Genomic DNA, 69,775 nt, shown 5'->3' with positions numbered 1-69,775 from the left:
GGAAGACAAAACAAGTTTGCTCCATCATCATCCACTTCCTTCAAAAAGGAAATCCCAAAACCAAATTTGTTGGGAAGTGCACCTATTGCAACAAGAAGGGACACACCTCCAATGAATGTCGAAGCTGGCTAAGAGACAACAAAGACCAAGCCAACTTGACTCAATCTGATCTGTGTGCGATGGTCATAGAAGTCAACATGGTTGAGCCAAACCCCAAAACGTGGTGGTATGACACTGGTGCAACCACTTACATCTGCATGGATAAAGACCAGTTCTCAACCTACAAGAACAATGCGCACTTGTTGATGGGAAATGAGTCCTACTCCAAGATTGAAGGCATAGGCAATGTGGTCTTAAAGATGACTTTAGCCAAAGAAGTCACCCTCACCAATGTGAAGCATGTGCCAAAAATGAGGAAAAAATTGATCTCTGGAACCATGATCAACAAGCACGGATTAGACGTCCGCATTGGATCTAACCAGCTGATTTTAAGGAAACATGGGGTTTTTATTGAGAAGGGTTATGTTAAAGAGGACTTAATCAAAATGTGTGTAATGATTGTCCTCAAAAATGATGTACCTTCTACCAGTTCAATTAATAAGAATGAGTTTTCTTACTTGGTTGAGTCTTTTGATTTATGGCATGAACGATTAGGACATGTGAATTATAAATCTATACAAAAATTAATAAATTCGAACTTAATCCCCAAATGCAAAATAAGCAAAAATAAATTTGAGACATGTGTACAAGCAAAACTCACAAAAACTCCATCTCTTCATGTCGATTGAACTATCGAACCTCTAGGCCTCATACACACAGATTTGTGAGACCTAAAGTTAGTACAATCTAGAGGAGGTAAAAAGTATTCTGTAACTTTCATTGATGATTGTACAAGATACTGTTACATATATTTACTAAGAAGTAAAGATGAATTCTTAGAGAATTCAAAGAACATAAAACCGAAGTTGAAAATCAACTCGGTAAAACTATTAAAATTGTTAGGAGTGATAGAGGAGGCAAATATGATGGTCCATTCAATGTTTTCTGTCTAGAAAAAGACATTATACATCAGACCACCGCTCCATACTCACTAGAATCTAATTGAGTTGCGGAACGCAAAAATCGAACTCTTAAAGAGATGATGAATGCAATGTTGCAGGAATCTGGGCTACCCCAGAATCTGTGGGGAGAAGCAATTCTCACTACAAATTATATCCTTAACAAAATACCGTACAAAGTAACTGGCAAAACGCCATATGAATTATGGACAGGTAAAGCACTTTTGTACAAATACCTAAAAGTGTGGCGCTGCCTAGCAAAGGTTGCTGTGCCACCTCCCAAAAAGATCACAATAGGACCAAAAACTGTTGATTGTATTTTCATTGGTTATGCACGCAACAGTAGTGCTTATCGGTTTCTGGTTTACAAATCAGATGTACCAGATATTCAGATGAATACAATAATAGAATCTAGAAATGTTTCATTTTTTGAACACATTTTCCCGTGCAAGGATAGACAAAATCTACAACGTCCTCAAGAAGATAAGGCAACCACATCTAGGGTTCCAGCTTCAGAACACGAAGAGATTGAACTTAGACGCAGCAAAAGAGCTCGTAAAGAAAAATCGTTCGGTCCTAAATTCTTGATGGTCTTTCTAACCGAGAACAAACCAAGAACATTTACTGAAGCTATGTCCACTCCTGATGCACCTCTTTGGGAGGAAGCAGTAAATAGTGAGATAGATTCCATTAGACAAAATCATACTAATGAAATCACCGAGTTACCCGAAAGGTTTAAAGCTCTAGGGTGCAAATGGATCTTCAAAACAAAATTGAAGACCGATGGCTCAGTTGCTAAATATAAGGTTAGACTTGTAGTGCAAGAATTCCGACAAAAAGAAGATCTGGATTTCTTTGACACTTATTCTCCAGTAACGAGAATAACTTCAATCAGAATGCTGATTGGAATTGCAGCCTTAAGAAATTTGGATATCCACCAGATGGACGTCAAAACAGCCTTTCTAAATGGTGAATTAGACGAGGAAATCTATATGAAATAACCCGAAGGATTTGTAGTCCCGGGATAAGAACACAAAGTCTGTAGACTTATGATGTCATTGTATGGAATTAAACAAGCACCAAAACAATGGCATGAAAAGTTTGACAATGCGATGATGTCAGATGGCTTCAGCATAAACGAATGTGATAAATGCATTTACATAAAAACGACCCCTAATGGATATATCCTATTATGTTTATATGTAGATGACATGTTAATTATTGGCGGCAATAATGACATAATCCAACAAACTAAGAACATGCTTAGTGCACAGTTTGACATGAAAGACATGGGTTTAGCAGATGTCATTCTCGGGGTACAAATCACGAGAACTTCTGATGAGATTACCTTGTCTCAAGCGTATTATGCTGAAAAGATACTTGAACGGTTTAAAACCTATTCAAATGAAACTGCAAAAACTCATGTTCACTCTCAACTTCACTTGACCAAAAATTCAGGTGAAGCAGTGTCACAAGTAGAGTTTGCAAGAATAATTGGTAGCTTTATGTACTTAACCAATTGTACTAGACCTGATCTAGTACACGCGGTAAATGTAGTAAGTCGCTATAAAAATAATCTAGGACACAAACACTGTAAAGTCATAACTAGAGTATTACAGTAAATTCGATACACTAAAAATTATGGGTTGCACTATGGGAGAGAACCAGCAGTTTTTGAAGGATAAAGTGATGCAAACTGGATATCTGACACCAAAAACTCGAAATCCACAAGTGGATATGTTTTTATCCTTGGTGGTGCAGCAGTCTCTTGGAAGTCTTCCAAACAAACTCTACTAGCCCGATCAACCATGGAGTCTGAATTTATACCTTTAGATAAAGCTGCAGAGGAACCTGAATGGCTCCAAAATTTCTTGGAAGATATTCCAACGTGGGAGAAACCAATACCGACAATACGTGTACACTGTGATAGTCAATCAGCTATCGCCCGGGCACTGAATAATCTCTATAATGGTAAATCTCTTCACATAAGAAAGCGACATAAAACCATTAGAAGCTTGATCACAACCGGAGTAATCTCACTAGCTTACATAAAATCAGCTGATAATCTAGCAGATCCATTCACTAAGGGTCTAGCTCGTGATCAAGTTCTCAAATCATCAAAGGGAATGGGTTTAACGCCTATGACTAAAGAGGTTGTTTGATGGAAACCCCACCTACATGACTAGAGATCCCAAGATGCAAGGTTCAAAAGGGAAAACAAAATCAAACCAAAATGTACCGCACTGAGAGACGTATAGTCTTAACCTATGTCCCAAGATGATTGACAGTGCTTACATACAATTTTCATTGTATATCTCCAAAGGATAAGCATAGTTTTTAATGATTAAAACATAGCTTTGATATATCAGTGAAGTACAACACTTCTTAAAACAAAGACTATTGGCAAAATCAACTAGTGAGTGTGAAATGGGGCCGTTTTTAGGAGAATGAAAAAAAAAACAAAAGGCTATATTCTCCAACTTCACTCATGATTTACCAGGCAAGTTCAAGGCCAAAATGAACGCAATAGAGAACTTAGTTCTACGAGGAAATGAAACTGAGTTGTATTTGTTGTCTCGGTTTACATCAAAATCCGGGTGGTTCAAGACATCATGTTCACCTCCTGGCTGAGTAAGCCCGACAGATATTAACATTGAGTGGTTCAAGGCTGAAACGCACTACTATCTCAAACACAGTGGAATTTTCGTTTATACTCTCGAAAGTCCGTCTAGTCTAGTAAAAGCGTGTCTACTCTAGTCGAGTCTATTTTATCGAGTCAGTCCAGTCGTATGTCTAGAGTTATTTCTATTCATGTGGGGGATTGTTGGACCAAATAATTTCAAAGCTCAAAAAGCTTTTTCATTCGGTAAGTGTGAATAAAAATAAGCCTTTTAAGGCTAACTTAAATGTGAGGAAAATCTCTAAGTCCCACATCGATAGTTTTGTGAAATATGGAACCATATAAATATAGATATACACATGACAGAGTTCAAAGTGTGTGAAAGAGAACCAAGGATCCCTCGCGCGTCGCCGCCGAGCCGAGCCGGGCTCGGACTCGGGTCTTGGGTCTTGGTGAATGTGGGCCTTCGGCCCACAAAAGATGTTCTTTTTGGACCACGTTTTGTTCAACATTTCTGGCCCAAATTGTTAAAGTTTTCGGTTCAAATTCCTACAGAATCACGACATAAAAAATGCAGGCAACTGTCGATCCCGAAAATTACGTCAAGATTAACGCCCAAATCACGTCATTAATGCACAATTAATCACGTCATTAACACGCTGATTACGTGCGACACTCTTCTCTCCTTCACTATATATATCGCCTTCTCCATACTCATTTACAATGGCTCTACACAGAGTAAAATCGTTCACACTTTTCTTCAATCTCTCGCGTCTCATTTCTTCTTTCAAAAGTAAGCATCCGAGAGTATATATTAGAATTTTAGTTCGTCACATTCTATAATCGGGTGTTGCGATTATACGAATATCAGTGGTTGTATCCTGGGATTCATTATCTCATCCAACCACCATACTGCGGGAGATATTTTGAATTAAAAAAAGAGATCATCTCGCCTCTACTTTTCGTTTTTCCTTAATCCGCTTTTATAAAACGTTTTTCTGTGTCTCAAATCGTTTTTTTACATTGTAATAGTTGTCTCTTCTAAATTTACTTCCTACAAATAATCCGTTTACTAACAAAACTGTACAGTTTAATCGTTTAAGAGATAATTGTCACAACCATTTAAACTGTTTTTAAAACACTCAATTTTTATGATAGAATCATCTACTTTCCAAAGTCCAAACTACGGTGTTCTTCCTATTACTAAGACTACACTAGGTTCCACGACAGGTTCAGCCGTTCAGCAACACATTTTTAGATGCAAACAACAACAACAACAAAAAAAAAAAAATTTAGTCATCCGGAAAATAAAAGGGCGAGTAGTAACAACTAAACAAGACAGAAATTTTGCCATCGTTTAGCGTGTGCGGCTCGAGAATTTATCAATCTCTCTTATTTCAAGAAACATTAAACTAATCTATAGAACATTAGTTTTGTTTTAAGGTGTGAGCTTTATTAGTTACTTTTAATTTCAGTTTAACAGATTCGCCGGTTTACATGCTCCGGTGATTACGGTAATCAAATATGTCCCACAGTTCTACGTCGGACAAGTACACTTGATAGGATTCCATGTGGTGGTCCCCATGTGGTTAGTCATCACTCATCATCCAATCTCAGCCTTCAATCATGCCTTCCAAAACATTTTCTTTACTCACTCGAGGCTAAAAAAAACATTGTTTCTTTCTCTTTATAATGATAAATGTGACTTTGTTTGCATATATTTAGTTTACCTCATCTATTTATATCAACAGTTCAATTCTATTTTCTATATGTTATGTAGATTCCTACTTATACCAAACCACACATGTCTTATTGTACGTATACCATGTGACAACTTAAATTGTATAATTTGTATAGCTCAAAAATATTGAAAATAGGTGACTAAAAAAAAAATTAGAGTAGGTGTGAAAAACAACAGTAGTTTAAAACATAGTTAAGACTATAAGTCTATAACGATGGTTTAAACTTTGTACCAAAAAAAAACACTATACCAATGCATGGAAACATTTTTTATATTAAAAAAAGAGTGACGAGCACATACATATTTAAGAAAGTAGTAAATCATTCTTTTTAGATTTTGTCTTTTTACTATATGATTCTCCATTAGAGCATTAGTATTCTATTCGATAACCCTGTGTTGGTTTAGACATCCATGTTATTTGTATCCAGCTGGTTTGGACATAATTAACGCTTAGTAAATTTAATCAAGAATATCAAAATTTATGAATCCAAAATCGATCCGAATTTCATAACTCCTTAGTAACCAAAACACTAGATCAAATTCTATAATTATTTCTGAAATTCATATATACATCTCTCGCGGAAATAGATGCTTTACTTTCTTATATTATATTACTACATTTTTATCCAAATTTAAAACAGCTATGGGGTGAAAACTTGAAAATTAAATGTTCAAACAAAAAACTTGAAAATTACTTAATCATTATAAGAAAAATAACTAGATTACTACTCGAAATAACCTTCAATTGCGTTGATAATTATTGTGGATTTTTTAGGGGGTAACATCACTTTCCTTCATGAAGTTTGATAATTGAGTTTTCTTTAGCTTCCAAGTAACATAATTACCATTTATTTGCTAATGTCCGTTACCTACGGACCAATCATGTGTCTTGCAACAAAGGGGAAATTATGCTTAAGAAAGGTATTAGGTGTGATACTAAAACAATAATTTCTTCTTTGGTTTTAAAATAAAATCTAAGATACTATAACAACTGTATTATGATAATGTATGACTTTTAATTGTAAAGTATTGGGAGTTATCCGTGATTATATATTAGTATATATAGTGTAGAAAACTCGTATTCCACATGCAACCCGTGAACATTATAAGACATATCATCATAACTACGTAATACTATCATCATCATCTTTATAGCTACAAAATGTTTCAAATTACTAGGTAATGCAAAACAAACAAAAAAGTCATTACTTTATCATTTAGTAACCTCTTTTTCTTTAGTTTTGCTAAATACGAAATCTATTGACTTTTATTAAATTGAAAAGAAAAACTTTAATCTAGTTGTAACCTCAACGATAAAATGGTTATAAGCTCTAACTGTTAAAATAGAAACTAATTTAGCCATTACAAGAAAGTCTTGTATACAATTCAATACATTACCCCAAAATTAATACGTTACATACACATATCAATAGTTATCAATGTAGATGTCGCAAATTTAAAGGGCGAAAATATTGAAAGCAACAAGAGAGTGGTCATCCCAACGCGCCTAAAGAGAGCGTGGAAACATCTTTATCAAATCTGAGTGGAGCAACATTGCCTTTATCCGTACATAAATAATTATGATTGGGTGTTGTGAATCACGCGCTCTTACCCACACGTAAGATTGGCAATAGACATCTTCTGATACACACATAGAGCCATAGAGGGAAGCGCAAGACCCAAACATTTATGAATAATGGATTTGTATTGTACGCATGAACTTTTGTACATAATACACTACTTACTAATATAGTGTATATGTATATTGTACGCATGAACTTTTGTACATAATAGACTACTTACTAATAGACCCAAACATTTATAATATAGTGTATATAAATATTCTATACTTAAATACAAGATGATTGGGATGATTAGTAGCAAAGTTTTAAGAAACAAATTCTGAAGAGTAAAATAAAATAAAGGAGGAAAATAGCAAGGAAATCTATTTTATAAAAACTCTTGTAACGATGAAGAAAGAGAATATTGCGAGTCAAGAAAAATAAATACAAGATTTTTATACACAATGTAATTTATATATACATCTCCGTTTCACTTCCCTTACCAACACACATGAGAACACTCCAATAGTCTCTTCTTCTTCTTCCTCTGCCTCCTTCTCCCAAAATATCTCTCTCTCTCATAATGGCAGTGTTGGCTTTGGTTTTATGTGTTCTTACAATTCTTGCGGATTTAACAGCAATTTATGAAGCAAGAATCCCAGGAGTTTACAATGGAGGAGGTTGGGAAAGTGCTCACGCTACTTTCTATGGTGGCTCTGATGCTTCTGGCACCATGGGTGTGTTTTTCTCTCTCTCTTCTCTTCCACCAAAATTTTACATTTTTCTCATCCCTCAATTTAAGTTTAAACCAAAAGTTTCCATCTTTTTGGTAACCCACATTGTCGAAATAACGGTTGCATCAAATGTTGGAATCTTGTAGCCAATTTGATAATTTTCGTGCTAATTTTACTCCAAAGGTTCCAACTTTAGTACTAACCCAACATAAAGTTTCCATTTTGTGCTCATCACTGCTAACTAACCTACCACATTGTCAAATTATCGGTTACATAAATTTCAAAATCTTGTGATATTGTTATTACTGTTTTATTTACCACAAAGGTTTCAACTTTATGCGAACACATTCTAAACTCAATTTTGCTCTGTTTTTGTTTGAACCAGGAGGTGCTTGTGGTTACGGCAACTTGTACAGCCAAGGCTACGGTGTAAACACGGCGGCTCTAAGCACGGCTCTGTTCAACAACGGATTCAGTTGCGGCGCTTGTTTCGAGCTTAAATGCGCGAGTGATCCCAAGTGGTGCCACTCAGGAAGCCCTTCCATCTTCATCACTGCCACCAATTTCTGTCCTCCGAACTTCGCTCAGCCCAGTGACAATGGCGGATGGTGCAACCCTCCTAGGCCTCACTTCGATCTCGCTATGCCTATGTTCCTCAAGATCGCCGAGTATCGCGCCGGAATTGTCCCCGTCTCTTTCCGCCGGTAAGAACTCACTATCATCACTGAAAATAAATTTAGATAAAGACTTTGTTGATTTGCTTTTTAGATTGGTTGCTTGAATTTGGACAAATTAGGGTAAATTTTGGTAGAGTTAAAACTTTCGGGTGTTTAATGTTACATTTTAAAAGAATCCGGGTGCGGATGAGAAGTCTTACCCTGGATTCTGAACGGCTGGGGTTAATGCTGCTCAAGTTAAAAGCTTAGGTTCTTAGACCTAAAGTTGTAGAAACACTGGGGTTCGGTTGAAAAGTCTTGAGTCTGGATTCTAAACGGGTGGGTGCTATGTCTACAATATTCAAAACTTTGGGATTTTTAACTTAACAATTTAGAAATATAGTCTTTTATGTCTTGAAATCTGAAGGACTGCGGTAAATGATGTTAGAACTAAAAAGCTTAGGGTATTAGAGTTAACATTTTAAAAGCTTTGCCACTTTGGGATTCGGTTGAAAAGGCTTTACGTCTAAATTCGAATAGCTGAGGTTAATTCGGCATCATCAAAAGTTGTGGTATTAAACTTAATAATCTAGAAATATAGGGCTGCGGTTAAAAAGTCTTATGTTTTGATTCTTGGCGCGAGTCGTCGGTGCAGTATTTATGTCGGGTTTCGTATGCGGCTATTTACCAAATCTTAAAGATCTTATTTTCCTGCAAAAAGACGAAACTGTCCTTGCAACAATCCCTTTTTTACTTTTCAGTACAAATAATAAAAGTCGTGGGTAACAAATAATGAATGTGGGTTCTTATAGTCAACACGCGTTTTCTCCTACTTTTTGTTTGCTTTGTTGGGATGTAACAATGACGAAACTACCCTTGTCTTGTTCTTATTAATTACTAGAGTGCCATGCCGGAAAAGAGGAGGAATGAGGTTCACGATCAACGGTTTCCGTTACTTTAACTTGGTTCTGGTCACAAACGTCGCCGGAGCTGGAAACATCGTGCGGCTGAGCGTGAAAGGAACAAGAACTTCGTGGATGAGCATGAGCCGAAACTGGGGGCAAAACTGGCAATCAAACTCTGTTTTGGTTGGTCAGTCACTTTCGTTTAGAGTCACAGGCAGTGATCGTAGAACTTCCACGTCGTGGAACATTGCTCCGGCTCATTGGCAGTTTGGTCAGACTTTCATGGGAAAGAACTTCAGAGTTTGAAATGGGCAATTTCGGAAAATCAGCTATTGAAAAAACCATTTGATTAGTATTGTCTACGTATTATTACTAGTTTACTACTCCAAGCCGAAGGCAATTAGTAATTGAGAATATATATTATTATTTTTCATGTTTCCAAGACCACTAAAAATTCCAGTTTTCTACCTCTGATGGTTTTTTTGTAACGTGTTCGTTGGGGAGTGTGAAAGTGGACAGTGGCTAAAATGGTTCATGGTGTTTTTTTTTAGCGTGTTGGGTATTAAATGTTTAATGAGTTTCCTTTTGGGGTAAAATTAGAAGTTTGTTGAAAGTAGAAGGAGCTAAAGTAGATGGAAAGAGTTCTGCTATTAGCTATTTCTTGTTTGTAATGGTTCTTGTAGACCTCTATATTGTAATATATGAAAGTTTGGGTATGTTATGGTTTAAGATATTTACTTTTTGTATAGTAAGACTGTAAGAGCATTTGCAACATGCCAAATTTTGGATACTAAATGGAAATAATGAGAATATGCACTTGATTGATGTCATATATTGGTTTTATATTTGTAAACCCCAATGTTGTAAGCTTTATTCTCATTGTTGGTTAATATACTTGAAATAAAAAAGTAAAGAATTAATTGATTGGTCATGAATATTTGAGTTATCTACGAAAAATGTTGGGTGGACAAAAAAAAATATGAATAAGGATCCGAGGATTTTATGGGAATGCATTTAGAAGCCTAAAACAAAACAGATGATAGTGAAATTTTGTACACAAGCAATGAGATAATTACGAAAAGTATTAATATTTCCTTATTCTCTCAGCCAAACCCATACCATCCAAAATAAATTTACTTATTATATAGCTTTTATGCATGTATTTATAAATATATATAAATATATATAAATATATATATATATATATAATATAGATGATAAATGATCAAACCCATTTTCATGTACCCAATGTGTGAAGAAAGCAATGGAGGAAGTAGAAAAGAGAAGAAAAGGGTAGAATGGGAAAGAAGAAAAGAGAGTCACATCAAGGAAGAAGGAGGTCCATTGGGTACTTAACGAGAGAAGAAAGCAGATGAGATTCGCACATGGGTGGTGGGCTCTTTTTGTTCCCTCCCTATACTATCAATAATTTTTGCTATTAAACTTTTAGAAATAAATGTCATACGAAAAAACTGAATTTAGGTTTTAAACTGTGACCTTTATAATCTTGCAAAACGAATAGAGCAAAGTGAGATCAATCAAAATGTTAAGAACATTTACATCATCAATACGCACATGATCAGGAAGACGAAATATATATATATATATATATATATATATATCTTCTATTATTATTTGGAAAATATAATTTAAAAATAATCTTTAGGTCATGTGTGATTTACAAAAGTGTCATATTGATGCGTCATTAAAGAGAATTTTTCAAAACACATATAAAAAATGTTTGTTTTACTAGAGTAATTACATTATTTGCCTTTAACATCAATTTGGTTAGAAATTAGTTTATATCAATTATATATTTAATATTTAACATTTAATTTGTAAAGATATTATTTCTCTTTCTATTTTTTAACAACAGATTTATAAAAATTTAATACATAATATTACTTAGGTTACAAAATAGTGAAACACTATATTTTTTATATCATATTTATTTGATCTTAATTTTTTTTTAAATCATATTATCCATTTAATAAAAATTTTCATTTTTTCATACATATAATAATTAAGTTTTTTCTATTAAAATTTAAATATTTTAGTCTGATGTTGAACCGGTTAGATAGAACATATTAATCATATTTAGTATATTCAAATGTGTAATTTTATTTATACAAAAGATACTATTAAATTAATTATAAAATTTACAATTATCTAGCATTTATGCAATTATATTACAAAATAAATATAATTATAACTATTATTTGTGATTGTATAATCAATACATAAATTTGTAATTATAAATATCAGTTAACATTTTTTAATTATATATATATATATTATTTTTGCATATTCGAATACAAATTTGTGATTAAAATTTATTCCGCATAGAGTGCAGATAATCATCTAGTATATATTATTTGGTAACCTAAAATTTCGACGCGTACACTTTCGATTAATTCATTATTAGAAGATGTAATTAATTCTTTGAATCCCTTTATGAATTACAATCAATCCAAAATAGTTATGGCTTGTTCGTTTGCTCATCTCGATAGATCATCCAGCTAAAACAGTCAAATGATATTCGTTTAATTATATTAATCTACTCATCTAGATGGATTATCTAGATGGTTATTTGGATGACTTATAAATTTATGAAGAAATTTGAGATTCATCCAACTGATTCAATTTGAAGCATCTGGTTGAACATGATTCAATCCAAAAAATCTTGTTTTTTTGTTAAAAAATGTAAAATCTCATTTTTCTATCAAAAATGTAAAATTTCGTTTTCCGTCAAAAAACATAAAATCTTATTTTTCCTTCAAAAACATAAAATTTTATTTTTCCGTAAAATCTCATTTTTTTATCAAAAACGTAAAATTTTATTTTTCAATAAAATCTTATTTTCCCGTTAAAAACGTAAAATATCGTTTTTCTGTCAAAAACCTAAAATCTCGTTTTTTTCCGTCAAAACATAAAGTCTCGTTTTATCATCAAAAAACGTAAAATCTCATTTTCCATCAAAAACCTAAAATTCCGTTTTCCCGTAAAAAACGTAAAATCTTGTTTTCCCGTCAAAAACATAAAATCTCCTTTTATCGTCAAAAACGTAAAATCTCGTTTTTCCGTCAGAAAACCTAAAATCTTGTTTTCCCGAAAAAAACATAAAATTTTGTTTTCCCGAAAAAAACATAAAATTTTGTTTTCTCGTCAAAAACATAAAATCTCGTTTTACCGTCAAAAAATGTAAAATCTTGCTTTGCCGTCAAAAACGTAAAATCTCGTTTTCCCGTCAAAGACGTAAAATCTCGTTTTCCCATCAAAAAACGTAAAATCTCGTTTTCTCTTTAAAAACTTAAAATCTTGTTTTCAATTAAAAACGTAAAATTTTGATTTCCCTTCAAAAAAACGATAATCTTGTTTTCCCGTCAAAACGTAAAATCATGTTTTCTTGTCAAAAACGTAAAATTTTGTTTTTTCTGTCAAAAAGCGTAAAATTTCGTTTTTCCGTCAAAAAGCGTAAAATTTGTTTTACCGTAAAAAACGTAAAATCTTGTTTTTCGTCAAAACGGAAACTCTCATTTTCTTGCCAAAAACGTAAAATTTCGTTTTTTACCATAAACAAGTATTATGTTTTCTATACAAAACAAAATTTTATTTTTATCAAAAATGTAAAACTATAAATTTAATATGTTTAAGATTCGATTAAATTTATAAACTTATAGTTAGATTAAATAATTATTTTAATAATTTTGTTATTATAACATAAAAATAAAAATATATATCTTCAGATTAAAATGACCAAATAAATAAAGATTCATTGCTCATTTGTCATTTGCTCGTTTAAGTGTTCGTTTGTTCATTTGTTATTTGCATCATTCAGATAACGCATCCAAATGAATCAGTTAAATGGATCATCTAGATGCAAATGACAAATGAGCAAACAAATAGGAACTTATTCTCATACTCTGATAATATATGAGATACTCAACACATACATTGCTAATAACATCCAACTTGTACGTCAACTTTCTACTTATCAATTTTAGTTTGGAAAAACATAAGTTTGATATCTAATTTTATGATAGATAACATAAAAGTGTACAGTTTCGTTAACACGATATCGGAAAATATAATTGATTCTTTGGATCATTTACAAACCAGCTTAACTAATTCGTTATTACAATGCATTATATATCATTTCGCTTATTTTTTGGATCATTTTCTAGCATAACTGGAACTGATTCTTTGGATCATTTTCTAACGCTTTTACATAATTATGCATTATCAATTTATCATTTCGCTTATTGCATCTAATTACGAAAGCAATTCTGAATATTTCTAACAACTTGAAATCAACTTGCTCACTTAATGAATCTTTGACAATAACAAACTTTTGATTAGATTTTCGCTCTACAAATTTGTTTTCATATAAATTTATGATGATTTCATCTCAAAAACCCTAGCTTCCGCTATCTTAACCATTGTCATCAACGTTAATAACTTCCTTGGGACCAATTTCACTAGTTCTAATGTAAATTGTGCGACTTTTTGCTCACTAATTTTTTTTTTTATTGGTTCGTCTTCTTTTTCATTTCATGCATTTTTGTTACAACTAATTCATAAAATCCAAAAGTAAAGCCCATCAAAAGCCCACGTTTAATCGCTGCCTACTTTGTCAATGTTGTTAATAGATTAGGCTTTAGCATTATCCACTTTCTTAGAAAATTATTGAAACTTTAATCTAAGAGTTAGGTAAAGAAAAAATAAAAACAGATCGACTTGGCCAACAAAGAACAACAATAGATTAATAACGACAAATACAACAAAAGTAGACTTAATCCAAACTACTCAGTCCTCGTGACTTAAAAGTTCAAAAACTAATAAATATTCATTTATGTCTCTATTACTCGTTTTGCCCAAACTACTACTACTATTTCATTAAACTAAAATTTTGGTTGCAAGTTAGGTCAGCTCGTGGAATGTCAGATCTTGAAAATCAAACGGTTCTTAACTCGCCACGTCATCGACTATAAGTTAATCTGTCCCTATCCTCAAAGAAAAAAAGGCTCCAAAGGCAAAACCTTTTTTTTTGTTTTGTTGACTCATTCGGAGATTCGGGGAAGAAGACGAAGAAGATGAAGTGTTTTCACTTCACCAACGGCGAGAAGAGAGGAGGAGGAGACGAAGGAGAAAACGGCATCGTTTCAAAGGCTTCGAGACTCTCATGGGCTCGTTCTTTAAGCGTAGCGTCTTCAACCGCTTCCGACCCGACTCGCCGGTCCGAGTTCGACTCGGACTGGAGTTTCTCGCCGGAGCGTTTCGGTTTCCCGAAGCCACTGAGTCAACGTTGGATCGGTGGAATCGCCGCCGAGAACGATCTAAAGGTATTCACCTACGGCGAGCTGAAATTGGCTACGAAAGGCTTCAATAGAGCTCTTTTGATCGGCGAAGGAGGCTTCGGTTGCGTTTATAGAGGCGTCGTCGTCGTCGATGGTTTCGATTCTAAGGTTAACGTCGCCGTGAAACAGCTTAATCGTCAAGGTTTACAGGCATGGCTCCTTCATTTTCTCTGTTCTGCTTCATTAAATTGCTCCAATTTGTGATTCTCCATTGATGTTCTTTGCTCAAATTTTGAGTAATCTTTGTGGTGTGGGTTAGTATTCAGGGGCATAATGAATGGATAAATGAGGTGAATTTTCTAGGAGTAGTGAATCATCCAAATCTTGTGAAGCTTGTTGGTTATTGCGCCGATGACGACGAGAGAGGGATGCAGAGGCTTTTAGTTTACGAGCTAATGTGCAATAGAAGCTTGGAGGATCATCTTGTAGGCAGAGTAGTATCATCTTCTGTGTCTCTTCCGTGGATGACTAGGTTGAAGATTGCTCAAGACGCTGCTCAAGGCTTGGCTTATCTTCATGAAGAAATGGATTTTCAGGTTAAGTCCTATTTTGCATTTCCCACATTCAAAACGGTTTATGGTGGTTTTGTGGTTTTTGATTGTTGTTAAATCTTGTAGTTGATTTTCCGGGACTTCAAGTCTTCAAACATCTTGCTTGATGAGAGGTTTTGTGCTAAACTCTCGGATTTTGGATTAGCTAGGCAAGGACCTCGTGAAGGACTTGGTCATGTCTCAACTTCAGTATGTATTCTCTTTGACTATTAAGAGCCTCTTAGATATTATCTTGGATTCTTAAACTGTTGTTGTTTAAAAGGTTGTAGGTACGGTTGGTTATGCAGCTCCAGAGTATGTACAAACAGGGAAATTGACAGCGAAGAGCGATGTTTGGAGCTTCGGTGTAGTGTTGTATGAGCTGATCACGGGAAGACGAGCAGTGGACAGGAACCTACCTCGCGGGGAGCAGAAGCTTCTTGAATGGGTGAAACCTTATGTATCAGACTCAAAGAAGTTCCATGCGATTGTGGATCCACGGCTCCAAGGAAGGGACTACTCTATGAAGTCTGTTCAGAGAGTAGCTGCGTTAGCTAACAAATGTCTAATGAAGCAGCCTAAGTCTCGGCCTAGGATGAGTGAAGTGGTTTCAGTTCTTGGAAGCATCATTGATGAAGAGAGGGAGAACGCTCCTCCTCCACTTGCTGATGAAACAGAAGAGATCGTCGAAGCTGAGCCTGAGGTGGTGAAGCAAGGGAGTAAATATCGGAAGAAGGTTCTTGATATAAGGGATAAGATGAGCTTAAACAAGTCTCTTTCGAAGCTAGACTGGCGAAACTGGACACCGGGACTGGTTAGAACATGGTAAAGTTAGTTTCTTCACTGTATATATAAACTTCTTAGCCAAAGATTAACGTAAAAAGTCTCTTGTTTGTTACTATCCGAATCGTCTTGTTGTGCATTTGCTTGTATATACATGTTTAGAAAACAGCTCTCTTTGTTCTCTTTTTGAGTTTCTTACATTTAACAGAGCTTGAAGTTGGAAGACATGAGAGATCATTTATGCTTATGTTAGTCAATTCTCTCACTACAAAGATCTCAATTGTCAAGTCTCTTGTAAATGAGCCATGAACGGTACATAAGCAGAAGCAAAACTGTACATCCGAAACTAAACAGTGTAACATCTCATCGTTTCTTGCTCAGACAAACAGAGGTGAATCAGAAGGGCGTGGATAAGCAGCAGCTATACCACCTACAGCTGTTTGCCGAGCAAAACCTGCGTTTGGTTTTTGGCTGATCACAACACTATCGCTTTTCCTACGCATCCTTCTCTCGATCTTATCGATGTTTCTTCCTCCAGCTTCATGCAAAGTTAGGATGTGTTCAAGGTGAGAAACAACCTCTGTCATGTTTGGCCTCAGCTTTATCTCTAAAGTGAGGCATCTCAGAGCCAGAGTAGCTACTTTACATGCTTCTTCCATTGAGTATTGATCTTGGAGACGGTTATCAATAACTTTGAATATCTTTCGTTTGTTTGCAAGAAACGGTCTTGCCCATTGCACCAGCTTTTGTTCTCCCGGTGGACGGTTCTTGTCAAGAACTCTACGTCCAGACAACAACTCCAAAAGCACGACACCGTAGCTATAGACATCACTCTTGGTCGTTAAATGGCCTAAGGATAAGTGAAAGAGTCAGTAAGTTACATCAGAAAGAAGTTATCAAATCATAGAACGAAAAAAAAAAGAATTTCTGTAGACTAACCGGTCGCGAGATACTCAGGAGCTGTGTAACCGTAAGTACCCATGATCCGTGTAGAGACATGGCTTTTATCACCTGTTGGACCGTCTTTAGCCAATCCAAAATCAGAAAGCTTGGCATTGTAATCCTGTGATCGTTTCAAAGAGAAAAGAGTATATTGGTTTTCAACATAAAGCCTTAAACTTTCAAACAGCTTTTATCATCATATCAGAGACAGAAATGTATATTACCGAGTCAATAAGTATATTCGAAGTTTTGAAATCGCGGTATATGACTTGAGTCTCTGCGCTGTGTAGAAAAGCTAGACCTTTTGCAGCACCAAGAGCAACTTTTAACCGGAGAGTCCAAGATAACGGTTGGAAATACGAACCTCCTGCAAATTCAAGAAACAAGATTTGAATACTCAAAAAAACATTTTCAAATGAACAGATTCTTGAGAAGACAAGAGGGAGATAGAGAGAGAGATGATAATACTTCTGAATAAATGATTCTCTAAGCTTCCACGAGGCATGAACTCATACACAAGAAGACGATGCTCATCCTCTAAGCAATAACCGATAAGTTTCACAAGATGAGGATGAGAAAACTGTCCCAAGTAATTCACTTCCGCCTGCAACATCATTATCAAAGAAACATAAAGAAACAATCTTCAATCTTATCAAAAGTTTCAAAAAGATCAAACTAATTTAGCTTTTTGAAGTATACCAGCCATTCTTGATGACCTTGCCAACCATCTTGGTTAAGCCTTTTGACAGCAATAACCATACCGGTTCCCGGTTTGGATGCAGAAAGAGATTGCTCATCAATCCATCCTTTAAAGACACAACCGAATCCACCTTCACCAAGAACACTATCTGGTCTGAAATTCCTTGTTGCTAATTTAAGCTCAGCAAAGCTGAAACTTTTGAGGTTTGGAGATTGCAAGATCTCTCCTTCGGTTCGAGGGTTTGTTCTGATGGAAACAGAAGAGCTTTTGCTTCCCATGCTTTGTGTATCGTTGGCCTCTGAGCTCATATACTTTGGACTCGCACCTATACAAACACCAAACAAATAGTTTGTATACAAAAAAACTTTAGATTTCACATTTTTGAAAATACCCATTTCTTGTAAAGTAAAGTGTTTTCTGTTGTTAGAGATCAGACAAATCTAAAAAATCTGCATTTTCGTGCTTGTCTTTTGCTCTTGACTATGATGAGCCGTGAATTAACCAAACACTCAAAAAGACAAGAGTTTTAGATGATTAATAAATTATTAGAGTAAAAAAAAAAAGACAGATTTGTCAAAACATTAAGCCTAACTTTTAAGTTAAGTCCCCTTATGCCCCAACCACCAAAAAACCTAACCTCGAATTGATTAAACAATAAATGAACAACAAAATCAAAAAACATTTAGACCTTACTTTATGGCTGACACAAATAAATCTACTTTTAAAGCCTCAAAATTAAATTTTTGTTATTCAAAAATCAATATTTGCATGAGCAGTGTTGGGATAACTTAAGTAAATAATGAAAGCTTTAAAGTATGTACCTGTATTACTTGGGCTCTCAGCTTTAATCTGCGCACTCAAGCAAATCCCCATGATTTGAGTGACGAATCAAACAAAACCCTTTCTATATTATAGCTCAAAGATCAAAAAGGTGTAAACTTATCAATAGAAATTGAAAAGGTGAGGAAGAAAAAGATTAAACTGTGAGGATAAAGAGATTTTGCAGTGTTTTTTGTTTTTCTTTTGGCTGGATAATAAAACTATAATATCAAAGAAACAGAGCAAGTAGAAAATGAGAAAGGAACTAAATTTTATTTTCTTTGTCAACCAAGAAATAGAGAGAGAGACAAGTTTCTATCGATACTTTGCAATTTTGCTGCAAGTAGCTGAGAAAGAGAGAGAGAAAGAGAGGCGTTGGGAGATGGCATTGATGATGGACCGGTCCCGCATTTAAACCCATCTCTTTATTTTCTTCATTTTTGCAATATACTTTCATTTAAATTCAACGTCAATTTTGTTTTTTTCTGTCTCCGTCAATTTTGTTTTTACATTGGAAGCATTGTTTAAGATAAATGAGTTTTGTAAAGAGAACAATATATGAGGTTTAACAAACAAACAAAAAATGGTAAATTGAGGTTTAACGATTGAAGTTGTAAAAGTGTTCAAATCAACTATTTGAAAAGGACTGTTCTCAATAAAGAACCTTAAAGTATTCGGGTTGTATCCGGTTTAAAATTTGTCTATCAATTATCTAGACTATATATAATATAAGCGAAGTTTCATCTTAGATAGGTGTTGAGAAGGGTTCTAGTTTTTGTCAATTATTTTGACTATATAAACGAATTATTCATCATGATAACCTTCTAGCCTATATATGTGTGTCTGAGCAGGTTAATGAACATTTGTTTTAGAAGAGTTAAATATTTTTTTGAGACCAATTTTCTAGAGTATAAGTTAGTCCAAGTGGTTTATGAATAGGTGAAAGCACATTTACTTAAAAGTTTGCATGGGTTAAGGAACCAATTTTTTTTTCTTGTTTATAGTTAGAAAAATCTCAAAGACGGTTATATATATATATATATATATTTAATGTTTTAAAGTTTAGCGGTTTTCACTAAATGACTGTATCATATTATCAAATTTAAGATAAGATGTTTTTAAAATGGTAACAAAAAATAACAGTTGTTGTGGTCGTCTCCATAAACTCGATGCTGTCAAAAGTCTATTAATTTATATATACATATATATATATATATATCTTTTCCTTGACCTCTTTCACATAAATCATAAAAACTCCACCCATTTCAATTTTCTATCATTTGTCTTCTCTTTTTTGACCTTTTCAGCACGAAAATATATTAGTAATAAGCAAGAAAAAAGAAAAAGTAAATTCCGTTGACAATAAAGAAGAAAAAGTGAATCACTTACAGTCTTTTACGGCGGTTTAATCGCTTTCAGCCGTTGGATCTTCAACTAAAACAATATAGCTCGGTTCATGTCGGCTTGGTTTTGCCAAGTTTTAAATTTCTTTTTACATTTCCTCTGTTCTTTTTTTTTGGGTCCAAATGTTAAGATCATCTTTTCTCTTTTAACTTACATTAACTTCTTTTTTTTTTTTTTCAATCGGATCATGAAATGTTCACCCACATTATTAACTGATATACTATTACGTTTTGACTTTTGTTGATCACATTGATAATCTTGGTATCTAGAATCATGATATACTTCTAGTTTCTACACACGCTAGGCACCTGAAAAGTTACAGCAATTTCTCATTTGCTTTCTCAGCAACTTTTACGTGACACTGAACGGAAAAACTGTACGTGACATTAATACTATTCCACCTGTACTAAGTATATACAATATTCAAATTTGTTTCTGACATTTTATAGTAGTAAATGATATCATGGATTTTATAGCCATTAACATTATTAACTAAACTGCAAAATTATATGACAACACCAAATCTAAAGTTTAATACCATTTTTTTCCTCCTAAACTTCATGAAATTATCAGAATAGAATATAAGGTAGAATATAGGATGGAAACTAAGCTGGCAGGTTACAAACTTTTAGAAACACAGCTCCAAAACCGAGGAAATCTTATAAAGCTACAAATTAGGGAAAAGATCTTTTAACTGTCGGAAAAGCCGAAACTTCACGCCGATATAAACCAACGACAATCGACATCCAAAACCAAGCTGATAACATCAGAACTAGAAAAATAGCCAAAGTTTACTAGTCATATTTTGGTTAAAATGTCACAAATTTACCCGTTTGAAAATTTATATCGGAACGTCACCATTATTAGTATTAGTCCTTTCTGATTTTTCGTTTTTGGGTCGATTCAAAGCTCTCTGTCCGGGTTGGATTAGACCGAACCGTGACGAAAGAAGAAAAGGACACGAGCTTGTGAGGAATATAGACTTATGTCTCCGTTGACCATATATTTTATCTCTGACATAATAAATTTTAAATTGAATTCCAACCACATAATCCGTGCAAATATTTAATTTCTTCTAGTAAAAATTGCTTCATACAAAAAAGTTTGTGATTGAAATGTCGAATCCTTGTCTATCCGATTGTGATCTCTTCTAGAAGGAAATTATACAAAACATTAATTTTCCAATAATATTATTCCAAATGTTCAATTGCACAAAATCTAAAAAAGTTTATATGTTTTTTATTGTTAGCTGGCTAATGAATTTCTCTATGAGATAATACAAAAGAACATACAATCATAAGAAAAAAAGTCAATTTACGAAAGGGGCTCGTGGTAAGGGGGCTAATAATAATAATTTGAGTCAATTAGTATTTGAAAAGAGAGTAATTAAAAGTGTATTATTCGCTAGAAAGAAAGAAACAATGCCCGTGATAGTATCTAGCTAAGTAGCTATCCAACCTAATGTCCATGTTTCTTGTCAGTCATCACATTGTAAAACAGTAAAAGATCTACCTTTTTCACATTTTGTTTTCGTATCTAAATAAAACATCATTATACTTTAATAGCACAAAAGTCTCGTGCAATCTCATTAGATTATTATCACGAAACTGAGTAACGGAGATAAATACAATGACTATATATTGAACCAAGTGAAAAGAAGTACAAATGAGTACATTTTTTCTTACGTAGAAAACAAAAAATTGTTAGGATATAATACAAACCATTTAGCTTGGGAGAGGATTTTGTGTCATTGTCTTTAGCAATCTCCACACTGATTCAAATTAGCACGAGACCAACAAATCCAATAATAGAACAACTCACTCATGGAATAATTAAGGGAGACGCGGATCTATTCTATATGTGATAAGTACCAATATATATATGCAATTGCCATTATTAGGGATAAATCCTATATTATATGAACCAAGAAGATACCCGTTTGCAAATAATTTCTTATATATTTTTATTCATTCTCTCTACGTTAGTTTTATATTATATTATATTTTCGTTTTTCCAACTAATGTATCAAATATGATTAATAAAAAAACCCCTTTAAAGCAGATCTATTGGTGAACTCCTCAATGGGGTTCATCCGATTTAAAAATTAATTTTTTTTTATTTTAGGTTTGGGAAGAACCCAAATGTATTTTGTGGTTCCATTAATGAATCCAATAATGGAGGTTCATCCCAAATTTTTATTTTTTTTTTAAGAAATAAATTTAAAATACACTTAGTCTTGAGAACGAAGGGATGTTTTTTTATCAAGATTCAAGCGCTTGCTATGGGGATTAATGCTTTACCATAAATGTAATGCTATATAAAAAATAGTTAGTTTTCAACAACATAACATTGAAGAGGGTAATTATACAAAGACAAAATCCCAAAGAAAAACTGTAAAACAAGAGTTATACAAACCACAAAATACACAGGTTCGACGAAATCGCCCACACAATTGCCGCAGATATGAAAAAACCCTAAAATCGGGGAAAGAGAGAAAATGAAATTTTTGAGCCTTCGAGATTTTTTTTCCCCATTTTTTGCGACCAATCACCACATGCCATGTGGTTCGGATACGGGGTTGTTGGACTCGTCCGGAAGACCCGAGTCTTCCATCTTGGGCTTTTTTTATTTATTTTTAATCACATTTGCATATGTACTCGAGTCCAAAAACGGGAAGACTCCAGTGGACCTGTTCTTAGGATACTCTTTTTTTGCTTTTTTTGGTTGCTAATAATCCTTTAGGATACTTGTTCTATTTGATCTCCATTTATGTGTTTCACGGTGAAGGCTACGCCGAATGTATTTTTTGTTTTGTTTTCCATGTATTATCCATGAGCTCAATTTTAAAGGCCACGAAATACAACAAATTTCCTTTTTATATACTGTATATCAAGGGTCATGAAATATAACGAAATTTCATTGTACCATATACTAAGTGGTACGTTTAGTTAGAGAGAAATAATACACAATTATAAATTAATGATGCAAAGTTTCACAATCGCAAATAGATGAAAACATAGCATAGGTTCTATTAAACCGACGATAATACATTAATTAAAATTTAAGACGGTAATAATTTGCAGTGTTTATCAAATTTTGTTGAAAGAAATATAAGCACCAAAGTATATGGGTCCGTACGTTTTGTTGGTGCCAAACAAAAAAACACTATAATATGCATGGAGAAGAAACCAACCAGAGGGTATTGCGAGTTTTGTTGAGCATAAGCTTAAAGCTCTTAATTAGTCCATTTTTGCCAATCTAAAGAAGATGCTTGATTAATCCATCTTTATGACTATCGTGATCGATCGTCAGATTATATATTTCCTGAATAGTCTTGATTAGTAGTTTTAAAACGTTATGCTGGTTTTGTTCACTAAGACACTTAGTCAAGTTTACGAATTATAAAATAAATCAACTAGGGTGCTGAATGATAAATAATCTGAGTTATCATATCGAGAAAAGGGATCACTTATATGTCATAGAACATTAAAAGTAATATATAAACAACACTTTCCAGATATTCTCGTATGACCGATTCTTGTTATACCAATCTTCATAAAATTATAATGACGGCAAATCAGTCGATCTACATATTTTTCTGTCTTGAATTGCAATGCAATAGAGTGATAGACTAATTAAAAACTTAATGAATGCTATTTTCATAGCATTGCTTTTCTATGTTATCATGATTCATGACGATATTCTAAAGCCAAACGGTTTTTATTTTAACGTGTAATCCCTAGTTAATCATTTTTGTTTGGTAAAGATCCCTAGTTAATCATTTATAAATTTTAACTAGTGTTTTCCTTATTAATTATTAATTGAAACCCGGTTACTAAAACAAGCTTGCAATCATAAGCAATTTCTGTGATATTGATCTAACCAAAACTATATTTTAAGTAATATTATATAAAATTTATACTACTACGTTATGTATCCGCTGCCATGAACGATAAAGCAAAATAAAAATAAATGGCCACCACATGCAGATGGCCGGCTGTTGACTTTTAAGGTGTTTCAACCTTTTCCATCGCATAATATACGGTCGAATATTATATTACTTGTAGCTCATGATTATTCAAGGAAAAATATATATTGTTGACCCAAAACTCTATTGAAACAGTTTGATAATATAGCCTATCGGATCTGTAGAATGTGTGGGATAATCTGACTATCTATCCTATGAACTAGACATCACCATAATTCATAGCCGATATATTCTCACAGACAGATATAACATATATTTGATAAACTCTTACTTATATTGGTATATAAAAAATGCACCCCTTTTGTTAACATCCCATAAAATTAGTTAAGTCATGTCAAATATTAGTATTAGTCAAAAAATTAAAACAAAATTGACAAGTGAGACCCTAGGTTTTTCCTTGTGATAATAATTACTCCTTTTAAAATTATTTTTTTTTTGTTTTTAGTTTAAAACAAATTCAACTTAATAGAAATGTTAATTCTTTTTAACAGAAAAGTTGTCAGTCTTTACAAGAAACTACTCACCATTTTATTAGATCCAACTACTATCCGACTACATTTACAATGACTCATAAATAGTTCCTATTATAATAGTATCTTCTCTATTTAAACATAGGATGTAGGAAAAAATGTCAATAGAAAGTCAAATCTTCATTTTATAAATCATCGTATCATCAAACTTAACACAGCATACCAGTACTTTGATGGTGTATTCAAGTAGGATATCATCTAGAAACAAGGGAGGTTGTTAAGAAGGAAATAATAATTGAGAAAGAGAAAAATAAATATGTCATTCACCAAAAAAAAAAACATTATCTTGTAATGAGAAGTCAAACAAATTGAGGGAGTAAGTGTCAAAACTGGTTTATGATGTCAGCGAAGAACAGTATGTACTCTTCAAAATTCAGATGATGTCCTTTATCCGTACGGTTCACATGTACTTTGGTAGTTTCGTTTATACAAAAGTCAACGCCGAAATCAAAATAATTTGGAGGCAAATTAGGTAGGGAGTTTCTGTTTTTCTCTTTAGTCTTTATTGTGACGTATTATCTTATCAAAAAATAATTGTTAGGTAAAACATATTTAAGACAAAAGGGCCAAGAGAAATTGGCATTAATAATAACGTATACAAAAAAATTATAACTAACAGAATAATCAATAAAATTATTGACTATGATATTCTCTAAAATATATATATATATATATAACATATGTCATAACTCATATGACACACACAAATAATATCAATAGCTTAAATAATTTCTTGTTGATAAAATAATTATTTTATTATCACCAATTAAATCTATCATCATTTTATATTTAGTCATAGTTAACTTCTTAAAATAAAGTTTTTTTTGTAACAATTTACTATCAATCTCATGGAGAGCTCGATCCTGGCCTAGGATCAATTTTCACTATTTTTATTTATCTAGAACCATTTGCACCCATAGGAAGAGCGTTTTGGTGCCTCCTATATAGTTATCGATCCCATGACTTGTATGATACGACCTTCAACACTAAGAAGTTGTCTACGACAAAACTTCAGCTCTCAACTATCTCAGGAAAACATTATTCGTTTAGACACTAGTTATAAACCAAACAAACAATTCTGCAAGTAAACTACTATATGTTACTCCATCATCGATCATCCCGAAAACATCGGTAGCTAACGGTCGTGACCAGAGGCGGACTCACATAGTAAGATGGGGTCAGCTGACACCGGTTAAATCTTGAAATTCCTTAGTAATATTTAACAAAAACATCAAATGCACAATGTTAAATTCTTCTTTTGCACCATATAACATATTGACCCCTTTAAATTTTCATTATGGGACCCACTGGTCGTGGTTCTTCATGTTCGTGTGTTTTCAAGGGCTAAGTATACCAATGTTCCAAAAACGTGCATCATATGAGGACCAGACCCATTGTCATAAAAACCGAACCAAACTAAATTGTTGAGTCTAGCATTGAGCTTTCCATGCAAATTGAACCGATGTAGATTTTAAGAATTTTTTCTGGATATGTTAGTTTAGAAGAAAGAAAGATATATAGTTTATACTTTATAGTGTGAAAAAGTGGAATTTATGCAAATGATTACCACTAGATTCCACTCATTCTCATGCAAAATAGTATTTGGATTTTTACCAAAAATAAAAAATAGTATTTGGATGATTTTTCCTATAAATTTTTATTTTCTTCAGTTATATGAGTAGAACTAGCGTAGTCCATACGGATCATTCCCTCATATTGACTCGTGCCTTTGATCTTGTCGAAAACACAAGCTGTCATCAGTGTCACGAGGAGAGTTATCGTCGTCAGTAACCATAGTTCAAAATAATATTAAATGATAGAGATAGTGGTCATCAAGGAACAAGGTCAATGAGAAGAACACTATGAGAAAGTCAAAGTAACAGGGGAAAAATAGCCGATAATCGATAGACTTAGAAAGCATGGAAAAAACCTTAGAAGTATTAAAAGGTTTTTTTAGTGATCAAGTGTAATTGAGTTTTTGGCTTATACATAACATTAGTTAGTAACACGCAGCGTGTTTTCTCTTTTCCTCTGCTCTGTGTTTTGATGTGTACTCTGTTTTAGATAGTTTTTGAATTACCAAAGACGATTTTATATAGAGTGAATTAAATTAGAAACGTAGTCCCCCTTTCTTGTAGGGGAGAATTAGGCTAGACCAATAATTAGGCAAGTGTATACATATAATTAACTTGCTAACTAAATATGGTGTTATAGGTATCATCGACTCAATAACAACACTATTATAAAATCTTTAGACTATACTATTTAATGCTGAATAAAAACCATTAGTCACGTAAAAGAACATTTCTCTTTTTATTTTTTCTTACGATCATCATTTCATTCACCTCTAAACTATTAGATTTAATTTTTATCTCTTTGATTTTATCCTTTATTTACACATATATTTTAATTTGAACTTTAGAACAAAAATAGATGTTGGATTTTTATGCTTTTTCCGATAAATTATTTTAAATCACATTATTAAGTTAGTTACGTGATTTAACAAATCAAATTTAATGAATTATAAATTATTTTTTATATATATTCGGAGATAAATCTCAGACCATTCGGATCCAAACTAATATCTTTAGACTTAATATTTTTTTCATGTAAGCTCAGTAGCAACCCAGATAGTTAGATGGTCAAAAGTTAATATGATAATTCTGCATCCAAAGAAATACAATTTATAGCCTAGATATACAGAGTCAAATCTTCCACAAAAAAAAACCACTTTATTACAACCTCTTGGTTTAAATGAACTTTTTTTGGGTCTAGTTATTTTTATATTTTGTACTAGACCACAATAACAAAACCTTAACCTGTATTATTCACTATTATAATTAACATTCCCAATATATACACTCTTAAGCCGTATTATTCACTACTATAATTAACATTCCCAATACATACACATACGTCACGATCAAGGATCGGATCAAAAACTTAAAAGATCCCCTTGAATTCTTAAATCCCAAAAACGTAAAAAAATTGAAATCGGGATTAAACTGGATCGTACCGAACATTTAAATCCTAAAACTTCTCTATCCTTGCCTCTTACCAATCACTGAACCACTGGAACGGTGCTCTGCAAACCGGACACGTCAGCTTATAGAAACACCACGAGTCTATACACTGCACATGAAACACATGCTTACATCCCACAAGAACCCTAACGACGTCGTTTACTTCGAAATTCTCCAAACAAATAACGCATAAATCTGCTCTGATCCCGTCACCATCGCCGCCGTCGCTACATTTCACGCCTTTCTGCGTGAGTCTAACAGCCGGCGGCAATGGATCGCCGGATTCCTCGTCACTGATTGCTTCTTTCGGCACCTTCGGGTACATCACGAAGCAGAGAAGAAAAATCGAGCCATAAAAGAGAACGATGAAGACGACGCAGAGAAGCCTCAACGCGATTGATTCGCTCTCTGTCACTGCCATCTCTGGCGAAGCAGCGACGTAATCCCCACAGCAATTTGATCCCATTTTCGAATATTTTTAATAAATTGCAAATTTGCAAAACTGAATTAAGGGATTTTTTTGTTTTCGTGAAATTGATTGATGGAATTTTGAGATTTAACATTGATCTCTTATATACAGATTATGATTTTTAGTGATTAATCTCGAAGAGTGTGATGAACTGTTTAATTAAAAATTTTAAAAACTGATTAACCATATTTAGTTGTAGTTTTGCGGAGAGAAAGGAGGCGGGAGGGATTAAGCGAAGGATATTCTAGCTCATTACTTGTTAATTAAGAGGTTAATAAGATTAAGGTTAAGATTTAATGTGTATTTTCTACACAAACTAACTGAAATTTAAAATTAAGCTTAATGCGCAGTTTTGTTTGTTTAATTAATCTGGACAGTACCGAAAAAAAAAACTATTCTGGAGTTTCTGTCAGTTACTCTTTGATAATGATTTTGATTACGTATTATTTTTCTTTAATTAATTGGTGTTGGATCTGTCCTATTAAAGCCCAATAAAAACAATTTGAAGCCCGAATTTATAAAATCAAACCATTTACCCAAATTCCAAACCCCCACTATGAAATTAACTAAATCCACAGGGTTAAATTTTGAAATACACAAGAAGTTTAGGGTGTAAATGTAAAATTACAAAAGCTGAAGTCGGTTCTAAAAGTTTCCAATTATTTCCCGACGTTTTATCATTTGCCCCTCAGACTTTGCCTTCTTCCCTTTTGGCCTCTTTCTCATTCGATCACCGGAGCTTCATCTCTCTCTCCGACGCTTCTTCAATCGGATCTGGTAAGCGATTTAATCTTCTCTTTCACTCAATTTGATTTCCATTTTGGAACCCTAGGATCTATCGCTTTGAATCGGCAGAATTGTATTAAAAAAAACCCTAGGTCTCTGTTGAATCTGGATAATCGATTGAATTCTATTGCGGAGATATTGATCTGAGTAGCTATCTATCTGCTTCTTTAGGGTTTTGAGATTGAATTCTAGGGTTTCGTGAAGATGCCGGCCACCGCAGGAAGAGTTCGTATGCCAGCGAACAACCGTGTTCATAGTAGTGCGGCGCTTCAGACTCACGGGATATGGCAGAGTGCGATTGGTTACGATCCTTACGCACCGACGAGCAAAGAGGAGCCGAAGACGACTCAGCAGAAATCCGACGATCCCGAGAACTCGTACGCGAGCTTTCAGGGACTTTTGGCTCTTGCTCGTATCACTGGATCGAACAATGATGAGGCTCGTGGGTCGTGTAAGAAGTGTGGCCGTGTTGGGCACTTGACGTTTCAGTGTAGGAACTTTTTGAGCACTAAGGAGGATAAGGAGAAAGATCCTGCTGCGATTGAAGCTGCTGTTATGTCGGGGTTAGAGAAGATTCGAAGCCGTGTTGGTAGAGGTGAGGTGAAGGAGGAAGAGAGTAGTGAAGAGGAAGAGGAGAGTGAGAGTTCTGATTCTGATGTTGATTCTGAGATGGAGAAGATTATAGCTGAGAGGTATGGGAAGAAGAGTGTAAAGAAGACGACGAGTTCTTCTTCTCTGAGGAATAAGAAGAAGAAGGAGAAGAAGAAGCGTGTTTCCGATGATGATGAATCTGATTCTGATTCAGGGGAGAGGAAGAGAAGACGGAGGTCGAAGAAGCGGAGAGTGCATAAGAGGAGGAGTTTGAGTGAGTCTGAGGATGAGGAAGAAGGAAGGAGTAAGAGAAGAAAGGAGAGGAGAGGGAGGAAGAGAGATGATGATGATGATGATGATTCTGATGAGTCTTCTGATGACCGAAGACGAGTGAAGAGAAAGAGTAGAAAGGAGAAGAGGAGAAGGAGAAGCAGGCGTGATTATTCTGACTCATCTGATTCAGATTCCTCTGAGGATGATGCAAGTGGTAGTAGAAGACAGAAGCGGAGGAACAAAGTTGCAGCTTCTTCTGACTCTGATGTTTCAGGAGATGATGTTTCTCGCGTTGGAAGAGGTTCTTCTAAGCGGTCTGAGAAGAAGAGCAGGAAACGCCATCACAGGAAAGACTGAAAAAGTAAAAGACCGGTTTTTTAATTTGCTTCATTTGCCATTTTCACTCTCCATTTATCTTTCTATATCAGTCTATGTACAATGCTGAATGATGAAAAAACTCAGCTTATGGGATTTGATATCGTGTTGGAGTGTCTTGTGGTCTGTTTGTTTCAAGAATGTATTACTGTTAAGAAAGTGGTGTTAATTGTGAGTCTTTTAACTCTTGTTGCTTCAAGATTGAGTTAAGATTTTGATTGTTGTTTGTAAAGTTCCGATTTTTAAGTTTATTGCTATTAGAAGTCGGCAATGAGGAAAAAGCTGTGAAGTCGGCAACTGTCGTTTGTGGAGAAGATCACAAGCCTCGTGAATTGTTTTTTTGGCGTTTGGCTCAGTGAGGGTATTTTCGTCTTTTAAATGAGCTCGAATTTTCATTGCTCAATTTTTCATATCTCCTCGTGGGTCCTCTGTTAGTCTCTTCTCCACCGTTGAACCAAAAGTTAAATGAAATATCCAACCTTTGAAATTTTTTATAAATCCCAAGAAAATAGGTGAAATAGTTTCAGAAAAAAAAAAATCCAACAAAAAAAAGATCCCAGAACGAGAAAAAAGCACACAGAGGAAGAGGAAGAAGAAGAAGAAGAAACGATGCCTTCAAGCACTTTCTCCGGAACTGTGAGCACGCCGAAGGTTTCGGTGGCTGTCGACATGGGCCATCCTTTTCTCAACCTCACCGTCGATTCTTTCCTCAAGATCGGAGCTGTAACATTTCTCTCTCCTTCTTTCATTAATGGCTCATTTTCTAATTTTTTTGAGTTTTATTACAGTAAACTGATCTCACTCATGGTTCAGGTTGGAGTCACTAAATCTCTTGCAGAAGACACTTACAAAGCCATCGACAAAGGTAAAGCAAAAACCATAAAGCTCTCAACTTTACCAAAAATTCGCGTGTTCATGATGTAAAGTTGACTCATTTACACACATTGGTGGATCTGTGTTTGTACTTTATTATTATTGCCTGATTTTGTGTTGATGAGAGTTGCAAAGTTTTGGTTTTTTGATTATGGATTTTTACTAATTTTGTAGGGAGTCTCTCTAAGAGCACTCTTGAGCATGCGGTGAGTACCAATGGATAATCTCTTTACATATGTGTCTATGTGTGTGTATGTGTGTGTGTGTTTATGTATGTAGTTTGAAACTCTGCTAAACATTGTTGCAGCTTAAGAAAATGTGCAAAGAAGGTGTTTACTGGGGTAAGTTGATTTCTCCTAAAATCATTCAATGTTGTAGACTTTTAGGATGGAATTTGAAGTTGGCAAAGTATGATTATGATCAGGATCTGTGGCTGGAGTTTATGTTGGAACAGAGTATGGAATCGAACGTATCCGTGGCACCAGAGATTGGGTAACTACATTTTCATATTTACATTCACACTCTTTACTTTTTGCTAATGAGGTTTTGAAGACTAATTTGGATGAGACTTTTGTATCAGAAAAACGCAATGTTGGCAGGCGCAGCAACAGGAGCAGTGATCTCTGCGGCTAGTAACAAAGGCAAAGACACGATCGTGGTTGATGCCATTATGGGTGGTGGACTTGCAACCGCGTCTCATTTCCTTAACAATCATTATTTCTACTGAGATTTCAATCTTTCCTTTTAGGACCAATTTGGTTCCAAAATCTGGTCCTTATGGTGGATTGCTTTGTTTATTTTCCAATAAAGAAAATGTTAGCGTTTGGAATGTAACACATTTGAGTCTCATGAACGTTAATAATGTCATTAGCAATGGCTTTGTGGTTTCTTGTAAACTCTCTGGCTCACTCCAAAGGAATCTTGTTTATTACTCTGTTCTCCATGTTTGGTGGTTGGAGTTTGCGTAAAGTAGATAACGAGTTTTTCGAAGTGTGCTTAACTATGTATATCATTATAGTCAAAAGGAATCTTGTTCATTACTTCAATAATAAGGCCCAATAGTCAATGAAGTCTTCAATGTTGGACCTTAATATCGAAGTCTCTACCTAATTTCTGCTACAAAATGGGCAAGTGTTGTATCATCCTCTTTAGAAAATAACGAAAAGACAGTGGAATGGGCTTAACAAATATCGGCTTCTAGTGGAGTAATGCAAATGTGAAACCTCATTTTGTATACTAGTTGACCAAATCTTTACCTAATGCTTCACATGTTTTGGAGTTCGATTCCCCAAAATATAAGTTATATAAATTAGTGGAGGTAAACTTACCGTGTGGTGTAGGTAAAGCCGGTTTGTCTAAGATATGTCTTTCCCATTGTATTTCTTCACACACATTGTCACATATTTCTTTTTGGAATAGTTATTGCTGTAAGACTATATACATAAGAAAATGTGAGTAGTTGTTGTTGTAAGAGTGTCTTGATGTGTGTTTACTGTAAGTATGTAAGTAGTGGAGAAAATGGTAGTGGAGATGATGAAAGTGACAATGCTGTCTGCAACAAATTCTTATGGACTTGTGTTTGCTTAATGGCTACCATCTCTCACTCTCTCTCTCTCACTCTCTCACTCCCCCCTCCCTCTCTCTCTCCTATCAATAATCATAAGTTTTATTTTCTTGTACCAAAAAAAGTCATCTACTACTTTCCACCACTCAAGCAATACTTCTCATTCAACCAATATTGTGAGTTTAAATGATATCATTACAAGTTAATCTCGTTGTCTACAATGCAAATGTCATTTCATGCATTCCGAAGAGGTAAACAATAATACTTATATATCCCAATAGATATGGACAGTCCAATGGATTCACAAAATTCATAGGTTTCTAGATCTTAAGTTTGTCATCATCTATAAATTAACTACAGAAAGAGCACTTAAAAAGGGTACGTATTGTGAAAGTAAGATTTTTTTACAATTTCAAGACATTAACGCATTTTTGCGATAGTATAATTTTTTCCTTGAGTCTATATATAAGGTTATATTAGGGTTCTAGTTTTTATTTTAAATAAATTATGAAAGAAGTCCATTTTTCCAGAAGAAATTTTCTAAAAATGACTAATCATAATACTCTTTTGAAAAAGTATCTATTAATATTTGTAAAAATCTCTTTAGCTCTAGTAGAAATCAAGGTGGCTATATATATATCAAAAATATCCATGTAATATTCGTATATCTAATAATGACGACGTGAGAGAAAAACTAAACGTAATAATAATTCCGAATTTAGGAGAGTAACATGTATATTACATATACTTCCATAATAGGTGAACTGCAGAAGTGGGTTGAAGATGAGTCAAGACAACAATACTTTAGTGCCAGCAAAGCCGTAAGATCCACCAAATCATAAACTGACATAAAAGACCCACTTCTCTTTATTATTCTCACGAACTAATCCCCACCATTAAGGGCCACTAATCCAATTTATTATAATTTAATTCATTCATAAAGTCAAAATTATTATGAAGCAAATTAGTAATTTAACTCTTTTGTTTCTCCGAATATTTTTCAAGGTCAATGATGCAACAAGTAGTCTTTATTTTATATTTTTAAAATTTTTAGTTTCTTACCTTCTTCGTATTTTGTAATAATTCTTTTCGGTAAGTAATTTGACTCGTATGATTAATAATTTAGTGTTCTCTTACCCGTCTCCAATGGTACGAAAATTTAAGAAGTTAGAATATAACCTTAGTGTTATATATTTACATGCATATCTTGTTCTGCATGTTTTCTAAAATTAATTCAAATCCGAATACAATCGAGAGGTTAAAATTTATAGCATTGACTTTTTTCCATCTGCATCAATAATTGTATTTTCCAGAACATCCAGGGATTTTCTAAGGTTTGAATACATGAATTGGTATTTTCAAATTAAGCTATATACTAATGAAAAAATGTTATCATGATGACATTTAAAATGGGCAAGTATAATAATATTTATACATGGCGAGGGAATGGAGGGTTCTCCACTTGCAATATTACAAATGATGATGGACCTTGAATTATCAACTGTTATTAAGATAAATGATTAATAAAGTTGAAATCAACATTAATTTATGTAAATTAACTACTATCTTACAAAAATCTAAACCTTAAAACCTAATATGCTTTTTCTTTAAATTAATCTAAAGCAAATGCGCAAGTTGGATATGTTTCCACTTATCCTTTCATGTATTTTTTTTTGTCAACAAGTTTAAATATAAAATTATCGTTCTTATTTTGTATTTGAAGTATGAACGCAATTATTTAGAAAGAGAGACCCACTCTTCCTTATTTGTTTTCTGTATGTCTTACTATTAGTTATGATAAATGTATTTGACTCTTTCTTCATCCTTGAAACTTGCCCCTGAGTTACCACGTGTATACTAGTTTATTTTAACTCTTAAAGGCGCAGTAGTTAAGGATCATAGATCTTGATTATTACCAAAGCAATTTGAGAATTAATTAGTGAGTTAAAACATTTCCACAAGACACCAAAGGATAAATCATTCTCAATTATTTGCTTGCACTCGTCGCATGCATCATTTGTGGATTACCTTCTCATTTTTCTATAAGACAATTTGACACCGTTTCCTATATTGCAACAGCTCAACCAATATTGAAGACTAATCAACATATCTATTTATAGATTCATGTTGTGGCTATGTCTTGATCTTCAATTTCCACATCTTCTGGTTAGAAAAAAATGCAGAGGTAGATGGTGAGATTGGTCATGGTCTCTGCATCTAGCTCTGCATTTTTCAAATGATACATAAGAAAAGAAAAAAAGTGGATTAGATAGGGAGTTCTTAATTAATCTAGCTTGGATTAAAAGCCATAATGTGTTGATAAGGCAACGTCTAAGATACTATTTAAGTGATTAAGTCTTGATCATTAATACCAAACTTAACTTTTCAGGACAAAAAAAAACACTAATAGCAATCTCTTAGAAATATCACATAAAAAGAGTAGGAACATAATATTCTAGCAAAAAAAAAATTCAAGTTTTCTTTGATTGAAATTTTTAATTCATAAAAATATTTTCTGCAAACCACTAAATAGAGATTTTGCGGTAGATAAATCAGTCTTGATTTTCTAATCACAGATTTAATTTCATCGCAATTTGTTGTGAAGATAGATTTCTGACAAAATTAATTTGAGATGGCTTTATCGCCAATCCATCTTAAAAATTGAAATGTTATTTGATATGAAATTTATTTTAGTTTCAAAATTTACTTATTTCTTATATTTTGATAAACTTTAAAATCTGAGAACTAGTCACAACATATTATTAGTTGCATTGCATATGTGCGGCGGTTGCCATCATAATTCCATTTAAAAAATATATTTATAAATTTTAACTAAAATAATTTTTAGAATGCTTATGAAATTTAATATATTTATTTATTCAAATCAAAATAAAGGATTTTAGAAATACTATATTTATGATACCCTGTTTTTTTTTTTTCAAATACCACTAAAAAAAAATATTTTCAAGAAATAATTTCATAAAATATATTATGAAATGTGTACAAAGTTTCTGTAGTATAACATCGTTTATGATTGTTTATAATTTTCTCCATTCCATAACTACCCTATAAAAAACTTATAGACATGTTATTAAACAATACAAACATTATACTGTTTTGTATTCTTCTCTTTAAAAACTTTGAAAACTATAAATATTTTAATATTCAAGTAGTAAACGTATATATTTATTTGTATTTTATAAAAAATCTTATAAATATATATATAAAAATAATATTCTCGAAAAACCAAAAAGTAGCATCAGAAAAAATTGTATATATAATATTTTTCTAATTTTAAACTAAACTAGATTTTATCTCGTGCATCCGCAAGGGAAATATTTGTAATTTATCAAATTTTGTAATATATTTTATGTTTTTGTTTTTTATACATAATTTTCTAATAAATGATAAATATTTTTTCTGTTTATATATATTTTGTTTCTATTAATTAATTTTTTCTAGTATATAAATGACTGTGATTAAAGAAACATTATTCTATTTCGTCCGTTTATATTAATATAATAAGTACAACGATTATAAAAACGTTATTATAACATGTCTATTTATATTAATCCGAAAAGAATCATAGTTATTAAAACATAATTATAACCTGTTCATTCATATTATTTTTATATTTTATATATTTTTTAAGTTTGAATATTAAAAGTTTTATACTTATTTAATAAAAATATATAGTAATATATTATTTTTATCTTTGTCATTGAAATATTATTTGAATTTGAATATGTAAATTAAATCTTAATTGATATCAGATTTATTATTTTTGTAAAAATATAATAATAACTTATTTTATAATTTTTGATAAATAATATAACCTAAATTTAAAAAAATTTATAACAAATCTAAATTCAAATTTAAAATTTAAAATTTATTTTAAAATATAAATTAAAATATAAATTATTTTATTAATATTATATTAAATTGACTTGTTTGGTAACATAAATAGAAATTATCCAAAATCAGAATAGTAAAAAACTAATTAAAACTTGTTTGGATACAAAATACCTTTCTCTTTTAATAGTATAGATAAAAGAAAACTTAACTAAGTATCTTTTGTCTTCTTTTTCTTCACCGATCTAATTGAAAAAAAGATAGAAAACAGAAGAAGATTATATAGAAAAGATCTTCCATGGATTTGATACGAAAATATGTTGCAAAGATTCTGAATATTGTAACAATCAAGTTTTGAGTCTTTGAAAAATCCTACAAATAAATCGAACTAGTAATTTTTGAAACTATGTGATATATATTTTTAAATACATATCATCATAAATTTTTTTTAAATTATAATTTATGTTGTTAAAATTTACGCATTAAAACAAATTTATGTGAATTTGCTCAATACATTACAATTCATCTCAACTTAATTAAAAGTTAATGTGTTTAATTCTGAGTTAATTTTGAAACAAACTCTGAACGCAAAAGTTCAATTTAAAAAAAAAAATTGAGCTAAATTTGAGAGAATTTATGTCTCGAATCCTTGATTTTAATGAGTTTACATTAAAATTGACAATTTTCGTTTTTTTTAGTCTTTTTATCAAAACTAAATGGATTTGTGACAAATTCGTGAACGTGTTAGCCAAATCCACGTGAAATTTATAATAAATCTACTTTTTAATTAACGACAAACAAAACTGTAAACCATAATTCAACACTTGGAAAGATATGAACCAAATGTGTAAAGAATCTCAAAATGAAATGGATTCTCAACGAAATTGTAGATTCTACTTTTCTTTTTAATTTTGACGGATTCGTAACGGATTGTTTTTTTTTGGTAAATATGTGTAACGTATTTGCCAAATTCATCTTCAATTAATTCATTTAAAAATTGCATCAGATTTTTTCTGTAAAATTAAAATTTGGATTTAATATATGTGAATTCAAAATAACTTTTGGGTTTTCAAACCTATTTATGTCTAATTCTTTATTAGTATGATTTTATCTGAATTAAGTTAAGGAGGCAAAACCTGCATGAATATTTGTTTTTTAGACTCTTTTCTAAATTGTATTATACTATTAGAGGTTGAATCTATATATTAGATCAGTTTTATCTAAAATTGCAATGGGAAATTTAAATTGATATCCTAACAATATCGAACAAAGACTCCAATTTTATAATCATCGAATTAAATTATAATTTTCTCTCGGGTTGTAAGTTTACATAGTCAAGTTAATATTTACGTACTCTACTCGAAATCCAAATAGCTACTATGTACTGAAAATAAAAGTCTACTATTGTCTATATGCAAAATTTATGAAAAAACTACTTCTTTTTAGTCTACTTCCAATCAAATCGCAAACTAAAGGAAATGATTCCACCATTCGAGTCCTGCTGGCGTGATTTAGAATAGTAATTATCACAACCTCCAACTACAATATATAAATATACCACCCACACCCACTCCGGAAATTGAAAATTAACATTAGACTCATATAACTAACAAACAAACACTTAGCATTAAATAATAGCATTAACATTTCAAGTTTTTAGTTGAAAAAAAAACATAATTTAAGAAAAAAAGTCCAAAATTTTAATATTTGTGACATAGGAGAGAGATAGAGTGATGGTTAAGCAGCGGGCAAGAACCGAAGAGGCATCATAAGAGTTGACGAGAATTTATGAAATAATAACGGAAGAGTCAGTGATCGATTGACACGTGGCACATTCTCAGACCATTACGAGATCCAACGGTGATCGATGGCACAACTTTCGAAGAAGAATTGTGTAATTTGAAGAGCAAAAAAAAAAAGAGTTTGTCTGAAGGAAACTGTGGCTCTTTGACTATCAGAGATTTTCAATTGTTTCACAAAAAAAAAAAAAGTCTAAATCCCTGAAATCTCCTCCTTTCCTTAATGAGCCTTTATAAATTTTCCACAGCTTTGAGTTTTTTAATCCTTAAACTGGCCAGTTCAACTTCAATCCCACGCGCGTGTATATACCCATTAAATAATTATTTCAAATATTTGTTTACTATACTCTACATATGAACATGCTTAAATTACAAATTCAACTTGCACGAAAGTAAAGAAAATTCTCCAACTATTTGAATTTGAGTCATTTCTTGACTGACCCAACCAAAAAAATCAACTTTAAACGGTTATTCGATTGAACGCGTGAGTTTAACGCGCTTGTTTACGAGAGTGAACAGTAGACACACGTTTCAAAAAACCTCCTGAGTTAAAACTCTACTCCTTGCCTTAGCCACGAGTCAACCCTCTTCGCGTCGAGAGAGCTCGGTGGATATAATTAAATTAAAAACAATTTTATTTATTTATTTTTTGTTTCTCTCAGCTTCATCAATTTTTTTCCTTTTTAGATTTAACACACAAAAAACAGAATAATAATATTATAATATCTCTGATATATGAGTATTTTTTCTTCTTCTTATATTCTCTTTTCCTTTATAATTTCCACTCAAAAAATCATTTTCCTTGCACAGAAGTCAACTCTTTCTCTCTCTCTCTCTCATCTTCTTCAACCTCTGCCTCTACCATGGATGAACAACTTCAATTGTAATCTAAACCTTCAAAATTTCTCTAAACTCGTCACTGTTATTCTGAAATCCTCAGATTTTTCAAAAGAAACAAAAAAGTATTGGTTTTTAAGATGGGTAACGGAATTACGAAGCTGAGTAAATGTTTCACCGGCGAAGGAGAAACTCGCCGGAGAAAAGAGATGAAGATTATGGAACCGGATCCTCTCGACGAAGGTTTAGGCCACTCCTTCTGTTACGTCCGACCCGACCCGACCCGGATTTCGTCTTCTAAAGTTCACTCAGAGGAAGATACGACGACGACGACGTTTCGTACGATCTCCGGTGCATCAGTGAGCGCAAACGCCGCCACTCCGCTCTCTACCTCTCTCTACGATCCGTACGGACACATCGACAGAGCCGCCGCGTTCGATTGCACGACGTCGTTTTCGTCGATCCCTTTGCAGCCGATCCCGAGGAGCTCCGGTCCGATTGTTCCCGGGTCGGGTCCGTTAGAAAGAGGATTTCTCTCCGGTCCGATTGAGAGAGGATTCATGTCCGGTCCGCTTGATGGTTTAGGTTTATTCTCCGGTCCGCTTGATAAAATCGGTCCTGAATCCGATCAATTCCAGCGTAGCTTCTCTCATGGTTTAGCCACTCGGGTCGGGTCAAGAAAAGAAGCTTTAGTCCGGGTTCTCCGTCGAGCGATCTCGAAGACGATTAACCGAGGACAGAACTCGATCGTGGCTCCGATTAAAACGGTTAAAGAACCCGATTGGGTATTCGGGTCGGATAAAACCCGGAATCAGCAGCACCAGCACCACAACCACAACGAGAATCTCACCGTGAATAGCTTGAATTTCAGTAGCGAAGGAAGCCTAGACGACGACGTTTCGCTCGAAAGCCAGAATCTTCAGTGGGCCCAAGGGAAAGCCGGTGAGGATCGTGTACACGTCGTCGTATCGGAAGAACACGGATGGCTCTTCGTCGGGATCTACGATGGATTCAACGGTCCAGATGCGCCGGATTATCTCCTCTCACATTTATACCCAGCTGTTCATCGTGAGCTCAAGGGATTGCTATGGGACGATCCCAAAATCGAATCAAATCCTCAAGACTCTTCCTTTGGCTGCGTTGATCAAGACAGTAACAACAATCCTTGTCCGAGCGGAAACTGCGATTCGAGCTCGGAGAAAAAGTCAAAGAACGACGATCGGAAGTCAAGGAAATGGGAGGAAAGTCAACGACGGTGGAGATGCGAATGGGATCGAGAAAGGCTCGATCTTGACCGTTTATTAAAGGATAAGATCCATCGGAGAAGTACCGGGTCGTCGGATCCGGACTCTTCGGACGTTTTAACGGCTTTATCAGAAGCTCTAAGGAAGACGGAGGAAGCTTATCTGGAGAATGCAGATATGATGCTCGACGAAAATCCTGAACTAGCTTTGATGGGTTCTTGTGTTCTGGTGATGTTGATGAAAGGTGAAGATGTTTACTTGATGAATGTGGGAGATAGTAGAGCAGTGCTTGGGCAAAAAGGAGAGACGGATTATTGGTTAGGGAAGATAAGACAAGATTTGGAACGAATCAACGAAGAAACGATGAATGATTTCGATGGTGGTTGCGAAGGAGAACGAGCTAGTTTGGTTCCGAATTTATCGGCTTTTCAACTTACTGTTGATCATAGCACAAACGTAGAAGAGGTAAAGAACTATGTCGCATAGCATTTTACGCGTGTTTTATCGAGTGATTTTGTGATGTTTTTGGTTGATGAGTCCGGTTTTTGTTGTTCAGGAAGTTGATAGAATAAGAAAGGAGCATCCAGATGATGCTAGTGCAGTGTCTAATGAACGAGTTAAAGGTTCATTGAAGGTCACAAGAGCTTTTGGCGCCGGTTTCCTCAAGCAGGTACTTAACATTCTTGGCGATATCAATTCTGCTCTGCTTTTCTTGGATTGGATCTAAATTGAACTTTGTGGATACAAATCTTTTGCAGCCTAGATGGAATAATGCGCTTCTTGAAATGTTTCAAATCGATTACAAAGGGACGTCTCCTTACATCAATTGTTTGCCATCGCTTTACCATCATAGATTAGGATCAAAAGACAGGTTTCTGATTCTATCATCTGATGGTCTCTACCAATACTTTACAAATGAAGAAGCGGTTTCAGAGGTCGAGCTATTCATCACGTTACAGCCCGAAGGTGACCCGGCTCAACACTTGGTTCAAGAACTTCTTTTCCGTGCTGCCAAGAAAGCTGGTAATCTATCGGAAAAATTCTGATGAGAAGAGCTTTGATTCAAAGCATTGAGTCTGATGAAAAATCAATATTAAAATCTTTTGTTATTGATCTTTTTCAGGTATGGATTTTCATGAACTGCTTGAGATACCACAAGGGGAACGGAGACGGTACCACGATGATGTTTCCATTGTAGTGATCTCTTTAGAAGGAAGAATGTGGAAATCTTGTGTATAAAGTTATAAACAAAAACCATATATGAACATAGAGAAAAACTCTAAGTGTTGAGTTTGAGTTTAAGTCTTGAACAAAATGAAACTCATCGAATCTAAAACCTCAGAAACTCAGGGGAAGATTATGCAGTTATGTATTGTATTATGTTAATAAACAGTAAGAAACAAAGTTTTGCCGCTGATATAAAACATACAAGTCTCATTAAACACAAGTCTCACAAGTCATGATTTTATCTATCTGTTTTGATTGTTTTTTGGTTCACTTCATAAATGTACATATTCAACGAGGAATCCTAGTCTTTAAAACCAACTCTTTGACTTAGAATTTAAGACGATTTGTATAGATTTCGATATTTGTGGAAACCCTTGGCTTATTGGTCAATGCAAGCTATTGAAGTAGTAGTTATGTGTCTTCCAACTCCTAACTGTAATGGAATAGAGAAGTAAATGTGGGAAGAGGAAGAAGAGGAAGAAGAGGAAGTGGTGGATATGAATTTGAGAGAGAGAGAGAGAGAGAGAGAGAGAGAGAGAGAGAGAGAGAGAGAGAGAGAGTTAAAGAAGCTATCTACTCTTGTTCCATTTATGGTTCAAAAACTCTCTTCACTTAACTCTCTTACTTCCCGCCAAATCGTGGCCTCTCTTTCTGTTTCTGTCCTGTTTCCACCAATTCAGGCAACACAAAATTTGGATCTTTCTGTTTTAAGTGCCCCTTGTACATTTCTCAAATCCAGCCAATCTTCATTTTCATGTAGAGATGTACATTAAGTTGAAAACAATCGGATACTTGGAAAATTAACCTTTTTTGGTCAACGTCATTACCATGAACAAATTCAAATCTATAGGTGGTGTGGTTATGTGTTTAACAATTAACATTTATATTTACTATGGACTAGACCTATAAACACTAGAGTCTCAAAACACTGAAGTCTTGGCTGGATTTGTATTCTTTGTTACTCATGTATTTTAATTTTTAATGGAAAACTTTTTTTCGAAAAGCAAAATGTAAACGTTGTGGTGGTGATCTAGTACTCACTCAGAAATCAGATTTTCCTCCTTTGGCAGAGTTCGAATCCTCTTACCGCGATTTTAATCATTGGACACCCATAGACATCTTACATGACAAGAAAATCCAGATTTCTATAAATTTTTGAAAATGATCATGACACATAAAATAATTATAATCAACCATAAAATATTTAAATAACAAATACATTATCAATCTAGAAAATTCTAAAATGATGATTTTTAATGTAATTTCAAGAGTTTAAGTTTTGAAAAATGATAATTTTTTTTCGAAAAAGTTATTTTTATTAATTAGAAATCATATAGTCAGAATACAATGTGAAGAAATGATAATTAGATAATTAATCAGATGTTTATATGCAGATATAATAATATTAATGAAAATGTATCAATTTTTGTAGATATGTTATTTAAAAAATAATAATAAATAAAGATTGTATGAAGTCTATGGTCTAGCTTAAGACACACGGACCAACAAAGACCAAAGTTCTTCTGAATGAGAGACTAGTTAGGATTCTTTTGCATAAATAAAAAGTTGGTATGGAGTTGGAAACTTCATATAAGTGTAGATAAATTAAGGACTTGGAAGCTTGTTATGCTAAAAAAGAAAATTAAAGAGATAATTTTTCTCTAATTTATATAATTTATTTGTTCCCTTGATATAATAGAAAAAATTATGATCCACTTTTACTTAACATGTATAAATATTTGTGATCCCTCTTAATGTTTAAATTTCAAAATAAATCTAGGACAAAAAAAATCAAATCTATAGTGATAAACACATATACCTTATAGTATTTAATTTTACCTATAGGGCCTAACTGATAAACACATATACCTTACAGAAATTAATTTAGTTTAAATTTAGTAGATAAAATTAGTCAAATTATATAATTTTGGTCTAATCATTGATATCTACTAGTAGTAATTATTTTGTAAAAATTGCTTTTCTCAATCTCTCTTTCTTTTTGTTAAATAATTTAAAAGGTGGTAAGAGATTCGCCATTTTTCTTCATACAGTTATAATAAGCTCTTTGTTCTTTCTTCCTCCTCGCTCTGCGCACCATTCAATCAATCCTCCCGAGCAAGCAAGCAAAGCTTCTTCCATATTTCTTCTTCAGACCGATTCGTGCTCTCGAATCCCCCAGTCTTCGTCCCTCGTCTCTAAGCGTAAGCTCTCTTTCATTTTCTCATCTCTGATTTTCCCTCCAATGAACTGTTTTCTATTGTTGATTTCAAATCATTAGGAGGGATTAAGTAGAGAGATCGATTTTGCTTAAAGATTCCAGTTCCATTTTCGCCACCTTTCATGGATGTAATTGTACAAGTTTTGGATTGGGAATCGAAACTCACTGTGTTGTAGAGACTGATGTTTAGGAAATTGAAGTTTTTAAGCTATGGGATTAGTTGATTTAGGAACCCTAATTCCGGTTCAGTGACACATACTTCTCAGAAACCAGCACTGATTACTCCTAAATTGATGTGAGGCAGAATCATTGTGTTCTTCCCTTTGACATCCTTTTTCTTTATCATTGTTTAAAAACACTCTGTGTCTCTTCCCTTTTGGCAGGAGCTATGACCATGAATTTTTCGTTGATTTCATATCCAAGTGACAATGTTCTGAGATTCTCGGTCGCAAGCCGGTTGTTCTCTCGTGAATTGGTTAGGTTTGATGAGAACTGGAAGAAAAAATACACCAGTTTACCTTGTCGTCCTACGAGTAAGGTTTTTTCGTCAAGACATGTTGTGCCAAGGCACTTGGAAGATTTGTCGATTGCTAAGAGTAAGAAGAGTCTACCAAGAAGAGAGCCTGTAGAAAAGCTTGGCTTTGTGAGGACTTTGTTAATTGATAATTATGATAGTTATACATTCAATATATATCAGGCACTGACTACTATTAATGGAGGTAACTTCATCTCCTCTGTCTCTCTCTCTGTTAGTCGCTATACAGTTTGCATAGATTATGCGTTTTTCATTCCAGTTGTTGTATCATGTGTAGTGCCTCCTGTAGTTATTCGAAATGATGAGTGGACGTGGGAAGAAGCTTACCGTTACTTATATGAAGATGTTGCTTTCGATAATATTGTAATATCGCCTGGACCTGGTTCGCCGATGTGCCCAGCTGATATAGGTATGAGCCAGTATTTCTTGATTTTTTGCGTTATCTGCCATTGTAAACCCACCTTTGTTTGTATTTTCTTAAACATCACTTTGGCTCTGCAGGAATATGTCTTCGTCTTTTGCTTGAATGTCGTGATATTCCAATTCTAGGTGTCTGCCTTGGCCACCAGGTACTCCTATCTTCATAAAAGATGACAGCACTTCCGAATATTTCTGAGCATTTTGGGTCTTACGTCCTACATTGTCATGAAAATGAGGAGTTTATCTCTCTCTGAACTTATGTAAACCAAGGCAACATGATTTTACAGGCACTGGGTTATGTTCATGGAGCTCAAGTGGTGCATGCCCCAGAACCAGTCCATGGACGGTTGAGGTATGAGGAATGTTGTGATTTCACTATGCATGACTTTTTCGAATACTCTGTCTTCTAATAATAAGCTTCTTTTTTCCTGAAATGAATTTTTGTCGACTGAAATGTTGATAATTGGTCATATCTCTTCAGTGTCTGCTAGATACTCTACTAACGATTTCCATCTACCTCATGTAGTGGGATTGAACATGATGGGAACATATTGTTTTCTGATATTCCATCCGGGAGAGCCTCTGATTTCAAGGCAGGTCATCTACTTTTTTTTACATGCAACAGTCATTGATCTCCTTAGATACAAAGTACAAACTTGTGTGGGGGATTCAAATTTTCAGGTTGTTAGATACCATTCGCTGATCATAGATAGGGAATCACTGCCAAAGGAACTTGTACCAATTGCGTGGACGATTTATAATGACACTGGTTCTTTCTCCGAGAAGAAGTTTTGTGTTCCTGGGAATAACACTGGGAGCCGAGTAGGGGACGGATCTGTCAATTCTAATTCAGAGAAGTTGGAAAGTCAAAGTCATCGGACTTCGTCCCAAGCTGCTGGAAAACAAAATAGATACATTCTCATGGGCATCATGCACTCTACATTTCCCCATTATGGTTTACAGGTTTGGTGTTTATTAGAGATCATATTTGGACTAAGTTTCCTTCATTGTTCTGCTGTCTTTGATATACATTTTACTTTCAGTTTCATCCAGAGAGTATTGCTACCACCTATGGAAGTCAAATATTCAAGAATTTCAAAGACATAACTGTGGATTATTGGAGTCGCTGCGAGTCTCCATCCTTGGTTCGAAGAAGCATAAATGATACGGGTGAGCTTAATGGTTAGATTGTCATTTCAGCTTCTCTCATCTGTTTTTCCATTCGGAGACCTCGTTTTATGTTTTAGTGTTCTGTGGCGTTACTTCATAATTAACTGTCTCGGAGCTTCTCCTGAATAATAAATATTTTTTAGCAAACATGCAGGTGCCTGGTGCCAGTCAATTGCTGAAAGAACTTTCCAGAACTAGAAGTACAGTAAATGGTTCTAGCTATAATGGGAGCCTTAAGAAGTCGCTGTTTACTGCCAAGGCAAATGGTGTAGACGTCTTCGATCTGGTGGATTTATCATACCCAAAACCTCATGCAAAATTCCTGAGGTTAAAATGGAAGAAGCTTGAACGTTTTGCACATAAAGTTGGTGGAGCAAGAAATATGTTCGTGGAACTCTTTGGCAAGACTCAAGGGAAGGATGCTTTTTGGCTGGATACTTCTTCTAGTGACAAGGTTAGTAGTCTAGTCTCCTGAAGTTGCAATTGTTGCTGGTATTGTTGTTGCTCGTGACAAGGTTTTTACTCTAATGAATGTTTCTTTCAATTACATTGTTCTAGGCTAGAGGGCGATTTTCTTTCATGGGCGGTAAAGGTGGATCCCTCTGGAAGCAGTTGACATTTAGTTTATCTGATCAAAGGTTTTACGCATGACCTACTCTTTCTCTATCGGCATAAAGGTTTATGTTCTTTTTATTACTTGAGCGCCATAACCCTTCCACCTGCAAATTTTCTTACTGTACCTATGTGCTTTGGTCATCATGCAACTATATTGATATGGCTGAGATTTGCCTCACAGTGATGTATCGTATCACGGGAACTGAAACTTTGAACTTATGACTTTGTGTTTTTCAGCGAGAGTAAATCTAAACATGCTGGACACCTTCTGATTGAAGATGCTCACGGTTCTACTGAGAAACGATTCTTGGAAGAAGGCTTTCTTGATTTTCTTCGTAAGGTTTGTCAAAAGACTTTACTCTAGTATGGACTTACTCTGGTAAATTTACGACATAGCTGGTCTAGTGGACCATTTAAGGCATAATATTAACAATCTTGGAGTTTGATATATTTTCTGCTGTGAAACCATGAAAAGTTACTCAAACTGTATTCTTATTAGGAGCTTTCATCTATCTCCTATGATGAGAAGGACTTCGAAGGGTTACCTTTTGATTTTTGCGGTGGATACGTAGGTTGTATTGGGTACGTGTTAAATCATTTAGACTGTGAATCTCTCTATCTAAGCCTATTTCATAAGTGGGTTTCTACTGTACTTTTTGGTCCTAATACCTAACCGTATGAAGACTGCTGGTATGAATGCTTAATTACCTTTTCTTGTATTGCAGGTATGATATTAAAGTCGAATGTGGAATGCCAAATAATCGTCACAAATCCAAGGCTCCAGATGCATGTTTTTTCTTCGCAGATAATGTTGTCGCCATTGATCATCAACTTGATGATGTTTATGTATTATCTCTTCACGAAGAGGGCAATGCAGAAACCTCTTTCCTGAATGATACTGAAGAGAAGCTCATTACCCTCAAGGTTTCGTCCACAAGAAAGTGGAAGGATCAAACTGTTCCTGCTAGGGATTCATCTCAATGCGAATCAAGTTTTGTCCCTGACAAACCCCGAGAGCAGTATATCAACGATGTTCAGAGCTGTCTAAAGTATATCAAAGACGGGGAGAGCTACGAGCTTTGTCTAACTACTCAGAACAGATGTAGAATAGGGAATACTGATCCTTTGGGACTTTATCTCCACCTGAGAGAGAAGAATCCAGCACCATATGCAGCTTTTCTCAACTTTTCAAATGCAAATTTGTCCTTATGCTGTTCATCCCCTGAAAGGTTTCTTCAGTTGGACAGAAATGGAATGCTAGAAGCAAAACCGATTAAAGGTACTATAGCTCGTGGCTCCACACCCGAAGAAGATGAACTTCTTAAACTGCAATTGAAACTCAGGTACACCGAACACGTTTTTCCCATTCTTTTAGCATTTACATATCTTGAAAGTCTCGGATTGTTCTAAAATCTCGACAATGCTGCTCCTTAACCTTCCTAAGAAAGAGTAACTCTAAACAGTGCTGCTCCATAGAATGATATCTCTTACGCCATTTACGCTATTTCCTAAGAAGCACGTAGCATTTTTTCATTCTTATAATTGAGATTTTATGGTAGTGGGTCTTATACATTCTACTTTCTAACTTAACCAACGTTTGTGCCATATCTCTCTGTTTTCATCTTCTACTATAGCTTAACTCTTGGCCAAATTGTGTTTCTGAACAGTTCGTGGTTTTAACATTTGATTTAACCTGTCTTTCTTTCTCTGTCTTTTAAATCAGTGAGAAGAATCAAGCCGAGAATCTAATGATTGTTGACCTTCTGAGAAATGATCTGGGCCGTGTATGTGAGCCTGGTTCAGTCCATGTACCTAACCTCATGGACGTGGAATCATACACAACAGTACACACAATGGTGAGCACGATCCGTGGACTGAAAAAACCAGACATTAGTCCGGTGGAATGTGTAAGAGCAGCATTCCCTGGCGGTTCAATGACAGGTGCTCCTAAACTAAGATCCGTTGAGATTCTTGATTCTCTAGAGAACTGTTCGAGAGGCCTTTACTCTGGCTCAATCGGTTATTTCTCGTATAATGGCACGTTTGATCTGAATATCGTGATAAGAACAGTGGTGATACATGAAGATGAAGCTTCCATTGGAGCAGGAGGAGCAATCGTTGCGTTATCAAACCCTGAAGAGGAGTTTGAGGAAATGATTCTTAAGACTAGAGCTCCTGCTAATGCCGTCATGGAGTTTTGTAATGGTTCTGTGATAGACAATGATCAGAGGAGACACTAGTAGTGTCGGACTTGGACTCTGGATTCGTTAACCCGATGGATGGTAAAGCCAAAGGGCTTTTCTCATCCATCGGATTTAGTCGGGTTTTGTTGTGTTGTGTGGCTTAAGACAGTTATCATTTTTGTTATTTTTTAAATTATATTACTCTAAAATCTCTATAGAAAAAAAATATAGATAAACAGATATATTATAGTTGTAAGAGAAAATTTCTCAAAAATAGTTATGTCATTGATGTGATCTCAAATAAAGTTTCTTGGATTTTATTAAGTAGTTTCTTACCCTTACACCTAAATTTTGTAACCCCACTACAACATTTCTTTCACTTTCACAATTTGAGTACTAGGTTTCATTTATTGAGTACAGACTGCAAATGTGATTGATATTCATGAATCATTGGACAGTTGCTTGCAAAATAATTTATGATGAAATTAAAAAAAAAAACAAATTTAATTGATCAGAAGGTACGAGTTTGGGTTCAACAACTTATAGAAAGGTTGATCTCTATTGGTGGACAACATGCATGATTTAGTTTAGGATTTAATACCATTATACATAGAATTATAAAAGATTTTCAAATGTATTTAGTAGAATTTGAGAAATGCGGATAAGTGGGACGGTGATTCCTACCTCTAACACATTATTTTACCTTAAATGTATAATTGAAATCTGGTTGTCCTCTCTGGCTCTCTCTAGTAGAATTAAATGACCACACAAAAAATTAAGGCAGAGTTATTGAGAATTGGATTTATAAAGATTTTGATTAATTTTAAAAGTCATGATATTTGTTAAATCTTTAAGAGTTTTGTTAGATTTGTAAAACTTGTAAAGAGTTATGTAAATTTAATAGTAGATTTGATATGACAAACTTTGAAAATCCAAAAATATAGGTACTATTTTGAAAATCATGATTTATGAGTTATATTGTAAAGACATTATTCTAATAATACTAGATTATAACAGAATCATAAAATCATTAAAATACAAACTTTTTGAATAACAATGAATTTTGATTAAATTATAAAAATCATCAAACTAATAACAATGAATTTTTAAAATCTTTTTACGAATAACAGTGAATTCTATTAAGAATAAAAAAAATCTACAAACCAATAACCATAAAATCTTAAACTCTAAAAATATTCATAAATCAACCTCTCAGTAACATTCTCTAAAATAATAGAAATTTGGGTATAAGTATTAACAACAATGTATCCAAAGCCATTTAAGTATTTAATTTGTATATCATCTGAGTAGCCGAATATTGAAATAGCTAAATAATAAAATAGTAAAATTAATAGGATAAAAAAGAGTTAAAATTAAATAAATTTAAGATGCCACAAAATTATTATTTATTAGATGAACAAAGTGTTGTATAAACTAATTATAAATTTAAAACATGTGAGATAGATTGAAAAGTAACTTATTAATTTTTTTTTATTATTTATTTTTATTATTTTGATAATATGCTTTTGAATCACGTTTTCAAAACTTGAAAAATTACATAACATTAGTATTACAAAAATAAGATCGTATTTGTAAAAAGATTGATATAGAACAATGAATACATGGGTTGATATTAAGATAATTAAAATGTAACTGCCAAAACAGTTGTATGGGCTGTGATGTGATGCCTTTTTGTTTGTTTGTTAAGGCGTTGTGATGTGAATTGTGTAAATTCCTTGGAATAAAACAAATTAATATAAACATTATAATAAGTTCTTGGACAAATATCATGTATGAAGAAGACAAGATTATGTAATGATCTTTAGCTGTCCATAGAGATATATGTGCGGCCAAAACTACATTATTAGTAGTCAATGATTGTAATTACTGAAATTGAAACTAGAAACCACAAGAAGAAAAATAGAAGGGTAGAAGGAGGAAATAGAAAATGGGAGGCAAAATGATTGAGCATGAGATATAATTCAATTATGCTCCATGAGAGTGTATGCTTAACTTTTGTTTTTCCCATTTTTCACTGGTAAAAGTGGATAAATTATCAGCTATTTCATCTTTTTATCTGAACAAGAAGTTAAATTAATTATCTGCTTAACATCAGTTGTTGATTGGGATAACTTTGTAAAAGAATCCTGAGAATTTAGATTTAAGATTCTCTTTAATTTAAAAACAGTGATGAAAAAAGTGATATACTTTTTGGTGGTAGATGGTGATAAATAATGTGATCTTCAACAAATCTAACAAACGCATTTGGTGCCACCATTTCACATATTTTTTTTCTTTCTCCTTTGTGTGCTAAGGCACGTTATTAAGCGCATCTTACTAAGATATTTTCTTAACATAAAATCAAATTGGATTAATTTCAAATCAATACAAGTTTATTTATTATTTTCCCTTTTATTTGTAATGAATTTGGATTATGTTGTTATTTTTGTCCGGTTAGTATTACCAAGATTCTCCCGTGATTTGATTGAACGTTTCTATCTACGTGAAGAAATCTTGGATCTATTTACTTTTTGGAAGTAGAGCCTTTATAAACTCGAAAAAGAAAACAAACTTTTTCTACCAAGTATAACACAAATCATCACTACTTTTAAATGTACTAAAAAAATAGTAGGAGTATTGCTTTAGTTATTTTGTTTAAAATATTTCGGAGCTGAATTTCTTGTCTCCCATGCCTTTTGTTATTTTGAAAAAAAGAAACACATGCGTTGGGGTTTTGTTAAAAGACAATATTACACATCTTAATCTAATAAAATCGGACAATCCGATTAGATATCTAGCCATCAATTTTGTTTTGTTTTGTTATTAGTTTATACATAACAGAGACAAAACATGTACAATATCTATTATTAGTGTTGACTTTCGTTACCTTTCTTGCTTTCCATTGACAAATTGTTGAGATATGTCAATAGAATCTAAACTTTGTATCAAAAACATTTAAGATGTTTGTCAGTTAGGTGTGTAGTTTAATGTCATCGGATTGTTTTTTAATCGCCATAGAGTATAGACTATAACGATTCGTTTATTTTGTCAGTTAAATCGATATACACACAAAAGGTAATGGATGTATGATAGATCAAATTAAATGGCACTTAAGTTAAAGATATGGTGATGTGTATCATGTATGAGTGTATGTATAGGTGGGTGTGTGATATAACATAGAAGGTATAGGAGATCGATGTTCATCACATGCATGCATCAAAGTTAGGATCAGAGAGAGATAGAGAGAGAGTGAATATTAGGAAATGATGATTTAACCAAAATTGAATAAGATGAAAGAGACGTGCTATCTTACTTTGGACACTAAATTCAATAATTTCTTTTAGCTTATGAATAAAGGAAAGTAATTGACCTTTTTCTTTTCAACCAACAAAACTGGCCTTTTCCCGTTTCCATGTCAATACGCTTTCAAGCATTCTTTATCTTTACACAATTCTTATATATCTTTTGCTATTTTGATTTATTTGGTTGAAAAACAACTTCAACAATTCAATATGAGAATTAGACGCATAGAATTTTTTTTTAAATTTTTTTACATGAGTTTATTTATAGTTTAATGTCGGTTTTTTTTAGTAGGAGATCAGAACATAAACGCTACAAGAAATAGTTAATGTCTAATGCACATGCAATTTCATCAAAATTTTGGAAGTAACAGTTATTTCACCAAAAAATTTCGTCAGTTTTAAATCGTTAGAAATTAATATTTGTTAGAAATTTGTCAAAAATTTCTACGAATTTCAGACAAAATTTTTTGGAGGATTTGAAACATAAATTTTAAAAATTGGTATTAAATTTAAATGAGGTTTGTTATTCTTATTCACAAAATATCATTTTTATTTTCTTTGCTACTAAATACGGTTTGATTATTTGATTAAATAATCTTCTGCATCTTAAATCAAAATGTGTTCTTAAAATGCGGGAAACATGTGATTGGTTTCAAGATTAACCAAGTTTGACGAAAAGCTTACTATATAAAAAAGCAACCTTACATAAAGTATATTTGTTGCATCGGATCCTTCAACATATAACTAAAACCCCGAATGTTCTCAAATTTATTTATTTTACAAATACACAATTACTTTAAACATGTTTCTACATAGTATTACCATTATATAAAGCAAATTAAGCCACCAAAAAAGCCATAAACTCTCTCTCTCTCTCTTTCTCTCTCCCTCTCTCACATCACTCATCAAAACTATTTCATTCTCTTCCCTTTTACGTTTGAGCTACGTTTCTTCTGAAAGATGGGTTTCTCGGACGCTGGAATTTGTCTCTCCGATCAAAACAACCTCTGCGAAACGGAGCTAGGGTTCCTTCGTGTACCCTCTCTAGGGTTTTCAGACCGGAGCGTTCAAGAATCACGGCAAGATCAAGATCTTGAAACTAAATCCCAAGAATCAACAAATTGTTCACTCGGAAAAGGAGTAAGGGTAAAGAAGGAAGAAGAAGAAGAGAAAGAAGAAGAAGATTTCTGTAAGACTCCAACACGCCACGACCAAATTCTCCCGGCGATTCCAAATATTTGTCCGCCGGCGCCGAGGAAACCTAAGGGAGTCCCGTCGAGAAGTTTGAAGGTTAGAAACTCTTATAGAAGCAGGAGAATGATCATTCTGAATGTTTCTAGAGAGATTGATTGTATGTTTCATTCAGCATCTCTATGTAACAAAATTAAGAAAGCCAGACATATCTGATGTGTTTCTTATGTATGTAATAACTTAGCTACGTATAATCAAATTGTAATAAATTTACGAGTTGTATAATGTAGTGATGATATACTGTTTCAGTTTCATTTTCTTTGTTTAAGTTATTATTTCTTTCTTTAGGTAGTAGAATATATATATTTTTTTGACAAGCGACGAGGCTTTTAATTTTGGGTCCGTGAAATATTTAGAGGCGCATACGCTTTTTGAATGCTTCTTTTTTCTTTTCTTTTTTCTCTCGTGATTTTCATATTAGTTGTACATTGGAAATAATCGGTGATTAAAGTACATACTTTCTAAGCATTGGAATATATAATAGAGTTGGTAAATTACTTATGTAAAGGAGGACTTGAAAAGATAATTAAATTGCATTTTGTTAGCTAAACAAGATTTTAAATGCTTTGATCACTGAAATCAAGGTGAATGTGTTTTCCCATATTGCCTACTATCAAGTTTCTAGTGGCCCTATGCAAGGTTTTACAATTAATTATTAACAGAAAAAAGAATTATCGATCAATGTACATAAGAACTTTTATAAATACGAATATCATCGATAGAAAATTATCTATAATAACCTACATTTTTTTGGAAATAGCTATAATAACCCCTCTAATATATTATTACTCACATAACCTACTAATTCTTTAAATAAATCTATAATTCTAAAATTACCCTTTCTATTTTTATAATTTTGTTTTCAGAAACGTTTATATTAAATAATTATTTTTAAACGAAAATTAGTACTACATCCAGTGGCGGAGCTAGAAAAAAAATTTACGGAGTCAATTTTAATTTATAATGTATTTTAAACAAATTTTACAGGAGTCATTTAGCTAAATTATTAATATTATATCTAGTTTTTACATAAAAAATACAAATATTTATAAAAAAATTGAATTTCACCTGGGTCAATTGCACCAGATGACCTAATATGATTTTAGTATTTTTCTTTTGAATCACTTCTCTGATGAATATCATAAGCTGGTTATGACTAATATCAGGTCCATACTTGAAACATTTTTTGGAGAAAAAAAACTTCGTAAGTTAAACTAGGAAAATAACTTCTACACCAATCAGAAGCTTTTTAAAATTTAATTATAAAAACAAAAAAAAAGAACACAAAAATATATAAATATACACTCAAGCCTACGTGGATAATTAAGAAATGTTAGAATTTTAACAGTAGTAAACTTAAATTTTCTGTTAAACTAACAAACAATATACATAACCAACACACATATTAATGTGATTAATTAGACATGATTTCATAAAAAATAATTATAATTAATCAGCAGACTTGCATAAAGTATATAAGTGACTTTAGATTATGATTACAGAGACTCATATTTTGTCTATGTTTATTTGTAAATATTTTTGAAAAATTTAAATAGGCGATCTCGTAGACTTATGTTTAGTAGACTTGAAAATCTCATCTAGCAGACTTTAGACAAGTCTATGGATAGAATCTTCAAATCTGTCAAAAACACGAAGACTTTAAGCAAGTCTACCAAATATATGCAGATCTAACGTAAGTCAGCTGACTTGAATTTTAAAGTGTGTCAGAAGATTGTAAATTTCATATAAGTCTGTTGAAATCGAAAGTAAATCTGCAAGATAGATTTTTAAAGTCTGTCAAAACTTATAAACTTCATGAAAGTTTGCAGTCTACCAAAATTTTGAAGTCTGATAACGCAGAGTATCTCCAGATTTCAAATCACTCTGCGTTATCAAATTTTGAAGTCTACCAAAATTTATAGACTTTACGAAAAATATGCCGAATAATTTTGGATTAAATATAAGTCTATAGAATTGAGTATTGAAATCCACCGAAATTCTTTAGACTTCTCGAGTGTCTACCAAATATATGCAGATTTAATATGAGTCTGCATGATTGGTTATTGAAGTCTGCAAAAAACTAATAGACTTTATGCAAGTCTATCAATTGTTTGAAAACTTAAGGTAAATCTACCTATGAAATACAGTAAAAACTCTATAAATTAATAATGTTGAGACTTTGATATTTTATTAATTTATAGAGTTATTAATTTATAGATTTCAAAGAAAAAATTATTTTTTATTTTTTATTAATTTTAAAAAGATTATATAATTTTAAAAAAAAAATTCTAAAATTTAAGATGAGTTTCAAAAAGATTTTAATTTAAAATGAATAAAAAGCATCACTATATTCGTATTTTAGTAGATTATCTCATATATATGTTTAAAATTAGATTTTTTATGATATTAATAGGACCATAAATTTACATAGAAGTTTTGTTAAAGTTATTATCTTATTATCTTATCGAATTGTGTCATATTTTAAACTGGTTCAATTTGGAACTATGAAAAATTATTAATTTATAGTGTTATTAATTTATCGAGTATTAATTTATAGAATTTTTATTGTATGTCGAAACATGCAGACTTGAAAAGTCTACCAAAACATAGTAGACTTCACATTATTGTATTTTCTCAAATAAAGAAGTTTTCTTCTTAATAAAATAATTGATTTGTATTTAATGTTTGTTTTATTATTGCTGATTTGATTTCCTTAAATAAATTTTTCATTTTTAAAAGTTTCCTTAAATATGTTTTTCTAATTATTTTAATTTGGGCAAAGAGAAATTTATTATGGGTAATATAGGAAAATATCTTCTAAAATTTTTGAAAAATATTAGTATGTTATTTTGGCTATTTCTAATATTTTTAGGGTTATTGTAGCAAATTTCTCCAATATAATTAATGAACCTATGTATCACCTGTTTTCTATCTAATAATAAAAGTAGATGTTAAAAAAAGGTTATTTAAACAGTATTCACAAGTGTGGGTATTTTATGTACACTTATCGAAGTGGGCTAAAAAAGAATAGAAGCCCAAGCCCAAATGCTTCGACTTATCTAACGAGTAGAAGAATGTTATTTTACATTGGTCAATTTGGAGTAATGATCTATCTAAGAACTACTTTAACTCTATTACGAGAGAAACCCTTATCTGTAATATGTTTTATTATATATACTATGAAGTTGTGGTTGCTGAATTTTACCAAATTTTTCCACCTTAATACAATTAATCCTCCTGAAAAAAATAAATATAAACATGTATATGATATGTTCTCCAATTGACAATGGACTAATCATCTATTCTATTAAAACAGAAGCACTTTTAGTGTCTGTTTCCAAACATCCCTAAACTTTTTTTATACATTTTATTTTATATTATAATTAATTTTAAAAATTGGTTACTAATTTAGATATTGTTAGATTTCCTTAAATATTAATTTAAATTTTAAATTATTCAATTTTTTTATAAATTAAATTTAATCACGAAAATTTAGATTTAATTTAATTTAAAATTCAAAAAATATAATAATTTTAATTACTTTAGAATTCCTTAAATACATGTTAGATTTAATTTAAAATTTTGAATTTAAATAATATTTTTATAATAGCACAAATGGTAAACAAATATCTTATTGTATTGTTTATCATAATCAATCCGTCTAAAACATCAAATATTTAATATTGGTAAATTTTTATATTTTACAATAATATGATAGAGCAAGTTAAAGTTATACATTTATAATAACAGTCTTATACAGATTAGTTTGTCAAAACATATAAGATATTAAAAAATGATTTGAGATAACTAAACGGACGGGTTAGCTAATTCATAGATGTATAAATTGTTTATGTGTAAATCTAAATTTACATAATAACAAAGTTCATAATTAACATTATAAATCAATATATACTTAATTAATTCATATTCTTATTATACTTAATAGATAAATCTATACTATTCAAAGTTAAATATGATAACAAAGTTCTTGAATTAAAAAAAATAACAAAAATAAATTTTATTAGAAAAATTATATTAGAAATAAAAAATGAAAAATTTCCGTGCGGATGCACGGGTTAAAATTAATTAATTTTTTATAATAAAGATAAAGACAATTAAAGAAACTCTAATTCTCCCCCAAACAAAACAGTGTTTGGGATTGAGTTAAACATTGGAGTGCATATAGCTCCGGCATTAAAATGTAAAAAGTATTGGTACAAACACTTTGTATACGCTAATGCCAAGAGTCCAAGATCATATGGTACTCCAATGCTTGTTCAGTCCTAATCAATGGCCTCAAAAAATAAGTTGAATTTCTCCACAATATATAAGTGGCTGATCTAGATTTGAAAAATTCATGCAAATTACATTTGTTTTCGTCAGAAAGAAAGGTTATGCAGCAAACTAGTCCATTGAAAGACTACGTTTGGTACAACTTAAAAGTTAAAACCATCGTTTCTGTTAGATAGTTCAGTTTCAACATACTAATATGGTGGGATACTTTTATTCTTTGTGGCTCCATCATATATAATTTCATAACTCAACGGATTTTCCTTGGTTGAGTTATGAATTTCTTAAAAAGAATATTATTGCTAGTTGAATAATACATCAGAGAAGCATATAGTCCACAAGTGGCTATGTCTCAGCGATACAATAATATCGTGAAATTTTTTCAAACAAACTTTTTTTTATCACATTGACCATGAAATCTAAGTTCATATAACATTAGATAAAGTAAAAGAAGCTGAGTGACTTCATAATCTCGTGGAAGATATCTCGATGATATAGAAAAACCAGTGTGAGCATTAAGTATACATTGTGATAGTCAGTTAACTATAATTTGGGCAATGAGTTTTGTGCATATTAGTTAGTTCTGTCTTTTAAGAATAAGACATAAAACCATTAGACAATTGATCTCAATAGATTATCCAACCTGATGACAACCAAGAATCATATATAAATCTATCAAGAAGAATGAGTTTAAAGACAACTGGAAAGTCCTGTGAAATTATTAAGATATCAGTGGAAACTAGTACTGACATATTACATATATGATCCTTGTTTTCGGGAGAGAGAGAACTTAGATATGGCATTTACAATTCTCTAAAAATGACTTTATTAATTAATATCGAAACAAATGAAGTACTGTAATGAATGACAGTTTTGACCCACATAGAAAATAATTAATAATACTAATTTGTGATTGGTCGAAACGATCGGCGTACACTTTCCGATGAGCGCGCATGCATGCATGGCGTCTTTTCTCGAATCCTCCATTTTCGTAAATTTATAACTGTAATCTCACTTCCCGCTTCACTTCACTATCATTCACATCTTGCGTTGCTGATCACTTCTTTTGTTTGAGATTTAAGTTATTGTCTCCAGAACCAGATCTATCCATTTTAATATTTCAAACACATTCAACCTCTTTTACATTAACTTTGATGTGATAGTCTGGTTTCTTTGTAAACTAATATCTTTCGATTTTGATAAACATGCAGATTTTGTATCAAACATGGCGTCTAAGTCAAGCGTAGCGGCTCATGCAAGTTACACATCCAAACTATCGATTGAAGATCGAATGGCCCTCGTTGTTAAGCGAGTGGGTGAGGTTAAGGGATTGGTTCGTAGGAGCCCCCTTTACTGGGAATCTATAGAATTGTTAGCGAAAGACGAGGGTTCACGAGGCATATTCTATGCACTTCCAGATGATTGTAAGCTGGATTATCTAAAACGAAAGTTCATGGTCAAAAAAAGAGAAAAAAGAAAGTTAATGGTCACCAAGAGGGAACTGGAAGAGTCTGACTCCGATGACGAATCCGATGACGAATCGGATTACGAATCCGAATGACATATTATGGTTTTATGTTCAGGGTCATTTTGTTGTGCTTGAATTAGATGTTGTGTGGATTATGAACTTGGCTTTGGTTTTATATAATGATAAATGTTATAGTGATTTCCATGGAGTATATATTTTTAGTTATGACTTGTGTTTTGTGATATATATTCTGGACAAAAAATGATGCTCTACTGTGGACGAGAGAACAATTTTTTAGCAACGAGCTACTTTATTATGATGAATTATGGATTCAATTCCAATTCGAGGTGAACAAAAATTATTTTTGTGTCTCTGAAGTGAAACTGTGAAAGTAATGAACTTACACGCATTTGTGACCCTTATTATAATTGACCACCGAAGATAAGTCCTACTTTTTAATAAGTTCTAACAAATCCATGATAATTTTGTAAAATTTTAACAGGTCCGGCCTGTAGAGAAGGCGTGATTACACGCATAGATTACACATAAATTTGAACAAAGCATAGTACACAGATTTTTAGTATAGTATATAGATTATATTCTTTTACATTGCAAGAAACATTAACTTGTTTCTCATCAGAAAGAAGGTTATATATGCCTTGTTTTACGTTCTACAACCAACTTAGTGTATACTTCTCCAGTTTTTGTTTAAGGAGATGGAAGTGAGAAACAAGCACTTGTTTCCAGTTGCCACATCAACAGTTTCTATGTAGGCGTGTTCTTCCGTATTACGATTAGTTACAAATGATTTAAAGATTTCTCCTACTCAAATCATAACATCCGTTTAAGCCTTTACCAAAAAAAAGAGTACGGGACCTACGTTAAGCTTTTACCCAAAAAAAGGAGGATAATATAAGCCTTTACCATCGCTAAGCCAAACCATTAACAATTAAAAAACATCTGTTTTAGCCTTATGAATCTTGGAAATATATGATTTGACTTCGAATAAGATAAAACGGAATTAATAATTAAAGAAGTGCATGAAAATACAATAGGAAGGACGAAGGAGTCACATAAAACGGTACGGGAGGTCCTATGTGAAGCAGTCAAACACGTGTTTATGTCACTCTTTTTGACTTCAAATTTGTTATATTTTTATGATTTCCGATTTTTGTAGTTTAAGTCACCAACACAAAATTTAGAAGTTATTGTAGGAAATCATAGTAATGATATCGAACCAATATAAATAGTTGGTACGGTCTGTTAACCCTAGAATGAACGAAGAAACATATGAAAATGATCGGAACAATGTATAACAACAACAAAATTTGATAGTGACTTTACTTATATCAAATTTACTATATTCAAACATATATATTTAATAGCAATTTGGATTGACTCTGGTGAGTTTTTTTCGTATAGTTATTTAGTATTTATAAGAAATTAAATTAACTACACCTTATGCAATTTGTTGCGTTAAGTGGGTTTTAAGGAAACATTTCTGAACATCGATTCAACTAGCTATGGTCGTCTCTTTCGATTCTAAAGACGTAGGAGCAATATTTCATATTGTTTGTCAAAAAATGTTTTATCTTAAGTTTTATATGTTCATGGGATATTTTATCTAATGTAGTAAACTTCTTACATATATAGTAGTATCACAAGCGGCGAGCACAATGAATTTAGGGGAAAGTTGTATAAATATTAAAATATCTATTGGATGAAGAACTAGAGAGTAAAACGTGAAGAGAAAGATAGTGAATTATAAAAGTAAAACTGCATTTTATTGAATTTGTCATATTTTTGGTTAAAGGGTCTAAATTTTTTGGATAAAGAATTAGAGAGTAAAACGTGAAGAGAAAAATAGTGAATTATAAAAAAACTGCATTTTATGAATTTTTCATATATGAAAATACTCCCCCTCAAATATGTATTCATGGAGAATAAAGACTTGACATATTCAAACATGAAACTAGAGTGTGAAAGATGTGAAGTTGCACTCTTTTATTCATTAAAACTGCATATATATTGTTGTCTTGATGGAAGATGAATTGCCTTAAGAAATCAAGATTTTAGTTTTTTTTGTAACCATATATATATATATATATATAACTTCTACATAACTTCTATAAATTAATAATATTGGAACCATGAAATTTTATTAATTTATTGTGATATTCATTTATCTACAAATTAGTAATTATAATATGGTTTTCGCTTATAGTCTTCTAATTTTTTTTAAATAATGTTATATTTAAGAATTTAAGCAAATATTTTATTAAAAATTATGATTAATAAACATAATTATCATAACATAATTATATATTAATTTGTCTATTTAAAATATACATGTTTACAAGTTCAAAATTTATAAGAAACCGTGACTATTATCAAAAAGATGAAATTGAAGATAATATAACAATACATTTGTAAACATTTACATGTAAGAAAATCAATTATCACATCAAAATTTTTTCACAAATTTGAATGTATATAAAAATAATAATAAAAGAATAAGTATAAAGATGAACACCAATAAAATTTCAACTTTAAGTAAAAAAAAAAATATTTATCATATTTTAGTATAAAATATTACATATATGTGCGTAAATTTATATAGTTATTAATTTATGTTTTTGTTGGGATCATATATTTATATAGGAATTTCAAAAGAAATTATTATCTTTTTATTTTATTGAATTTGATGAATTTTTCTATTTTTCTGTGATCGATAAAATTTATTATTTTATAGTAATTATTAATTTATAGAGTATTAATTTATAGAGGTTTAATATATGTATATATGGTAAACCCTAATTAAAAGCAATGTGGAGGACAGCTTTACCATCACAAAACCATTTTAGTATAAGAAAGAACTCTAGTTCGAACCATAGGAACCCATATTATATTTGAAATTTTTTTGTTCTCTGGATTTAGGAATCAGTTAAGGGATTATATTGTAATTAAAGTGTGGTGTTGAAATATAAATATGAAAGAACATGCAAATTTAAGCTTGAATTAGAACTATATCAAGTTTAATTGAAAGTATAGTTATATTTAAGTTTAGGTTATAGATAATGAGTTTCTGCTTTTGTTGAATAGGTTTTTTTTTTATCTTTAGGAGTTTTAATGTTTTCATAAAAAAAAAAAAGAAATACCATTTTTTTAACTAAGACGTTTTAGATTGAGATCCTACATTCTTCTTAATCCGGAACTATAGCATGTTGCATGGTCTCGTCTAAAATTTCATTCGATTTTGTGATTTTTAAGTTTCCTTTGCAACTTTTACAGTTAATAAAGCGATATTTGGCTGAACACTAATTTTGACATTGTCTCATTGATATTTGATGGGACATAGATCACACGTAGAAAGTTGTGTTTTAATATTTGCTGGTATTTTATGGGATTATAAAATGACAATTGAGAAAGTAGATATTTCATATTTGAGTTGAGACGTGGATTTGGCATCCTCTTAACACAATATGACACGTTTGGACTTTGAAGCATATGTTGAGTCCTACGACTATGACCAGTGACCGCGAGTACTTGGAAAACGAAATATATATATAGATCTTTTCACTTAGTGCGAGAGTGATTGCGATTAATTAGAAACTCATTATATCACATATCGATTTTTTTTGTCAAAATAAACACAAAAACGGTAATGAACTCAATTGTAAGATCAGCTAATACCTATGTAATTTTTTTTTTTAATTCTTGAGTTATTTACTAGACTTCAAAGGTTTTAATGCTTAAGGTAGTTTTTTGTTTCTCAGATTTATTTAAATAATTTGTAAAAATGAACAAATAAAAACCAGAAAAAATTGATTAACAAATTTAACTTTTTATTTTTGTTTGTAAAAATTTCCTAGTAGATGTTATATGTTAAATATCTCGGTGGGTTAAAGTATCTAATTTCAATCTGCTTTCATCAACCGGTCGGGTCCCATAACCCGAGAACTAGAATTCAGCAACAAAAGTGGGTCTCACAAGTTAGATTTGATGTCAAATGTGATTAGGGGTGGAAATTATTAAGTAGATTTACTGATTTCGTACCAATTTTGGGTCCTACAACTTACAATTGGCACGCCAAAGCAAATGATAAATTACACAATTGTGATTAGAGGTGAAATTATTAAGTAAATTTAGTACCAAAGTTGGTAGTATGAACTGCACATTCGTAATTGTGATTACCTCTCACTTTTTTCTTTTACTATTTTTTTTTCCCTCTTGTCGACATAGAATCAACCTACTCTTTCGGTTCAAACACGTTTTAGATTTATAAAAACAACAAAAAAAAAGCATAAAAAGTATAGCATTCTCATTTTCATCGTTTGGTCTAATTTTATATCGTCTTTGACTCATAATAATCAGTTGCTTGTTTATTATATTTTATTTTTCTGAATAATAGCTTATTTTTCTCAAAGTAAGATAAAAATATCAACGACCGAATCAGTCTTTGCCTACTATGACTCTATAGCGAGTCTTGACGTATAAAATAATTGTCCACGAACGAATAAACAAAAAGTGACCATGTGTATGTACTAGTTGTAACAATTTGACTAATGTTAAAAAAAATATAGATATTTTAATTAAACAAAGAGCCAAATTTCAAAATATTAATACATTTTGTTGGAGACCACAAGTTGAGGGGATAAAGAAAGTGATGGGATCATGTAGGGTCAATGCACCATTGAGAAGAGACCTTTGGCAACTTAGCAGCCATTCCCATAATATTTATGTTCCCATCTAAATTAATCCTTTTTTTTTTATGAAATAGGCGAAAAGTCTAATTCGCCTTTTATTGGTAAAAAATACCAATTTAGAGAACAAAACAAACCAAATAAGTGAGACAAAGGCAAAGAAGATTATGAGCTTCACTTTCATTTCAAGAAACCAAATAATAACAACAAACAATTTTTTTGCCAAACTTATCAAAGAAACAACAAATCATTGCATTACATAAACTCACTTCATTTTTTTCCTTATTTCAATCTCCATCCCCACCAAAACAAAAGATCTACAGAAATTCAACTATATTTTATACATTCTCACAAATTTTCATCCCAATTTTTCCACCCAAAATGTGTGAATCGGTCCTCACAAGATCGGTTTGTCCATCAGCTCGTTCTCGGCTGCGATCCTTCCCGAGCCACGGCCGGTTATCTTACCAAACGATCCAATGGTTGATAGTCCCATGAAACTGCTGCTTTCTTCTCCAAGATTCATCGATCTTCTTTGCTTTCTCAGTTTTGAAGAGCTAACATCACCTGCTGCATCAACAACAACAACTTCATCTTGGCTCTTGCTCTTGTCGTTGTTGTTGTTTTGGACCACCACCAACCGAGCAATGACACTTCTACAGAACGGACAGACCGGTGGTGTCACGGTTGAAGTCGTTGGGTTCGGTTTGTTGTGACAGCAAAGTGCAAGTGTGCATTGTGCGCACATTTGGTGACCACAGTTTTTCACTTCTATCGTGCATGCTTGCTCAAAGCAAATGCAGCAAACTTCTGTATCACTCACCTAATAGACACATGCCAGTTTTGTTATTACAAATGCAAGTAAACAAACAGTTGAAAGCCATTATGTCTGAGTAAAAAGGGTGTTTACCTCGGACATGTTATCATCTGAGGCAGTGTCGGAGAAAGTTGGAGATGGCAACGAGTAAGCAGTTCCCTTGAGGATGGTTTTCTCTCTCTCCCTGTTAGCCTCCATAAGAGCCTGCTCTAGGAGCAGTTTCGCCTCGTCGTTAAGCTCGCTGATGAACTTTAATGGCGATGGCCAAACAAGAGGCTCTGCAGAGGACGGGTTTAGCAACGCTCCACATGCTCCGTGCTTGTGTTTCATGGCAACCACATACGGTATCCTCCTGCAAAAGAGATTTCAAGATTTCAAGTTAACCCTCCACAAGATGATAAAAATTTATAGATTTCACAGGGTGTTCTGAAACCAGCACAAGATTTTCCAACAAAAATATAGGAAAGTGGCAACAGAGAATGTTTTTTGTACCCAGAAGCGTCTCTCTGAAGACGATCAGCACCCCAAGCAAGCAGCTTTCTGACACAATCGATAGATCCGCTTCTTGCTGCCAAATGAAGAGGTGTGCTCCCTGGAGACCTGTTTCAACAAAGCTTGGATGATTAGTCTACAATGGATTGCAACGCAACTTCTAACAAACGTCAATGGAAAACATTCCCATTACCCATAAACGCTAGTAGATGCGCAAACAAGAGAACCACTGCCCAACAGAACATTCACACACTCAGGCCGTCTCTGCCTGGCAGCTAGATGCAACGGGGTTGCTCCCTTGTCGTCTCTTATGTTCACAAATCTAGCATATCCCCTGACAAATTCAAATCTAAAGTGTCAATTTTTCATTCAAGAGTTTGATCTTAAATGCACAATGTTCAAGAAAACTGATCAAGTAAAGAGACTCACCAATGAACAGCAACAGGACTTGACTGAGCAGCAGAGAGAATGGCTTGAACACAATCAGCGTGTCCATAGTATGCTGCGTAATGCAAGCATGTTCTTCGATTGACAGAATCAAACATCAAAATCTGCAGATTTCCTAGAAAGATCATCAACCACAGATTCCAAATCCAAACCCCGAATTGATCGTAAGAAAGAAAGTTTTTTGAAGCGTACATTAGCTCCAACTTCAGCGAGCTTCTTCACGCATGAGATCCTCCCATACATAGCAGCCAACATTAACGGAGTCTACAAGAACCCAAAGCAAGAATATCAGCTCAAACTCAAAGTTTTCAGAAAATATAGAAACAAACCAGATCAATGCGAATCAGATGTTGCTTAAACCTGCTTGTGACGATTCAACATATCAGGATTCGTAAATCGTTCCAATAACAACGACAAAATCTGCAAAAGGGAGGAGAAAAAGAGGAAACATCAGGAAAAAATCGAATCTAACCCCAAAAAAAAACAAAATATCTGAAATGGAAGCTATACTCCACGAATCTGAAACAAAAACCACCAGATTCCGGCGAGATCCCGGGGAAATCAGCTGAAACTAACCTCGATCTGGCCACTAGCAGCAGCGACATGGAGAACGGAGTGACGATCATAAGCAGTGGTCTGATGCAAAATACTCGGATCCGCCGCCATAAGACGGCGAACAGTAACGATGTCGCCGCACTGCACGGAGGCGAATATCCCGTGCTCCGGTCTCGCTCCACAGCTCATGCTCTGTCCCATCTCAGCTTCTTACTCTAGACACACGACGGTTGAGAGAGAGAGAGAGAGATGATGAAATCTTAAGGAGAGGAATCACGACACCGTCTGCCACCGGTGAGGCGCTCCGCCGTGAGAATTAAGCGCCACCGTGACGCAGAACGGTGGTTGGCCTTCTTTGGCTTTGGGGATTCCAATGGAGAAGAAGAGGGAAGTTTCACATTTATGTACACATTGATAGGGCCATTGAGATATTAATTTTTAAATCTTTTTTTTTGGATTTTTTTGGAAAGTGAATTAAAAAGAAGAAGAAAATAAAGAGACGGAGATAAAGAGAGAGAGAGACGAACTCTATTGGAGTTTGGGGATTTGCCCGTCGGGCAGCAATTTTTTTTGCCCTAGTCAGTTTGATACTTTTGATTACAGTTACTCTGTCATTTCGGGCAGCTTGTCAGATATTTTCTCTCTTTTTTTTTTTTCAAGTTGTGTTATCTCTTCTTTCTTTTCTTTTTTCTTTTTTTTGGGCTTAATCATATTTTCTTTGGTTTTTCCAGAGATCAATAGTTTCACCACAAATTAAGAAAAAATGTGGGATTAATTTGCAATGTTTATGAAAAATATTTGGAATGAATATCTTGTTCAAATGGTACATTATTTGTTAATAAAAACAAAAGAAAAACATGCACACAACCCATTTTTCGAGATTTCTGTAATATGCTTACGTTTTCAAAATATTCACTAAAAATCACTTGTCTAATTGAAATTACTCCTACATTAAGACATTCATTAACTCTAACTCGATACTAACCAACTCTTTAAGAGCATCTCCAATATATGACTGTATATTTTTCTTTATTTTGGAGTAACTCCAAAATGGAATTGGATTTTACTCCAATGTAAACTCCATTTTTTCCTCCAAAATAAAGTTATGACCAAAAAATGGAAAAATTCTATTTTTTGTTTCATATTTAGAATAACTCCTTTTTTACTCCATTTTGAAATGAGAATTGGAGTAAGGTTGGAGATAATTTTGCTGCAAATTCTATTTTGCAGTAAAATTTGGAGTAGGGTTGGAGATGATCTAACACTAAGCGATATTTGTTTTTTAACTCGGAACCAATAGTAACAAAAATTAGATTTATTCTTTGATTTCGGCAATAATCTTTAAACACAATTTAGGAACTACTGCTTTACCACGCAGACACTTGTTCATCAGAGCAAACTCGTGCTCCCTAGTCAAACAAAGAGTGAAAGACACAAATTAAAACGTTTTTAACTGAATTTCGACTAACCCTAACAAAAAAACTCACTCTCTTGTGTTTATTTTCAACAGTGTGTTCCTCTTTTATAATTGTATAATTGTATTATGAGTATTTTTTTATATTTTATTAATATCATCCAAATATTTTGGTAGTTTTCTTTATATATCCCACGTTAAATTCAAACGGCTGTTAAAACTATTATAATCCATTATTCTATGTTTATTCCAATTTAGAGATAGATTGAATTGAAAACTCATCCTTCTCTCGGTAATAGATTTTTATTTTAAACTATTATTTCAATGTAGTCCGTCTAAAAATTTGTGTGTTGGAATTTTTATCTTCTAGTAAGTTTTCTGTTCAAGACCATGGAGCAAAAATGATTGTCAGCAAGCAATGCAACGATCGAATCATAACTACTCAAAAGTTCCTTCAATATATTTAGAATGACTTGAGATTCGATTAGTTCTTAGATTTTTTTATAGCTTTGTGTAATCTTTCGGTTGTCTTAATAACTTTTTTTTTCAAATCACCAAAATGTCATCTACAACTATGAAAATTGGATATTTGTAGATTTTTGATTAAATTAAGATTTAAGAAAATGGATACTTGTATTTTTCTGAAAAAACGCATTTAAAGATCACTACCCATTTTTTTTTAATTTTTTTTTTTAAAAAGAAAATTCAAAATTCTGATTAAATATCACAAGAATGATTATTTAAACAGAGATCCTTCCAAAAGTTTTATGCATATCCCTTAGATATTTTTAACAAAAAAAACTTCTTATATCTTTCTCTCACACACATATCTATAATTTAATAGTATAGTTTATTCGTCACGTAATTAGAACTAATTTGTATGTATAAATTTGGGGTCAATATGACTATAGCCAACAAGCACCCCACTTGTAAATTTCTCATCGAGTCCAAGTGGACGTTTGATGACTTTCGCTTCCCGGTGACCGATGTAGACTTCAACATCAAATGCTTGTTTCACTCTCTTTTTCTTTTTTGTTTTTGTTTAAATTAATCTTTTAAAGTTTTATTTTCTGAAAAGAGTTTATGTTTTATTGCTGATATAAACAAATTTCGATAAAAATGACATAATAAGAAACTGCACTACGTTTAGAGATCATTTATTGAATCTGATTGCAAAAAAATAACCATACAAAAGAGTTGACTATACAATAAAAGATATCATTACGATAAAAGATGAATAAAACTAGAAATATTGATATTATATTTGTTGACAAACAAAAAAATTGATAGTATTTAGTCAAATTACCATTTATGAAACATTTACAGAAATGTCAAAACGTTAAATAAATTCTTACCACCCCTTATCATCTCAAAACGAATTTGGTACAAAAACGTAAAAAACGAATGGCATAATACCGCTAGTCATAATTTTTTTTGAAAATTATGACTATTTATAAAAATACTTTGCTATCAAACTCGACCTCAGGTAAACAAAGAGATAAACAAAATGCCAAACAAAAAAAATTCATACAACTCTGTCAGCAATGTACGACTAGATCTGTCATAAATTCTTGTGGTGATGTTGCATATAGGAGTATATATCTTGTACTGGCTGTATCGACCTCGTACATAGTTTATTGAGATAGTGGTATTCAGATTGAAATCAGTAAGTCATAATGGTTTTCTCTAACCTATTTAAGATCTTTTTCCTGTTCAGCTTGCTCAATTTAAACGGGATATGGATTGTTCTGCATTCTTTGATATGAAAGAAATTGTAAGAATATCTTGGGTATTTTTTTTTTAAAAAAAATCTTTTAAGATGGACGAATCACCAATCATCACTTGGCAATGTTGGCATACACACAAGCATCTAACCAGATGTACTATAATATGTATTAACGACAATACGACGTTTCAATCAAGAAAAGTATATACATCTATCTGGAATATTCGCCAAAAATTTTGACTTTAAAATGGTTTACTTTGTTAGTTTAAAAGTTGATGTAATCGTAAAAAGCCAAACGTTTCAGTCGATATTTGTTCACTAAAAGGGATTATGTTAGCCGATTTTCACCAGTTTGTGAAATGAATTACCAAATTTTCTACCACGCGACACCTTTTGTTTTTGTGGTCAAATTGTTTGTGTTTTCCGACTTAAGATGTTCAATGATTTGTTTTTTTTTGTATATACATACTTCATGTTTACTGATCGATCGCTCCCACTGATGTATTTACTGTCCCATCGAATTATTCATCAAATTTATTCAAACAAACAATAATTTTGCTTTGGAGCTAAACAAACAATAAATTTGCTCACTAGGTACTTTGTACTATTTACTCGAGGCAAAAAAAGACATTTACTACTCTCCAATTTACCAAAAATACTGAAGCCTTTTTTTAAATCTATTTAATTACTAGTATTAGAAAAACGTGATTTTTTGTGTGTTACAACTTATAAGGTTTCTCATTGATTGGTGCGTTTAGTTAGATTAACCACCACATAATATATTCATATAGTATTTTCGTATTAATGAAGGTAAATATTCTAATATAGTTGACCAAATTATTATTTTTATCATGGAATAGCCTTAACAACGTTTACTATGGATTGAAAGCGTGATATGGTACGCGTAATTAAGGGTCCTTAATCATG

General features: G+C 32.7%; 11 protein-coding genes across 12 annotated transcripts; 8 read left to right on the top strand and 3 right to left on the bottom strand.

Annotated features, from left to right (window-relative positions):
- The first annotated feature begins 7,463 nt into the window (after positions 1-7,463).
- Positions 7,464-10,005, top strand: LOC18027819 (expansin-A6). Its single transcript, XM_006409865.2, has 3 exons — positions 7,464-7,718; positions 8,101-8,419; positions 9,273-10,005. Exons 1-3 carry the CDS (start codon positions 7,565-7,567, stop codon positions 9,580-9,582), a joined length of 783 nt encoding a protein of 260 aa, XP_006409928.1. The 5' UTR covers positions 7,464-7,564; the 3' UTR covers positions 9,583-10,005.
- Positions 10,006-14,210: 4,205 nt separating this feature from the next.
- On the top strand, positions 14,211-16,129 carry LOC18027818 (serine/threonine-protein kinase PCRK1). Its single transcript, XM_006409864.2, has 4 exons — positions 14,211-14,783; positions 14,900-15,169; positions 15,251-15,373; positions 15,447-16,129. The coding sequence occupies exons 1-4, from the start codon at positions 14,370-14,372 to the stop codon at positions 15,990-15,992; spliced, it is 1,353 nt and encodes a 450-aa protein (XP_006409927.1). The 5' UTR covers positions 14,211-14,369; the 3' UTR covers positions 15,993-16,129.
- A 46-nt stretch (positions 16,130-16,175) lies between these two features.
- LOC18027503 (probable serine/threonine-protein kinase PBL10) lies at positions 16,176-18,780 on the bottom strand. Of its 2 annotated transcripts, XM_006409863.2 has the most exons (6): positions 18,410-18,780; positions 17,588-17,913; positions 17,357-17,492; positions 17,113-17,255; positions 16,886-17,009; positions 16,176-16,796 (listed from the first exon to the last, which is right to left on the bottom strand). In XM_006409863.2, the coding sequence occupies exons 1-6, from the start codon at positions 18,459-18,461 to the stop codon at positions 16,324-16,326; spliced, it is 1,254 nt and encodes a 417-aa protein (XP_006409926.1). In that variant the 5' UTR covers positions 18,462-18,780; the 3' UTR covers positions 16,176-16,323. The 2 variants fall into 2 exon arrangements, with proteins under 2 accessions (XP_006409926.1, XP_024016663.1); XM_024160895.1 differs by lacking the exon at positions 18,410-18,780 and having other exon boundaries at positions 17,588-18,062.
- An 8,603-nt stretch (positions 18,781-27,383) lies between these two features.
- On the bottom strand, positions 27,384-27,818 carry LOC112090208 (RING-H2 finger protein ATL39). The gene has a single exon (XM_024160899.1). It carries the CDS (start codon positions 27,816-27,818, stop codon positions 27,384-27,386), a length of 435 nt encoding a protein of 144 aa, XP_024016667.1.
- A 670-nt stretch (positions 27,819-28,488) lies between these two features.
- Positions 28,489-30,064, top strand: LOC112081444 (CAX-interacting protein 4). The gene is made up of 2 exons (XM_024147970.1): positions 28,489-28,598; positions 28,779-30,064. The coding sequence occupies exon 2, from the start codon at positions 28,812-28,814 to the stop codon at positions 29,826-29,828; it is 1,017 nt and encodes a 338-aa protein (XP_024003738.1). The 5' UTR covers positions 28,489-28,598; positions 28,779-28,811; the 3' UTR covers positions 29,829-30,064.
- Positions 30,065-30,260: 196 nt separating this feature from the next.
- LOC18027502 (outer envelope pore protein 16-1, chloroplastic) lies at positions 30,261-31,654 on the top strand. Its single transcript, XM_006409862.2, has 6 exons — positions 30,261-30,569; positions 30,660-30,711; positions 30,894-30,925; positions 31,027-31,060; positions 31,144-31,211; positions 31,300-31,654. Exons 1-6 carry the CDS (start codon positions 30,456-30,458, stop codon positions 31,444-31,446), a joined length of 447 nt encoding a protein of 148 aa, XP_006409925.1. The 5' UTR covers positions 30,261-30,455; the 3' UTR covers positions 31,447-31,654.
- A 7,090-nt stretch (positions 31,655-38,744) lies between these two features.
- Positions 38,745-41,439, top strand: LOC18027501 (probable protein phosphatase 2C 23). Its single transcript, XM_006409861.2, has 4 exons — positions 38,745-40,480; positions 40,572-40,685; positions 40,774-41,038; positions 41,139-41,439. The coding sequence occupies exons 1-4, from the start codon at positions 38,912-38,914 to the stop codon at positions 41,252-41,254; spliced, it is 2,064 nt and encodes a 687-aa protein (XP_006409924.1). The 5' UTR covers positions 38,745-38,911; the 3' UTR covers positions 41,255-41,439.
- Positions 41,440-43,311: 1,872 nt separating this feature from the next.
- On the top strand, positions 43,312-48,691 carry LOC18027500 (aminodeoxychorismate synthase, chloroplastic). Its single transcript, XM_006409860.2, has 14 exons — positions 43,312-43,443; positions 43,844-44,179; positions 44,273-44,404; positions 44,497-44,564; positions 44,703-44,767; positions 44,942-45,008; positions 45,097-45,378; positions 45,459-45,585; positions 45,729-46,039; positions 46,144-46,223; positions 46,438-46,540; positions 46,700-46,782; positions 46,926-47,543; positions 47,924-48,691. The coding sequence occupies exons 2-14, from the start codon at positions 43,849-43,851 to the stop codon at positions 48,438-48,440; spliced, it is 2,784 nt and encodes a 927-aa protein (XP_006409923.1). The 5' UTR covers positions 43,312-43,443; positions 43,844-43,848; the 3' UTR covers positions 48,441-48,691.
- A 3,832-nt stretch (positions 48,692-52,523) lies between these two features.
- Positions 52,524-53,181, top strand: LOC18027499 (cyclin-dependent protein kinase inhibitor SMR10). The gene has a single exon (XM_006409859.2). It carries the CDS (start codon positions 52,646-52,648, stop codon positions 53,090-53,092), a length of 447 nt encoding a protein of 148 aa, XP_006409922.1. The 5' UTR covers positions 52,524-52,645; the 3' UTR covers positions 53,093-53,181.
- Positions 53,182-58,451: 5,270 nt separating this feature from the next.
- Positions 58,452-58,787, top strand: LOC18027498. The gene has a single exon (XM_006409858.1). It carries the CDS (start codon positions 58,452-58,454, stop codon positions 58,785-58,787), a length of 336 nt encoding a protein of 111 aa, XP_006409921.1.
- Positions 58,788-63,567: 4,780 nt separating this feature from the next.
- Positions 63,568-66,153, bottom strand: LOC18027497 (putative E3 ubiquitin-protein ligase XBAT31). Its single transcript, XM_006409856.2, has 8 exons — positions 65,730-66,153; positions 65,514-65,573; positions 65,346-65,417; positions 65,136-65,257; positions 64,900-65,040; positions 64,707-64,814; positions 64,308-64,566; positions 63,568-64,220 (listed from the first exon to the last, which is right to left on the bottom strand). Exons 1-8 carry the CDS (start codon positions 65,907-65,909, stop codon positions 63,795-63,797), a joined length of 1,368 nt encoding a protein of 455 aa, XP_006409919.1. The 5' UTR covers positions 65,910-66,153; the 3' UTR covers positions 63,568-63,794.
- Between the last annotated feature and the right edge of the window lie 3,622 nt (positions 66,154-69,775).

This window comes from Eutrema salsugineum, unplaced genomic scaffold (assembly GCF_000478725.1).
Source record: "Eutrema salsugineum unplaced genomic scaffold, Eutsalg1_0 scaffold_10, whole genome shotgun sequence".
NCBI classification, from domain to species: Eukaryota; Viridiplantae; Streptophyta; class Magnoliopsida; order Brassicales; family Brassicaceae; genus Eutrema; species Eutrema salsugineum.
Note: the sequence above shows the minus strand (reverse complement) of the source record. Positions and strands in the feature narration are given on the sequence as shown.

Excerpts from the sequence above, each read along its gene's own strand:
- LOC18027819 (XM_006409865.2), top strand. The coding sequence starts at position 7,565 with ATGGCAGTGTTGGCTTTGGTTTTATGTGTTCTTACAATTCTTGCGGAT. Across the intron at positions 7,719-8,100 it reads TGATGCTTCTGGCACCATGG|GAGGTGCTTGTGGTTACGGC; the intron begins GTGTGTTTTTCT and ends TGTTTGAACCAG. Across the intron at positions 8,420-9,272 it reads GTCCCCGTCTCTTTCCGCCG|AGTGCCATGCCGGAAAAGAG; the intron begins GTAAGAACTCAC and ends ATTAATTACTAG.
- LOC18027818 (XM_006409864.2), top strand. The coding sequence starts at position 14,370 with ATGAAGTGTTTTCACTTCACCAACGGCGAGAAGAGAGGAGGAGGAGAC. Across the intron at positions 15,170-15,250 it reads ATGAAGAAATGGATTTTCAG|TTGATTTTCCGGGACTTCAA; the intron begins GTTAAGTCCTAT and ends TAAATCTTGTAG. Across the intron at positions 15,374-15,446 it reads TTGGTCATGTCTCAACTTCA|GTTGTAGGTACGGTTGGTTA; the intron begins GTATGTATTCTC and ends GTTGTTTAAAAG.
- LOC18027503 (XM_024160895.1), bottom strand. The coding sequence starts at position 17,983 with ATGGGTATTTTCAAAAATGTGAAATCTAAAGTTTTTTTGTATACAAAC. Across the intron at positions 17,256-17,356 it reads AGAGAATCATTTATTCAGAA|GAGGTTCGTATTTCCAACCG; the intron begins GTATTATCATCT and ends TTGAATTTGCAG. Across the intron at positions 17,010-17,112 it reads CGAATATACTTATTGACTCG|GATTACAATGCCAAGCTTTC; the intron begins GTAATATACATT and ends AAACGATCACAG.
- LOC112090208 (XM_024160899.1), bottom strand. The coding sequence starts at position 27,818 with ATGGGATCAAATTGCTGTGGGGATTACGTCGCTGCTTCGCCAGAGATG.
- LOC112081444 (XM_024147970.1), top strand. The coding sequence starts at position 28,812 with ATGCCGGCCACCGCAGGAAGAGTTCGTATGCCAGCGAACAACCGTGTT.
- LOC18027502 (XM_006409862.2), top strand. The coding sequence starts at position 30,456 with ATGCCTTCAAGCACTTTCTCCGGAACTGTGAGCACGCCGAAGGTTTCG. Across the intron at positions 30,570-30,659 it reads CTTTCCTCAAGATCGGAGCT|GTTGGAGTCACTAAATCTCT; the intron begins GTAACATTTCTC and ends CTCATGGTTCAG. Across the intron at positions 30,712-30,893 it reads TTACAAAGCCATCGACAAAG|GGAGTCTCTCTAAGAGCACT; the intron begins GTAAAGCAAAAA and ends CTAATTTTGTAG.
- LOC18027501 (XM_006409861.2), top strand. The coding sequence starts at position 38,912 with ATGGGTAACGGAATTACGAAGCTGAGTAAATGTTTCACCGGCGAAGGA. Across the intron at positions 40,481-40,571 it reads ATAGCACAAACGTAGAAGAG|GAAGTTGATAGAATAAGAAA; the intron begins GTAAAGAACTAT and ends TTTGTTGTTCAG. Across the intron at positions 40,686-40,773 it reads GCGCCGGTTTCCTCAAGCAG|CCTAGATGGAATAATGCGCT; the intron begins GTACTTAACATT and ends AATCTTTTGCAG.
- LOC18027500 (XM_006409860.2), top strand. The coding sequence starts at position 43,849 with ATGACCATGAATTTTTCGTTGATTTCATATCCAAGTGACAATGTTCTG. Across the intron at positions 45,009-45,096 it reads GGAGAGCCTCTGATTTCAAG|GTTGTTAGATACCATTCGCT; the intron begins GCAGGTCATCTA and ends TCAAATTTTCAG. Across the intron at positions 46,040-46,143 it reads ATACTTCTTCTAGTGACAAG|GCTAGAGGGCGATTTTCTTT; the intron begins GTTAGTAGTCTA and ends ACATTGTTCTAG.
- LOC18027499 (XM_006409859.2), top strand. The coding sequence starts at position 52,646 with ATGGGTTTCTCGGACGCTGGAATTTGTCTCTCCGATCAAAACAACCTC.
- LOC18027498 (XM_006409858.1), top strand. The coding sequence starts at position 58,452 with ATGGCGTCTAAGTCAAGCGTAGCGGCTCATGCAAGTTACACATCCAAA.
- LOC18027497 (XM_006409856.2), bottom strand. The coding sequence starts at position 65,909 with ATGGGACAGAGCATGAGCTGTGGAGCGAGACCGGAGCACGGGATATTC. Across the intron at positions 65,041-65,135 it reads AGTCCTGTTGCTGTTCATTG|GGGATATGCTAGATTTGTGA; the intron begins GTGAGTCTCTTT and ends TGAATTTGTCAG. Across the intron at positions 64,221-64,307 it reads CAGATGATAACATGTCCGAG|GTGAGTGATACAGAAGTTTG; the intron begins GTAAACACCCTT and ends TGTGTCTATTAG.